At 34.8% G+C, this 72,089-nt stretch overlaps 7 protein-coding genes and 1 long non-coding RNA gene across 9 annotated transcripts in view; 4 read left to right on the top strand and 4 right to left on the bottom strand.

Annotated features, from left to right (window-relative positions):
* The window catches only part of mmp25a (matrix metallopeptidase 25a), an 8,191-nt gene extending 4,723 nt beyond the window's left edge, over positions 1 to 3,468 (bottom strand). The window contains exons 1-5 of the mRNA XM_056453702.1: positions 3,439 to 3,468; positions 3,080 to 3,212; positions 2,332 to 2,497; positions 885 to 1,180; positions 599 to 778 (exon numbers count right to left, since the gene is read on the bottom strand). Coding sequence (XP_056309677.1) covers positions 599 to 778; positions 885 to 1,180; positions 2,332 to 2,497; positions 3,080 to 3,212; positions 3,439 to 3,468 — 805 coding nt within the window. The remainder of the gene's footprint in view (positions 1 to 598; positions 779 to 884; positions 1,181 to 2,331; positions 2,498 to 3,079; positions 3,213 to 3,438) is intronic.
* Positions 3,469 to 5,142: 1,674 nt separating this feature from the next.
* Positions 5,143 to 8,535, bottom strand: unc119.2 (unc-119 lipid binding chaperone B homolog 2). Its single transcript, XM_056453706.1, has 5 exons — positions 7,994 to 8,535; positions 7,783 to 7,896; positions 6,102 to 6,192; positions 5,524 to 5,696; positions 5,143 to 5,417 (listed from the first exon to the last, which is right to left on the bottom strand). The coding sequence occupies exons 1-5, from the start codon at positions 8,262 to 8,264 to the stop codon at positions 5,284 to 5,286; spliced, it is 783 nt and encodes a 260-aa protein (XP_056309681.1). The 5' UTR covers positions 8,265 to 8,535; the 3' UTR covers positions 5,143 to 5,283.
* Positions 8,536 to 12,183: 3,648 nt separating this feature from the next.
* si:ch73-248e21.5 (mucin-2) lies at positions 12,184 to 16,364 on the top strand. Its single transcript, XM_056453692.1, has 2 exons — positions 12,184 to 12,294; positions 13,597 to 16,364. Exon 2 carries the CDS (start codon positions 13,605 to 13,607, stop codon positions 15,738 to 15,740), a length of 2,136 nt encoding a protein of 711 aa, XP_056309667.1. The 5' UTR covers positions 12,184 to 12,294; positions 13,597 to 13,604; the 3' UTR covers positions 15,741 to 16,364.
* Positions 16,365 to 21,233: 4,869 nt separating this feature from the next.
* Positions 21,234 to 24,743, top strand: si:ch73-248e21.7 (uncharacterized). The gene is made up of 2 exons (XM_056453694.1): positions 21,234 to 21,560; positions 22,326 to 24,743. The coding sequence occupies exon 2, from the start codon at positions 22,505 to 22,507 to the stop codon at positions 23,951 to 23,953; it is 1,449 nt and encodes a 482-aa protein (XP_056309669.1). The 5' UTR covers positions 21,234 to 21,560; positions 22,326 to 22,504; the 3' UTR covers positions 23,954 to 24,743.
* A 3,557-nt stretch (positions 24,744 to 28,300) lies between these two features.
* Positions 28,301 to 38,217, top strand: tspan4b (tetraspanin 4b). The gene is made up of 8 exons (XM_056453708.1): positions 28,301 to 28,840; positions 30,019 to 30,088; positions 32,838 to 33,029; positions 35,346 to 35,420; positions 35,529 to 35,624; positions 35,699 to 35,812; positions 37,624 to 37,707; positions 37,793 to 38,217. The coding sequence occupies exons 2-8, from the start codon at positions 30,020 to 30,022 to the stop codon at positions 37,859 to 37,861; spliced, it is 699 nt and encodes a 232-aa protein (XP_056309683.1). The 5' UTR covers positions 28,301 to 28,840; position 30,019; the 3' UTR covers positions 37,862 to 38,217.
* A 1,408-nt stretch (positions 38,218 to 39,625) lies between these two features.
* On the bottom strand, positions 39,626 to 52,094 carry bcl2l12 (BCL2 like 12). Of its 2 annotated transcripts, none has more exons than XM_056453698.1 (8): positions 51,948 to 52,094; positions 47,714 to 47,888; positions 44,600 to 44,858; positions 42,952 to 43,171; positions 42,352 to 42,468; positions 42,127 to 42,200; positions 39,994 to 40,251; positions 39,626 to 39,880 (listed from the first exon to the last, which is right to left on the bottom strand). In XM_056453698.1, exons 2-8 carry the CDS (start codon positions 47,884 to 47,886, stop codon positions 39,821 to 39,823), a joined length of 1,161 nt encoding a protein of 386 aa, XP_056309673.1. In that variant the 5' UTR covers positions 47,887 to 47,888; positions 51,948 to 52,094; the 3' UTR covers positions 39,626 to 39,820. The 2 variants fall into 2 exon arrangements, with proteins under 2 accessions (XP_056309673.1, XP_056309671.1); XM_056453696.1 differs by lacking the exon at positions 51,948 to 52,094 and adding an exon at positions 50,636 to 50,980.
* LOC130221299 (uncharacterized) lies at positions 51,021 to 51,973 on the top strand. Its single transcript, XR_008836274.1, has 3 exons — positions 51,021 to 51,086; positions 51,279 to 51,404; positions 51,480 to 51,973. It is a non-coding gene; the product is annotated as an uncharacterized LOC130221299 (long non-coding RNA).
* Positions 52,095 to 56,722: 4,628 nt separating the features above from the next.
* pax10 (paired box 10) lies at positions 56,723 to 64,576 on the bottom strand. Its single transcript, XM_056453707.1, has 7 exons — positions 64,429 to 64,576; positions 63,768 to 63,935; positions 60,692 to 60,774; positions 60,403 to 60,562; positions 59,375 to 59,445; positions 57,464 to 57,608; positions 56,723 to 57,259 (listed from the first exon to the last, which is right to left on the bottom strand). The coding sequence occupies exons 1-7, from the start codon at positions 64,532 to 64,534 to the stop codon at positions 57,159 to 57,161; spliced, it is 834 nt and encodes a 277-aa protein (XP_056309682.1). The 5' UTR covers positions 64,535 to 64,576; the 3' UTR covers positions 56,723 to 57,158.
* Positions 64,577 to 72,089: the final 7,513 nt, after the last annotated feature.

Genomic DNA, 72,089 nt, shown 5'->3' with positions numbered 1-72,089 from the left:
GGCATCCACTGTGTAAAACATATGCTGGATAAGTTGGTGGTTCATTCCGCTGTGGCAACCCCAGATTAATAGAGGGACTAAGCCGAAAAGAAAATGAATGAATGAATGAATGAATTAATGAATAATGTTTCCTAAGAATTCATTTTTTTCCTACTGTGGATGACAATGGTTACCAGTTTTTAACATTCATCAAAATATCTTCTTTAGTGTTCACCAGCAAAATGTAACTCATAAAGGTTTGGAACCATTTGAGGGTGAGTAAATAGAAAGCAATTTTTCTTTTTTGGGCCATTTATTAATCATTTTAATTCAATTCAAACAACAAAAACACAAAAATTATAAACTGTATTGCAAATTTCATTCAGTCATTCATTCCTTTCAATTGGACAGAAAAAAAACTAAAGTGTGCTTTAAAAATATTAATTATACTGGCAGATAAAAATGCAGACATTATAATTTACAACATTTTAAAGTGCCCACAATAACACTATTGTGTGTATTCATTTTAAAGCAATATATTGTATAAACTCTGGCACATGTCTAATTGAAATAGCTGAAACGTGGATCACATATAAAAGTTTTATGCATATGAGAGTACCATACAGCGCCTGAATTCCCAGTCTGTCACCAGCGGTTAAGCTGTAGCTGTTCATCTCTCCCACAGGACCAAAGTAATACGGCTTCATGATGGAGTCACTGGAGGAGGAGTGAAACAGGCCTAAAGCGTGACCAAACTCATGCACTGCGACTGTGAATAAATCTGAGCCGCTGCTCCAGTCTGCGGGATTCAAGCAGCATATGGTTTTTAAAGCCCTCAAATATGACTATCTGTGTATGATGATGATAGACACAAAAGCATGTAATATGAATGACATTGAATTTACCTCCATACGTCCAGCTCTCTCCCGCATCAAAGTGTGTGTCTCCAGCGAGATCTCCTTTACCTGGGAAGAAGGCATGTGCCAGAGCTCCACCCTTGCCATCGAATGGATAGCCGTCGTCATGGTAGCCACTGGTAAAAGTGACTGTGATGTCTGTTTGTGCTGATGGGTCACCTGGAGAAAAGTGGAAACGCAGAGCTGTGTCTTCACTCCAGACTCGCAGGGCATTGCCCAAAATAAGCCTCACCAGACCTGGATTTAGAGCAGGAGACATTGAGGGAGGCGGAAAATCTTGTATGCTGGTGAAAAGACAGGAGAGACATGGGATTACTGAACATATTTATTTTACCTATGCGTCACCTGTATTTTTATAGCCTTATTTTGTATGTAATAATGTAAATATATTGTTGTATATTGTAACATTGGCAGCAATAATAAATCATCTCATAATATTGAAAATGTGTTATTTAAACCCTTAACTCATTTTAAAAAATGAAATAAATACTGAAGCAAGCTAACTTTCTTCATTAATGTTATTTATTAAGGGTGAAATCACACAAAGGAGATTTTAATATATTTAATATTAATCAATCTACAGTCACTGTATTTTTATGGTCAATTTCTCACACTCAAAATAAGATTTTAGCTGCTTGTTCAGACAACGTATTTAAAATGAGCTGACAAATCACAATTCTTGAGATATTTTAGGGCAACTTAATTGTTTTAGGTTCAATCCACTTAATATTGTGAAAACAACTAAGTTAACTTAATCGATTTGTGTTGTGACAACATGAAGGAATTGTGTGAAACCCTGGATTTTTTACAGTGCAGCATAAACACATTTTACCATACATTGTTCAGGATTTTTTAACAGTGCACTCTAAAAATGCTGAGTTGTTTTAACCCATATTTGTATTGTATATTATATACAATACAATACAGTTTCTGTGTGGAGTTTGCATGTTCTCTCTGCGTTTGCATGGGTTAAGAAGTCCAAACACAGTCCAAAGGTATGTGGTACAGGTGAATTGGGTAGGCTAAATTGTCCGTAGTGTATGTGTGTGTGAATAAGGTGTATATGTTTCCCAGTGATGGGTTGCAGCTGAAAGGGCATCCGCTGCATAAAACAAATGCTGGATAAGTTGGCGGTTCATTCCGCTGTGGCGACCCCAGATTAATAAAGGGACTAAGCCGAAATGAAAATGAATGAATGAATGACAGTCAAATACAATACAAAAGAATTATAGAAAAAAAAGTCATTTTAGAGTGCCTTTTACTTTTACTGTGATATAACAATAATATGAATTTAATTTCTTGGTAAAACAAAACAGAACTCATTAAATATTTTTAATGTAAAAGGTAAAATAACTTTTACGTTTTTTTATTTTTACTTTAAAATAAAGTAATTTTTTTTTCTTTTTTGCACAGAATGGAGATTTAACGAACGCACCTCCATGTGATGTCAGTCTTGTCCCATCTCATCTTTGGTAGAGTGTATCTCTTGTTCTTCTTCATCTTTTTTTTACCTCTCCTGTTTCCTTTCAGCAGCTCCTCAGAGCTGATGGTGTCTGGGAGAGAGCAGCGAGGTCTGCCCATCATTTCTAAAGTCTCTTGATCTGAAGTTTGACAAAAAGGGAATAATCAGAATTTTTTACTGCAGAAAAAAGGTTCAAATTTTAATCATCAAAAAAATTAAAATAAATAAATAAAAAAAGAAGAAACAAATGCATTATAGATATATGTATACTTTATTATTTAAAATTTTTCCAGCACATTTCTAAACATAATAGTTTAAATAACACATATCTAATAACGGATTTCTTTAATCTTTGCCATGATGACAGTAAATAATATGTTACTATTTTTCAAGACTGTATTATCCATCTGTATTCAGCTTAAAGTCTAATTTAAATGCTTTGCTAGGTTTATTATGTTAACTAGTCAAGTTGGGTAATTAAGCAAGTCATTGTATAATTTGTTTTGTAACTAATAGCATAAAAAATGTAAAACTGCTTTTATTCTAGCCGAAATAAAACAAATAAGACTTTCTCCAGAACAAAAAAATATTATAGGAAATACTTTGAAAAAAATCCTTAATCCGTTAAATATCACTTGAAAAATATTTGAAAAAGAATAAATATTGCACAGGAGGGTTAATAATTGTACCCTCAACGGTGAGTGCCATAATAAACTGTTACCCAAGTTCCCAGTCTCTTCAATGCCAGCAAATCGTTGCATTTTGCTGACAGCTTCTTCAATACTCTCCCTGGTCTGAAGACCACCAATCAGAGTATCTGGAGACTGTAAATATCCATATCGAATCAGCCAGTCCTACATATGCACACACACAAAACAAACAAACAAAAACTACTAAAATAAATCCAGAAATATATTAAAACAGACAACACTTCTCGTTGTAATGAACAGTGTAACAGGATTAAGTCATCATCATGAATCACATAAAACGATATATAGATAGTAAACTAGTAATTATTTGTTGCTTAGAATGCATATAAGATAAACAACATACACTCTAAAGAGGAGAAAATATCCATACCACTCCTCGAGCATACTGGTCAGGCATCATCGCGGGTCGTGCGCACACAACACAGAAAAGCGCGGCGCCGGTCACTGTTAGAGCAGCGGTCATCAGTGTGACAAACACAGAACCTTCTCCACAAGAAATTCACCACAAAACGTGTGAACGTGCGAAACTAAACCGCTTAAATATTGTCCATCAATATCAAAATGACTGCAAATTTTACGTATCTTACAACAGAAAATGACAGTAAATTCATCATCCAGTCACGTTGTCCTCCATTTCAGATTTCGTCTCGAGACGCTGGGTGTTGTTTTGAACAATACTTCTGTCCTGAACCCTCTCACTGTTCCTCTCTCTTCTTCCTCTCAGTGTGAGCATCCTCTAAATGACCCCATGAAAACACCTGTGACCCCCTCATCACAGCTTGCCTGAATACCCTCATGGAACTTAAAATAGAGCATGAAGAAATGAAAAACAAATGTGAGGAGGTAACTAAAATCACCAACACAAATATGTTTTAACCACAGCAACTAAAATGTCATTCACTGTATGAAACTTCACACACCACATTAAAACCAAAGTCATTTGGGGACATTTTACGAATCCCTTTTTAAGTATCACAGAGAAGTATTAGAAATATTAAAGTGGACACTTTAACTGTTTTAGCTTCTGAAAGCACATCTGTTGTCCACATTGCTAATGGTACAAAATGTTTTTCTGAAAGATTGAGGGATAATGAAAACTGGAGAATAATGACTGCTGAATAATCATCATCCATAAGCGTTTCAAGAGTTCACACTTAGCTGATGATCCATCAAAAGCTTGTTTGGCATGCTGTCCCGGGAGAGAGCCCCGAGCTCAAAGGATCCTCGAGCCCGGGGCTTCCTCCCATTTGCAGAGTGAGAGGGGAGCCTGAGCTCGGTGGATCTCAAAACTACCCATCTGCAGTAGCTAAGGGAACACGTGACGAAAAAAGGGGGCTAGACAAATGCTTGATTGTTATGCATGATGTATATATTTGGATGGTGGGAGGAAACCGGAGAACCCGGGGAAAACCCACGCGGACATGGGGAGAATATCCGAACTCCTCACAGAAACACCTACCGACCTGGCAGGACCAGGGCTGGCAGTGTTCTTGCTGTGGGGCTAACAGTGCTAACCACTGGGCCTCCGTGCCGCCCGAACTATAGTGAAGGAGGAGAATGGGGAGGAAGGGGGGTTTCTTCCAAACGAAGATAAAGTGGACTGAAAAACTGTGGTTATTTATAGTAGCTTATGGCTCATATGATTGGATGATACTGATTAGCTTAATACGAGACCGGCTGTGATAAATCATAAGCACGTGATCCTCTCGAAATTAGTTTATAAATAAACCTCACAAAAAAACGTTTGCAATAAGGCATCAAAAAATGGCACAATTTCCCATCTCCTCTGATCACTCTGGGGGTGTAAAATACCCCCTGATAAGAGGAGAGGATCCTGTGTATTGTGTGGTGATAAAAATAGACAGGATGTTTAAGAGCTTCAGTGAGGGAGAATAAAAAAGGAAACACTTATTGCGATAAAAAATTAAACCAGGCATGGAATGGATTGTCAAGATGTCTGCACTCTTTATCTTCATCTAGGTTTCCCTTTACTCTGTATATTCTTGCAACTTTAACAAAACACAAAGTATTTACTGAGTCTTTCATTAATTTTATTATTTTAATACTGTGAAAGCAACACAACATCTCCCCAGCAAAAACATAATGTTCCAAAGACATGCCTTTGTCTAGTGATATGATTTACGAAACCCAATATACAGCACTATTGTGTATATTATTTTATTACTGTGATTCACACTGTCTGATGGCGAAGCGTCTAGCTTTGGTTTTGGTTGATCTGCAGCCCCTGACTGAAGGAATATTCAGCCTTATGATGCATGATCAGCGTGTTGTTGGCGAAGTAGAAGCTGTCTGACCGCGTCTCAAAAGGGTGGCTGATCATCTCCTCAACTGAAGAAGAAAATAAACAGAAGAGTGTAGACATGGACATTTACATGTGCTGCATAATCTCAAATGTTCATTTCTGCATGCCTATTTGAAAGTGTGTGTTGCTCACTGGTGTGTGGATCCAGGTCTGGTAAGCAGTAGATGTGTTCACAGGTGTTTCTGCTGTGAGGGATACAGAAGCCGATCTCAAAGTCAAACGTCTTCAGCAGAAGATCCCTGAAGTAATGCCTCTCGATCAGACGAAACTTGTTCACTGCTTTTCCTCCCACTGTGAACTCAAGTCTGTTCAGAAGAGAAGTTCAGTGTTATGCAAATGTGTTACTGATTCGGATTGAGTATTTTGATCATCTCTAAAACTCAGACTCAGACCCAACATTATTATCCTGTTTAGGGAAACTAAAATTGCAGCAAGGTGTCGTAACACAAGCGAAGTTCCATGCACACATTAACAAAATATTACAACAGAACATAAAATACAACCTTTTTAGGTGCATCTCCCTCCCCGCTGGACTCATTTAATGACCTAATGGCCACCATTATAAAAAAAATTCTCATTCGATTCGTCCTGCAAATAGGAACTCTAAAACAATGACCTAAAGGCAGCAGCTGAAACACAGAGGGTGATCTGGGGTGCAAAGGATACCCAGAGCTCTCTTTAAAACATAATTATGGTAAAACAAGACTTACGTGGCTCCAATCTCCCTGAGGTTTAGAAAAGCAGGACTGAAATGATACTGAATGAAACGGCCAGCATCCAGCTCTATCATATCTTTTATTTCTGTGAGAGAAACAATGAGAAGAGGTCAGTTTAATCATACTTAGGACAGTGTTGTTATAGTTAACTAAAACTTTTTAAATAGTTTGAATGATCTGAAAATAAAGTGTAAATAAAAATACAAATATTAGGAGAAATTTATTATTTAGAAATGTTGTAATTTTAGTATCACTGAGAAACATGTAAACTTTCTTTTGTTTGCCGTCTCAGTCGATCACATGGCAGCAAACTGTGCATTTAGGCATGTATACATGGTCAAGGCAATCTGCTCCAGTTCAAACCGAGCATCATGGTTGTTGGTGCCAGATGGGCTGGTCTGAGTATTTCAGAAACTGCTAATCTACTGTGATTTTCACGCACAACCATCTCTAGGGTTTACAGAGAATGGTCTGAAAAAGAGAAAATATCCAGTGAGCGGCAGTTCTGTGAGTGCAAATGCCTTGTTGATGCCGATAGAAGCTGATAGAAAGGCAACAGTAACTCAACTAATCCCTTGTTACAACCGAGGTATGCAGCAGAGCATCTCTGAATGCACAACAGGTCAAACCTTGAGGCGGATGGGCTACAAAAGCAGAAGACCCAGGGTGCCACTCCAGTCAGCTAAGAACAGGAAACTGAGGCTACAATTCACACAGGCTCACCGAAATCAGACAACGTTGCCTGGTCTGATGAGTCTCGATTTCTGCTGTGATATTCGGATGGGAGAGTCAGAATTTGGTATTTGGTCTAAATGAAAGCATGAATCCATCCTGCCTTGAATCAATGGTTCAGGCTGCTGGTGGTGGTGTAATGGTGTGGGGGACATTTTCTTGGCACACTTTGGGCCCATTAGTAACAGTTGTGTCAATGCTACATCCTACTGGTGTATTGTTGCTGACCATGTCCATCCCTTAATGACCACAGTGTACCCATTTTCTGATGGCTAATTCAAGCTGAATAACGCACCGTCATTAAGCGCGAATCATCTCAGACTGGTTTCTTGAACATGACAATAAATTCACTGTACTCAAATATATACACACACAGACACTAGAATGCTAGAAAATAATAAGACTAAAATCCACATTATAGAATATTTAAAACATGTGCATGCAGTCACAAAAACTTAGAAAATATTAACTTTAGAAAATATTAAAATAAAAATATTCAAAATATTATTAATTCTATAATATATAAACAGGATATAAATACTACAACAACACTGGTGACATGAGATTTAGAACAGGATGAAATACATTTTATAAATGTTATTTCACCAAATGTCCATAAGAGGGCAACTGGCACACTTGACTTCTCTTTAGCGCAAACACAGTGTGTTACTGACAAAAATGAACCAGTGCAGAGGTAAATGAGTTTTTGAGATTTTTTTTCTGATGAACACAAGGGAAGATATATTGATGAATTTGGGAAGCCAGCAATCATTGACATCCATAGTAGGAAAATACTATGAAAGTCAATCTAACCAAGACAAGTCAAGGTTTCCAGCAATGTTCTTTTGTTCAAAATAAAAATGAACTGGTTTGAAACAACTGAAGGGTGAGTGCATAATTACAGAATTAAAATTTTTGGGTGAACCATCCCTTCAGATCATACCTGTTGGACAATGTCGTTTTAGATCTAAGATGACACATCCACCTTCCAGATCTCTTATTTTGAAGCGTGAGAAGCTAATATTGTAGATGTTGTCTTCTGGGGAGCACATGAAGTCTGCACAAATAACCATTAACAGCAAACATCAGTTTAGTGTTGCATTAAAGTAAAAAAAACCCACAGATATAAGCAGCTTTGTTTGTGTTGTCCTCACCATCGGTGTATCCTGGCAGTCTGAGGACATACTGAGGAGTCACAGGATCACCGGGTTTCCAGTCCAGCAGCACCTCTTCTTCAGCCGCTGGTCCTCCAGAAATAAAGCCATTCCAGTCCTCCACGTCCCTCAGACACCCTCTGTTCTGTGCGTCTGCCGTTTCCTCCTCATCTTCAGCTTCATCTTCCTCTCTCTCTGCTTGGTCATCGGAGGATAACTCCTGCTCCATCTCATCTTCACTGTGCGGCTCCTTCACACCTTCACCATCCATCTATAACTCTGTGTCTGCCTATTATTGGTCACGGCTGTAGGTTAACTAACTTAGGTTCATCTGCTATCTGGCTCTCTGTGTGATTACACTCAGCTCTTCTCTGGTCCACTGTGTCTCGGTGACTCAAACAGATTAAGGCTTTCTCAAACCGCTAATCCAAGCCAATCCTTAATTAAACAGGGACACAGCAACAATGGCTTCAATGAAAGGACAAAAAGAGAGGTGGGATGAACAGATGGAAAAGAATAAAGCCATATCGTACATTCCTGAAATTAATTCACAGAGATAACATAAAGTCACTCATCTGGTGAGTTTTGACCTAAAAATAATGCTAAATGTAAATAATAAACTGGAAATCATTTATATCAAAGATCACAAGATATGCATACGTTTATGCCACAATTAATTACTACATTAATAAATTCATATGCTGATGCATATTACAGATTTAGACAATCATACACTGTAAAATGTATCTGTTAATTAACAGGTTCAGTATTTTGTGGATTTTCTGTTTATTTACGGTTGTGAATTGCATTATGGGAGATTTATCTCTGCTGTCCACTTTTGATGTTGAAAATTTAACTCTGCAGTTTCAACAGAGTAACTTTTATTGTCATTTTAGTCTGAGACAACATAATGTTTAAGAAATAATATATAGTGAAACTAAGTTTTTAAAATAACATAAGATGTACTGGAAGCGTACCATAATTTGTATTGTAATTTACAACACCGACCAGACAACATATCACTTTAAACTATTAAAAATGTCAACAAAAGTACATTTTTCAAACTATTCAAAGTCAAAAACTTTTAGAGGAAATATTAAGATCCTATAATGCACTTAAAAAGCACAAATAAGTAAAAGAAATGAATCACAAATTCTGAAAACTGTCACTTTCCAGATATTTTATACAGTGTACATATGTATGGTTGCCAACACTTGAGTCATTTGAGTCAACTTGAGTCACAGACAAGCTTTGATTGGTCCACTGTGGCAGATGTGACACATAAGTAGGGCCACACAAAATCTGCTGAATTTGTTTGCTATTTCTGTGCAGAATTTTGTAGAATCTGATGATTTATGCAGAATGATTTTGGGAGTATGGTAATTAAAAAACTTAATACATGAAACAATAAAATAATACCTTTTTAACTGTTATTTCATGTTTACAATGCAAATCCAGTTAGATCCAGTTATACATTGGTAAACAAAGCAAGTCTCTCATATAATATATTTCCTAAAAGACAGAAAATATGACTTTACAAACTGTATTGTAAATAAATCATATGAACATTGTCATATAAATCAATAATATTACTGAAAATAATTTAAAAACAGAATAAATATAAATTTACACACATTTACACAAGTAAATAAATAGACTCGATGGCTGAAAATCACACATACATGTAAAGCTAGCCTTGTGTGTGAAAAATGTTTGCATGCAAAGTTGTAAATAAAATATGATTATTAGAGTAGGATGGGCCGGTATAAGATTCTGACGGTGTGATAACCTTGGATTTAAATATCACGGTTTCACAGAATCACGGTATTGAGATTACTGCTCTAATATATATATATTTTTAATGTCTGGTTAAAAAAAAACCTTTTCCCCTTTGTACACAATATTTTTTAATTTGGGAACATTAAAAATTTTTGGAGCAGTTAACATGTCAGGCTAAATAATTCAACACATAAAAAAACACATTAAAAAACCTTACATATACCTTAGGAACGGTATTATAGAACATTTTTGTGGTTTAAAAACGGTTATCATCCCATGCCTATATTAGAGCGTTGTTTTACAAGAGTAAACTATTTCCAACTTTTTTTTTGTTTTAAATAATGTTTAATTCAGTGTATATTTTAGTGTTTATGAAATGTACTTGCAAATTCTGAGTAAATCCTGCACCAGTTTTTTTTATTCAGTGCTTCCTTGGTGAGACATAACAGACTTTCAACAACAACAACAAAATCTGACTGACGCTAACTCTTAAACAGCAACGCATGTCTGTATATCGACATGGAGGCAGAAAAACTTGCATGACCATGCTTTATCTAAGACCCAATCTACATTAAAAATAATTTCCAACGAAACCAACATATGGTTTGTGTTGACCACAACATACTTTTCGTGTACATAGTCAGTGGTGTGAGGTTATAACATTTATTTTTGAAGGCAACTACATTTTTGTTACTTTTCCTAAATATATATATACAAGCCCTTGTCAACATAGGCCTGTCACAATAATCAATATATTAACTTATCGCACAACACATGGACATGACCTATTCAACTGCTCACTCATTAACGCAAATTTCTAATCAGCCAATCACATGGCAGCAACTCTCAGGCATTTAGGCATGTACACATGGTCAGAGGACAATAGCCCGACTGGTTCAAGCAAATAGAAAGGCAACAGTAACTCTAATAATTACTTGTTGTAACTGAGGTATGCAGAAATACATCAACACGTCCAACCTTGAGGTGCATGGGCTACAGCAGCAGAAGACCACACCGGGTGCCACTCCTGTCAGCTAAGAACAGGAAACTGAGGGGACAATTCACACAAGCTCACCAAAATTGGACAATAAAAGATTGGAAAAACGTTGCCTGGTCTGATGAGTCTCCATTTCTGCTGCAACATTCAGATGGTAGGGTCAGAATTTGGTGTCAACAACATGAAAGCATGGATCCATCCTGCCTTGTTTTAATGGTTCATTCTGGTTGCTGGTGGTGTAATGGTGTGGGGGATATTTTATTGGCACACTTTGGGCCCATTAGTACCAAATGAACATTGTGTCAACACTACAGCCTACCTGAGTATTTTTGCTGACCATGTCCATATCTTTATGACCCCAGTGTACCCATCTTCTGATGGCCACTTCCAGTAGAATAGCACGCCATTTCATAAAGCGTAAATCATCTCAGACTGATTTCTTGAACGTGACAATGCGTTTACTGTACTCAAATGGCCTCCACAGTCCCCAGACCTCAATCCAATAGAGCACCCTTGGGATGTGGTGGAACCGGAGATCCACATCATGGATGTGCAGCCGACAAATCTGCAGCAACAGCGTGATGCTATCATCTCAATATGTATCAAAAACTGAAGAATATTTCCAGCATCTTGTTGAATCTATGCCACAAAGAATTAAGGCAGTTCTGAAGGTAAAAAGGGGTCCAGCCCGGTGCTTGTAAGGTGTACCTAATAAAGTGGCCAGTGAGTGTTTATCACCCATATATAAAAACCAGCTCTATAGTATTTACTATAATTTACTATAGTATATTTTCAAGTGGGTGCCTGAGAACCGAAAATAGATCTGGTAGCAGATATCGCAGCCTCTCTTATTTTTTAACACACACTTTTTCTGTTAACATTTATTATTATTTATTTGTCTAGGATATATGCAGTTTCATATGCTTAATTATTAAATTGTTAAAATGACTATAATTAAATGAAATATTCTTAAAAATAAAGCATGATGTGTTCTTTGAAAGAGTGTACTTGCATTGTGACGATATTATTTTGTTATTCTGACATTATATAATAAGTGATGTAAAATGGTTTTAAAACGACAATAATATAATTTATCGCAATATATTTTGGTGCAATGTATTGTGCAGATATGTGACAGGCCTATGTCCATGGCATGAAGATATTGTGTCATCTTTGTCACCTCATCAGAGCAGCATACAGTGATGACAACTGCTGGTGTCCTCCTTAAAGAGACGTCAGGTTGTTCAATCTAAATGCAACATGAGTCAACAGGATGTGCTTTTAAGTTATTTCTTCCACAGCAGCAGCACTGATAGAGGGAAGAGGCGGAGCCACCGAACCACATCCTGCTTCACCCCAACCTCTCACCTCATCCCACTGTTGCCATGGTGATCAAACTGTCATTTCCTCATGTCTTTTCAAAGCTTCAGCCAGAGGACAGAAGTATCCCAGAAGGCACCACTGCATAAACGAAGAAATCACTGTGCGTCAAGGAAGAGACAGCGTGATGATTTCTGAACTTCAGGTACCGTCTATTTCTTTCGAACTTTCAGCTGGTTTGGACTAAATGAGAAGTAATACAAGTGTAGTTTGTGTGTGAGTTCTTGTATATTCATAGCCAAGCACAAAAGCGAAGTGTGGATGTTATGTAGTTTCACTTTATAGTAGTTGTAGGCCTGGAGTGTTTAAAGTCAAAGAAAATCCAAAGAGCTGCCATTTAGAGGTGTATATTAAGAGAAACTCAAAGAGCAAAAAGGGAATGTTTTAATGTTAAAGGTTATTTAAAATTCTTAAAAAGACAAGTGAGAGAGCTCCACTGACTGATCCACATCTGTGTTAGTTTTGATAGACAATGTAGTCCTAAATGAACTGAGTAATGAACTGTTTCAAGTTCAAAATAAAGTGCAGCTTATTCATTTTTATTCATTAAGTTTGGAGATTATCTAGTGTGAAATACTATTTTGAACTGTAACCTCATCAAAGAATCATGTCTCACCACTTCCACAAAATATTAAGTAGCACAACTGTTTCAACACTAACAAGAAACATTTCTTAATCACAGTTAGACATATTATATTCACAGATATATACACAGATTCTATACATACAGTTGAAGTCAGAATTATTAGCCCCCCTTTGAATTTTTGTTTTCTTTTTTAAATATTTCTCAAATTATGTTTAACAGATCAAGAAATTTTTCACAGTATATCTGATAATATTTTTTCTTCTGGAGAAAGTCTTATTTGTTTTATTTTAGCTAGAATAAAAGCAGTTTTTAATTTTTTAAAACCATTTTAAGGTAAAAATTATTAGCCCCTTTAAGCTATATTTTTTTCAACTGTCTACAGAACAAACCATCATTATACTATAACTTGCGTAATTACCCTAACCTGCCTAGTTAACCTAATTAACCTAGTTAAGCCTTTAAATGTCACTTTAAGCTGTATAGAAAAGTCTTGAAAATTTTCTAGTAAAATGTTATTTACTGTCATCATGGCAAAGATAAAATATATCAGTGATTAGAGATGAGTTATTAAAACTATCATGTTTAGAAATGTGTTGACAAAATCTTCTCCGTTAAACAGAAATTGGGGGAAAAAATAACCAGGGGGGCTAATAATTCAGGGGGGCTAATAATTCTGACTTCAACTGTATATGCATGTTTTAAAAAGTACATTTTAAAAGCTATTAAAACATATTAACTTGTTTTAATTCATATTTAAAGAATGAACTGTTAATCAACCGTACGTTATTGTATTGTTTTCATGCATTTCCCCATCATGTCGTCACATCCTCTGTAATCATAGCGTCTCTTGGTTTTTCACAGAAGTCACGATGCAGATGACTTTACTGTTCATCACAGTGTGGTTCACTCACTTCCTCATCGCTTCAGCCTTCAATTTCAACACTCTGCCAGCACACACCCCGAGTGGCTACACCGAAACCACACAAACAACTCCAATAACAACAACAACAACAAACCAGCAACCCAAGACCCTAATAAAAGCAACACCCTCTTCACCTCTGACCACAATAACACAAGAAAACACAACAAATCTGACCACAGAAGTGCACATCCAGCCAAATACAGCTCCTTCACAGGAAACAACATCCCTGCATCAATACAACAGCACTCCGCCTCGAAATGACATGATGGATGAAGGTGTGAGCATTAGCAGTGCTAGTGACAGTGCAATAAGACACACAAATACAATAACAACGGTTTCCACTAATTCTCCAAGACTGACCTCACAAGAGGATGAAAATAATGAAACTTGGACAACATCAAAGGTGGATTACAATAATAACAGATACACAGCAGAGCCAAACGTCACATCCACGATGGAAATGACATCACTACATCAATACAACAGCAATCCATTTCAAAATGATACAGATGATGAAGATGTAAGCATTAGCAATGCTGGTGATGTTCCTATGAACTATACAATCATAACACCAACAGTTTTCACTAACTTCACAAGACTGAAGTCCCAATATAATGAAAATGAAACACGGACAATGTCAAACGTGAGTTACAATGATGATGGAGACACAACTGAGTTAAATACAACCCCAAACGTAACATCCATGAATCAATACAACAGCAGTCCGTCTCAAAATCACTTGTTGGATGAAGGTGTGAGCATTAGCAATGCTAGTGATGTTGCTTTGAACTACACAAATACAACACCAACAGTTTTTACGAACTCTCCAAGACTGACGTCACAAAAGGACGAAAATAATGAAACGTGGACAACGTCAAACGTGAGTTACACAGCTGAGCCAAATACAACCCAAAACATGACATCCATGCTGAAAATGAGATCCCTGCATCAATACAACAGCAGTTCGTCTCAAAATGATACGAATGATGAAGATGTAAGCATAAGTAATGCTAGTGATGTTGCTGTAAGCTACACAAATACAACACCAACAGTTTTCACTAACTTTACAAGACTGACGCCACAAAGGGACGAAAATAATCAAACAGGCATAAGTTACAATCATATTCAGACTGTAGATCCATTCAGCAATGTCTCCACCGATCCCTGGAAGGAGAAAGGAGATGAAACAACGAAAGCTGATGAGGGAAATTACGAAACAAACTCCACCCGGGCCACATTTGTTAATACGAGCGAGCAGTGGAGAGAAACACGAGGCACTGAGGGAAGTTACGGCTTTACAAGTGAACACAGAGAGGAAGATTACAACACAACAGCGAATACAACAGCAACAGATTGGTCAACTTCACAAAACACAGACATTCTCACGACCACGCCAGCTTTCACAATAACACAAGAAACGGCGGTTACTGATGAACCTGAATATCACACCTCTGCAGGTGGTGTAAATCATTCTACGAAACCGCAGGACTTGTTCACGTCCACATATATAGAAAGTGAAAACATGACAGGAACAGGCGCACCCATTGGTTCCACCAACAATAACAACAACAACTCTATCATAACCGATGTCTTAACAGACAACAGCTCATATCCCACCACCAACATAACAGACACAGAAAGCAAAGTGTGGCCTACATGTTCGAACTCCTCTCGCCAATCCACGATGGTTTGCTTCATCACAGTATGGGCTTTAGCAATGACCGCAGCCATATTTCTAGGAGTAACCATCTTTCTTTGGGTGCGTCTATCGATTGTTAAAGAAAGAATGAAGATGAAGGAGAAGCGAGTTGAGGTGGGTGAGAAGCAGAGCCTTTGGGCCGACCCGAAAGCATCTGTGCAAGAGAGAGTGGAGTTTTGGTACGTCAACGGATCCACACTGGAGGCCGACAGAAAGGACAAGGACAGAAAGAGGCAGGAGAGGATGAAGAGAAGGGGACAGGAACAGGTTAATGAGGAGAACGAGCTGTGGATGCAGCCTAGAGTGACTGTAGATGACATTACAGAGTTCTGGTACGCAAACAGACGCATGAGAGAAGAGAGGATGCGGGACATGGGGTTATAAACTTCCAAAAAAAAAATCACCACGAGAAACAGTTTGGACAATCTGATTACGATTATTATAGTAGTCAATGATTCTACGTGGACTTATTTAGTGTAAATAGTTTGTGTTTAGCTGTAAACTGCAAAAACTCTGTTACTGTCATACAAACCCTGTTATAGAAGAGTCATATTTCTGGGTTTTTATTCACTTTCTGTTTGTTTCACTGTGTAATGTTGCTGTTTAAACCTAAAATCTGACCTGAAAAGTTACAATGTCTACTCAAACATCAGTCTTTCTGTAAATCAGTAAACACTGAACTTCCTGAAACACCTTGATTGTAGTCTTGAGGTTTCTCCATGAAATTATCACAACATAATTTCCCCTATTTTAATAGTGTGTGCCTATATTGTAAAAATTATCCGTTAATTAACAGGTTCCGTATTTCATGATTTACAGTTTTTTCTGTTTATTTAAAGTTGTGAAATGTACTATGAGATGTTAAACTGTGTCGACATTTTATGATGTAAATTCAACTGAGCATTTTATCAAAGTGACTATTGCTACACTGTAAAAAAAAAATCCTGGTTGCCTTACAGCTTTAAGCTGAATCAAATGAACCTTATAAGTCCTTTGAACTTATGTTAAACTGACTTAAAACAGCTTGCGTAACTTATAAAATTAAGAACTTGATTATTTAGTTTAATAAGTTACACTGAACTAATACATGCTGTCAGAACTAATTGTTCATATAATTTTTTACAGTCTAACCTTTTATTGGGTTGAATTAATATATTGTATAATAAATAATATGTAGAGAATTAAGTCGGTAAAAAGTGCTGGCAGTTTATTTGTATCGCAATTTACAACACCAACCAAGACAATACATCGCATCAAACTATTACAACTTTTCAATATCAAAAGGATTAGGAGGAAAGATTAAGGTCCCACAGTGAATTTAAAAAGCATACATAATAATAATAATAATAATAATAATAATAATAATAATAAAACTTGAATCACAAAATATGGAAAATTGTTAATTTACGATGTACACTCTTTAAAACAATCCAAAATTAAGGTTTAGCAGTGATGACACTGAAGAACCATATTGCATTCTGCAAAAACCTTTCAGTGAATCTCCTTTAAAATAAAAGGTTTTGATCAGTTTGAGGAAAATTTGAATATTTAACAACTAGAGATGCTCCGATTGATCGGACAGAGATCAGTATCGGCCAATAATCACATTTCATGACTCGATCTGTACTCGCTAATCTGGCTGATCTCATGAACCGATCGCAATTGTTTGTTTATGAGTTTACAAGCAGAGGACACATAAGAACTAAAATCTTTTTACATATCAGAACTGAATGTTCTGTGTTTTCAACAATATTGCAACTTCACCGGTTGGAAATATTAGGGAAATAAAAAAAAATTACAATTATTTTTATCTTGAATTTTTTATAATATAATTTATTGTAATATACGTATTGTAAGCAGTAGTTTACGGACCGATTTCATTTTATTAAAGAAGTAATGAATTTATAGATGTGCGTTTTAACTTTTTATGCAACAAATATATGCTCCAAACTACAATGAGACACGATGAATTCTTCCATCATTTGCAATGTTTCAAAATTGCTTTATTAGTGATTTTTCTTACCAATTTTTATATCTGTTTTATCTATTATTTTCTGTAAAGCTGATTGTGACCATTATATGTAACTCAAACCATTTGAGGAAACTGATTGCAACAAACCATTTAAGGTCAAAAACTAATCCTAATGAGTACTGTGAACTTAACCCATTTGAGTAAATGAAGCAATTTGAGCGCAGTAAAACCCAATAAGTGAAGAGAACTCAAAGCAACTGAGTACTGTAAAAACCAATAAGTTATAACTCAAACCGTTTGAGGAAACCAATTGCAACAAACCATTTGAGTTAAAAAGTAATCTACAGTTGAAGTCAGAATTTTTAGCCCCCCTTTGAATTTATTTTTTCTTTTTTAAATCTTTCCCAAACAATGTTTAACAGAGCAAGGAAATTTTCACAGTATGTCTGATAATATTTTTTTCTTCTGGAGAAAGTCTTATGCGTTTTAATTCAGCTAGAATAAAATCAGTTTTTAATTTTTAAACACCATTTTAAGGTCAAAATTATTAGCCCCTTTTAGCTATATATTTTTTTCGACTGTCTACAGAACAAACCATTGGTTTACAATAACTTGCTCAATTACCCTAACCTTCCTAGTTAACCTAATTAACCCAGTTAAGCCTTTAAATGTCACTTTAAGCTGTATAGAAGTGTCTTGAAATTTTTCTAGTAAAATCTTATTTACTGTCATCATGGCAAAGATAAAATAAATCAGTTATTAGAGATGAGTTATTAAAACTATTATGTTTAGAAATGTGTTGACAAAATCTTCTCTCTGTTAGACAGAAATTGAGGAAAAAATAAACAAGGCGGCTAATAATTCAGGGGGGCTAATAATTCTGACTTCAACTGTGTATGAGTACTGTGAACTTACTCCATTTAAGTTAAAGTAATGAGTAGAATTACCTTTCAGTCAATTTTGAGTTAACTACACTCATTTCATTTGATAAAGTTGACTGTCGAGTTTTGCACTAAATATTTATAAGAGACGTGTTAAAGGAATTATATGCAACATCTTTAATTTATTCTCTTAGGTAAGGTGAGATCTCCACTTAAGTATCATACTTGGAGGGAAAATGTACTTTATGCATTATAAAGCTTGAAGCATCAGAATTTATTTTTGGGTATCGGTCGATCACCATGACAAGGAGTTGGTACTCGGTCTCGGCTGCAAAAATCCTGATCGAAGCATCCCTATTAACAACATTTTTCCACTATAAAAAACATTTTATGGAGTTAAAAGGTTCCATGGATAACAAATGCTTCTCCTCGAGCCCTCATTGCTGATAAAGAAGCAATGTTTTTAGAGAGGAAGACATGCACATACAGTGTAAGAACTGGTTGAGTTGCTTTAGTATTGTTGCTATGCCAGTAGAGATGCTTGACAGATATTGTCATGGAATAATAAATGATCCATTACACACACATTCTAGGGACACCTGAGACTTACATCATGTGAGATATTACATCTTATAATGTTGAATGATTTATTTATGTAAAATAATAAGGCCATCACAAGCTAAATATGAACTTCCTAGTTAGAAAATGCACATGAAAAGCCTTTTAGCTGCATTTATGACAGTGGAAATGTGGACATCATTTTAATACAAAGTTGCCAACATGGTGGACCAAAAACTTTAAACACGGCAGAGAACAGAATCATTTGTAAAGTGGCTGTTGAGTTTTTATTTATTTGCATTGTAATTTTATACAGTTATGTATAATTTCCAGCAGGGTGCGATTTATACATTTATGGAAGGGTTTGGTGGTGGTGGGGGGGTATATCTGAGGGATATTCAGCGTATTGTGACCTACAGTAACCTCTGATTATCTATTTCAGAGATTATGTTATGGAACCAATTATACAAAGTTTGCATCTGTTTTTGCATTACGTTTAGGCTAAATGTAGATACAAACAGCTATTTTACAAGAAAATGTGAACACTTCAGATGTCTATCAGTGCTCTAGATCAGCCAGTTTCAGACTACTGAATGAACCTTTTTCACAAGTATAATTAAACATTTGATGCATATGTATTTTGCAAAAAATAAGAATTTATTTGATATTTGATATTGATTTGATATTTCTGAATCATCAACAAGATGAATATTTAGATAGTGTAGTGAATGTAAAAGATAGTTCAGCTAATGTTTGCCAAAATAGGATGCCACATATTGATTTTATTTATTCCATGCAGTATGGGTTTAATTTCTAGTTTAGCTTTCCCCAAGAATCAGACAAGAAATGTCATATTCTGCCAACAAACCACCTGAATGCAACAAATTTATATAGTTTTGACTTCACTTCAGAAGTGCGAATATAAAATACATTCATTCATTCATTTTCTTTTTGGATTAGTCCCGTTATTAATCAGGGGTCGCCATAGCTGAATGAACCGCCAACCTATCCAGCATTTGTCATTACACAGCGGATACCTTTCCAGCAGCAACCCTTCACTGGGAAACACCCATACAATCTTGCAATCACACACATACACTACGGTAAATTTAGCTTATTCAATTCACCTACAGCGCATGTCTTTGGACTGTGGGGGAAACTGGAGCACCCGGAGGAAACCCATGCGAACAAGGGGAGAACATGCAAATTCAAACCAGCAACCTTTTTGCTGTGAGGTGATCGTGCTACCCACTGTGCCACCATGACACCCAGTTATTGTTTTATTGATGCAATATTATTTCTGCCTTTGTAATCTCATATTTGATGAAAGCACATGCCCTTAATTGTTATCTGGCACAACATTTGTTTTATTAAGTTGAGTGCACTACTTTAAAGTACTTTTTACTTTAAGTCCTGAAGCTCAAAGCCTCAGTTAGAATTTTTACAGAGAAGCTGAATGGATGTGTCCATCAGTATAACAACATTTCACAGACATCAGGAAAAACTATAAGGTGAATGAGGAGACTGATGTGACTTCAAAATGATAAACAATGCTTTTCATTCTTCGGAAAAGTGAAGGGAGGCCCGTTTCAACCACAGAAAATTTTCCTACTCTACTGACAAATCTATCGGTTCTTTCCAGGTTGTTTTTATAAAAATTCCATTCCCTTAATAAAGATAATAAACACACACAAAATAGGTATTTAGGTGAGTTTTCTTTAAAGTAAAAAAGACATTATCTTTCAAGATAAAATATAATGTAAATATTTAATGCTTTATTAATGTTTTGAACAAACAGCACTGAATAAAGAATCAAATCTTAAAGAAGAATTTTCCCTCCATAAAAAACATACACAATGACAGCATGTGTTGGCACTATCACTTGCACAGGACTTGCAGTGACTTGCCTGAAAAATATTCTAGAGGTGAAATGCCCTGATAACACACTGTCTTTGTAAATCTCAGAGTACTGTATTGCTCTGGTAAAGATTATCATATAAAATAAACTGAACTAAACACCTAAATATTGCTTTAGAGAAGACTCAGTCTGTGAATCAGTCATCATGAAGATGCAGTTCTATGATTTGCTCAAGTGGTGAAAAAAAGAGACTGACAGACGAAATGAAAAGGTGTCAAATACTCAAAAAGAGGAAATGATAGCGATAAGTCTTGTTTTCTAACTAAATAGAAAGAAAAAAACATTATTCTCCAAACCATGAATGTAAAAACGTACTCTTCTGTTATTGCAATAATCATTAGCAAATACTATGTTCAATTTTTGATATGTTGTCATTTAGATTGTGAAACATGGAGGGCTGGAAACCCATCCCTCAGAACAGTTCAAGCAAACGGCACTAAAGGCACAAATGTTCACACTTCTCTAAATTTTCAATATACCACACCCAATAAACACGCACTCACACATCTACACACAAACACTTAGCAGCAAAATTGTGCAGACAAAGCACAGAAACCCACAAAAAAAAGTCAACTGATTCTGTTCACAGCTTCCCATTACAGCCGGGCTTCTCTTTTTGTACTTCAGCTTCAGATAATAATTAATATATAAACAAACAACTTCTTGCGCGTTTTTAATCTTTGAGCTGCAGCTTCTCTTGGCCAGATGCAGAGAGTGATATGACATCTTCAGAGGGAGGAGAAACGAATGAGAGCATGTAAGAGAGGAAGAGAAATTAACAGGATATAGGTGTGCACCGCATGTATGAGTGTGTAGATTTGTAGATGTGCAGTTTGGTGTTGGTGGTCGGAGCCTGCAGTCACTTTACTCCGAAGGTAAGTGGAAATCGCACTTATTTATATAGCGGGACAAATGGGGGACAAATTGTAACCAGTTTGTGGCTGTGATGTTTTAAGATGTTTGAAGAGAGGTAGACCACTCTGAAAAGGAAATGTAAATAAAATAACACTACATGCAGCTTAGGGAAATATCAAACGTCATGCTGTCATTCAAATAACCTTAGAGTAAATGTGGTAGATGTGCACTGAAAAAGGACATACAGTATACCTCTATTCTGGCCATCACATAATGTGTAGCTCATCTGGTAGGTAGAGCATTTCAATTCTTTGAACCCAAAGTCTTGGGGTTCAATCCACAAGAAAGTCACCTTGGATTGAAGTATCTGTCAATTTAATTAAATTAAAATAGCATTTAATTCTGCCTACCTAAATAAATAATTTCTTACACACTCACAACCACAAAAAAAGACTGGAAATAGAGGCTGTAGAAATTCAACTATGCCATCACTGTAATTTCTTACATTCATAAGGACATTAAAATGAAAAGTTACTTTAAAATGTAAAAATATTTCTTGATATTATTGAATTTTTGATCAAGTAAACGCAGATTGATTCCTATATTGTTAACTTATGGTTAACTTATAACAAAATACAAACATCCTGCCAATCCTTCACGTTTTAAAAATAAAAAATAAACTTAAACAAAATAAAATATGTACATTACAAACAAACATGGGTGATTATTTGGTTACTAACTGTCTTTTTTTCTTGTGTCTCTTTTTGTGTCACCTCATTTCAAAGCTCATATCTCTCGTGCAACACTGAAAGACAGAGAGAACAAGAAAGGGGAAGAACAGAGCTGTGTTAAACTTTCCGGTCCAGATACACGCAAGATTACCTCAGCAAAACACCAAACAAACAGAAAACAAGCAAAAAGCAAAGAATTCGTTTGGCCGACTACTTTCTATAAATGAGTCTGGATGCTTTCTGCATTTTCGATCACATTCACAAGCCTCAAAAGTGGATCATCAAGGAAAACAGAAGCTCAGTTGAGCACATACTTTATACAAGCTTCTACATTGAGCGACTTTCCACCTAGCGTGCACATCATGGGGCTCATCTTAAGAAATCTGCTACTGTTTCTTGTTCTCGGGCCCTGTTTCATGTCCACCGGTGCACAAGAGTTTACAGCGACAGATGAAAATATCACCACCTCATTACCTAATAATGTCACCGTGGAAGACACAACTGTTCTGTCATCATTTTATCATTTCACTGATGAAACCATCAGTTCTGCACCAGTAGATCCGGTCACAGATGTCCAAACAGAACCAGTCACATATGATCTGCAGACCACACTTGCGAGCACCACAGGCACCATGCAGGACACAACAACTATGAATACTACACCACTCGATCCTGTTATTGAAGAAACAACACCAGAATCTGCTTCTGAAACAATGGCAACAGCTCAAATTCAGCAGACCACAATGACCAGCACTACTCTGCCTGTTTTTATAGAAACATCAATGACTGAACAGAAAACCCCAGAAGCCACAACCACAAGTCAGTTTGAAACAACTGTTGCCTTCAATGTACCAATGCTGACCAGTCCTTCAGAACGTCCAATGGATTTCATCACAACAGGAGCTTTGGCCATGACGACGTCTGATTCAACAGAAGATCCCAAAACCACAACCAACATGACTGAACCTTCTACAGATGGGACTACGATCATATTGTTTGACTCTGTGGACACCAGCATGACAACCTCCACTGAAACTCCAACATCCACTTCACAATTGACTGAAAGTGATGCTATTACAATTGAAGTGTTAAATAACAACACAGTCTCTGAAGTTTTCATGCCTGTCACAAGTGGTGTAAACGTTGAGCAAAGTACTTTTCATGAAGAAACCAACTGGTTATTAATAATCATAGTGTGTGCAATCGTTGCCTGTGTGCTATGTGTTATCGTGATACTGTTTATACAACAGCGAAAGAAAAAGGCCTCTCAGACATTTGGCCCAGCGTACATGAATGGACAAAGCAAACGGTCTAAGAAGAAAAAAGGGGAGGTGGATGATGGGTGGGCGGGACCTGTGAATCTGGAGGCGGGAGCTGATTGTGACGCTGACGTCCAGGAGGCTCTTCTGCATAATGATGAGAAAAAGGATGGAGACGATGTGGTGCTCAGTACATTCGCCACCCTGGATGAAGATGCCATGTCTGATGGAGGAGTGGGTGGAGAAGGAACCAAAGAGGCTAAGAAATGGGAGGAGCAGGAACCTATGCCTTTTATTGATGAGGATGTGGATGAAAACAAGGCGGGAAAAACACTGTCAGGAAATGAGAGTTCGAAGGGAGACGGGAAAAGTGAAGAGAACATGAATGGAGGAGAAACGTTCTGTCTTACCACGGCTGTCTAAAAGTCTTCTGTTCGGAATCTGTATCTTGTATGTATGTAACGGTGCGATAAACATGGACTATATATTACACATCTGTATATTATTTGATTATCATAGTTCATTATGATGAATGATGTTATAAAATTCTTGCTGATTCTATTCCAGATTTGTGTATAATATTGCAAGGCACAGGTAACAAAACACTCAGTAGTGTGAACGTATGAGGTACAACTCATCAACTTTTAAAGCTAGCATCTTTCTGTTGATCAATACAGTATATTACCCATCTGAATGATTTGCTATATTTTCATTTGAAAATCTTTAGCAGTTGTGTCAATTGCTATTGAAATTTAGCAAACAATAGGGGGGAAATGTTCTCAACACTCAAATACAACATTTCTGAATGAATTAGATATATAATAAAAATGCATCTATTCAAAATGTTTGCTATCAATGTGGACTTTACCTGCTTTATCCAATCATACAGTCATACTAATTACAGCATGCAATGTTAATCTTTAAAATAACCAGGCAGCAAAGATTTTCTGACATTGTGAGAATGAAACCACAATATTCATCCATTCATTTTCTTTTTGGCTTAGTCCCTATATTAATCTGGGGTTGCCACAGTGGAATGAACCACCAAATTACACAGCATATGTTTTTACGCAGTGGATGCCTTTCCAGATGCAACCCATCACAGGAAAACACACTCATTTACACATATAACCTACAGACAATTTTAGCTCACCCAATTCACCTGTACCACGTCTTTGGACTTGTGCACTACCTACTGCGCCACCGCGTCGCCCAAACCACTATACACACGCACACACGCACACGCACGCACGCACGCACGCACGCACGCACGCACACATATACATATACATATATATATATACATACAGTTTGTCACAATTATTAGCCGCGCTGCTTTTTTTTTCCTAATTTCTGTTTAATGGAGAGAAGATTTTTTTCAGACATACTGTGAACATTTCCTTGTTCTGTTAAACATTATTTAGGAAATATTTAAATAATAATTCTGACTTTAACTATATATATATATATATATATATATATATATATATATATATATATATATATATATATATATATATAGTTAAATAAGGAGAGTTTATGACTTCTGAATTCTGTGTGTAATGGATTTAAATCTAATATATTTTTGTTAAGTGGTTTCTTTTTTAAAGGACATGGGTTAGGAAATTGACCCTTAACACAACAGTGTTGTTTAAAACAAGATATTTATTCCGTTATATTACCTAGCTGTTTGTGAATGCAATAGGTCTGCAATACTGAAATTGCACCAAAAAGATACTGTCACCTAAAATAGCAAAAAATAATTGTTATCAATTCCAGGATAACTTCATTAATAAATCTATGTAGATTCATACAAATTTGCATAAAATGAATTGCCAGTATTTGCAAACTACTAGTAAACAATGTCTGTTATTACACTTCCTGAGTGTACTGACACATTTTAACTTTTGTGTCAATCACTGTTGCAAACAAAACATTTTTTCTAGTGTGACTTCCAAAAACTCCCGCTATCATCACTGTATGAATAGGTTGCTTTGTAGCAATTTGTAGTTTATAATTGAGAAATTGCAATAATGCTGAAATTCTGAAAAAATATTTGGGAACTTGGAAAACTTTGAACATATTGTTTGAGCCTCTATATAAGAAGAAGGGATGCAAAATTCTATAATAAAAAAAGCTAAACAAAACATAATTAGAAACCTTTTAATTAGCACGATGAACAGTTTTAGTAAACCAGCAATAAGTCCACACCCAATATAAAACTGAATTATGGAAAATTCTAAAGAAAGCAGGCTTTCTAATCTTGCAAAACGAGAGCATGTAAAACAGAAAGTGAAGCGCAATTGGATTAAAATGCTACATTTAATTCCTCGATATTGCGGTAATATTGTAATACAAAATCTATTTCACAAGATGGCTTGAATAACTCTTGAATTCATTATAATAGTTGGAGTGATATTGTAGGGAAGTGCTTCTAGCATAAAATATAATAAAAGGCAGATATTCAGCCACAGATATTAAATGATCTAATGTAAAACAACATTTACCAGTCTTCACTAAATAAATGAAATGCAAATCATCTTTGTTAATGCTGTTAAAAATGAAACATCTTGCTCATGAACCATTTAAATTCACTTTATATGTTTACACAGTAACAGACCATTAAACCACATGTCACCTTTAACTCCAAAATGGTGAAACTGTGTTAATAAACCATTGAACTATACAGCAATGCGACTATTGGATGCACACACTGTGATGTTAATGTTGAAACTGAAACAATATATTGTGCAGCCAAATTAATGTATTTAAACCAACACGAAAAAAAATTATTTTGCCATGTGTTCAATCAACTTATTTAAAATGAGCTGAAACTAAGGCTGCACAATATATCGTTTCAGCATCGATATCGCAACGTGATCATTCACAATAGTCACATCGCAGGATGTACAATGTTGACTTTGTATTACAATTTATCATTTGCATGTGTTTTTGAGGCCTGTGACTATTATGAATTTAAAAGGCATAAGAAATTGTCTCCTTTTGTAACTTTAACAATGATTAATTTTACTGAATTATTTTATCGTTATTATTCTATTCCTGTACTTGAATACTGTGTTAAGATTTGGAAACCGACAAAAACACTCTTTATTTTAATTGCATCGTGTTCTTTATTGTATTTATAGATTGTCTACTAAAGTTTATGCAGATGCACTCCCACTGCAGAATCATCACAAATCAATCTAAAATGATAATTTCTTTCCAACTAGAAATATTTAAGTCATCTGGTGAAATTGTATCCATATGGCAGAGTTAGATTTTTTTCCAATATCGTGCAGCCCTATAGCTGAAACTACCCAAATCTTGAGATTTTTTGGGACAGCTTAACTGTTTTACGTTCAATCCACTTAAATTTGTTAAGTTACCTTAATCGATTTGTGTTGGGACAATATAAATAAATTGTGTGGAACCCTGATTTTTTTATAGTGAAGAAAACTTATTTAACAGATTTAAAACTACTCTATGCCTTCAAGACTTCCTTACCCATTTGTGACTTCATGTCTCAGTGTGAGAAGAGATCCTTCACATCGAGCCACTGTTAGCCATTGTTTAATTTAGCAACACATTAAATTATTTTTATCTAACACACATGCTGCATTTACTTACACAATGTTCAAAATGGGTGACACGGTGGCGCAGTGGTTAGCACTGTTGCCTGACAGCAAGACGGTCGCTGGTTTGAGTCCCCGCTGGGTCAGTTGGCATTTTTGTGTGGAGTTTGCATATTCTTCCCATTTTTGGGGTGGGTTTCCTCCGGGTGCTCGGGTTTTCCCATCAGTCCAAAGACATGCACTATAGTTAAACCGAATAAACTAAACTGGCCTTAGGTGTATGTGTGTATGGATGTTTTCCAGTACTGGGTTGCAGGTGAAAGAGCATCTACTGTGTAAAACATATGCTGGAGAAGTTGGCGGTTCATTCTGCTGTAGCCACCCCTGATGAAGTGAGTAACCCGAAGGAAAATGATTGAATGAATGTTCAAAATGAGGCACTGAATGAAAATGTCACAAATGACCACAAGATGGAGCTCCTGGCAAGATTAAATACTTATAATGTGGCAGGATCGGTTTAAAAAGACAGTTCATCCAAAAATAATAATTTCCTCATTTACTCACACTTAATTGGTTTTAAACATTTATGGATTTCTGCTTTCTGTTACACACAAATGAAAATATTTTGAAGCAGTCACTGACATCCATAGTAGGAGTAAAAAATACAATGGAGGTCAATGGCTGTTTTTCCCCCAACATTCTTCAGTATATCTTCCTTTGTGTCCAACGGAAGAACGAAACTCAAACAGGTTTGGAACAAGTAGAGGATAAGTAAAGGATGACGGAAAAATAACACACACATGTATATATAAATACACACATCTACAGTTATGTGAATATAGTGTATTAACATATATGCAGACTCAAGAAAGTCCCTACTCTTATAACTCACTACATCAATGATTTCAACGGAAATGTTAATAACAAATAACTTCTTTCTAAAAGTAACCTACAAAGTGTTACTTATGTGTTTAATAAATTAAAGATCTAAAGACTAAACAGAACGACACACAAGGACTGCAGAGCATCAAATGTGTCTGTTGACCACATTCATCAGGATTGTTTGGACAAAACCAAAAGAAAAAAGGGAAGGGAGAAAGAATGAGGAGAGGAGGGTCTTGGAAAAGAATGGATTCTCTGGAGGCCAGCGGGAGGAGGAGAGAGGGAAAGAGTGAGAGGGGAGGGCTGATAACTACATCTGGAAGTTATTTGGAACAAGAGAAGGAGGAAAATAGCTGATAGAAACGATAGAATGCCAAGGAGAACCAGGAATTAGCAATTAAGTCTGAGAGAAGAGACTAACAGGCGAACACTCTGATTTTGTTTGTATTACCAAAAAAAAAAAATATATATATATATATATTGGAACTTCAAGAGGATTACAGAAGATAAATGACAGGAGTCTGAATGAATTATACAACAAAGAAAAAAGTTTGTGAAGAATTTTGTATAGCACGAAAACTCCAAGACCGATATTTCATCACTTCAAAGAAGGCTTTACGGTTTTTTTGCACCTTATGAAGACTTATTAACTACCAGGAGAACTGGAGGAATCACTTCTGTGATGTGGATGATAATGTCGATGAAGAAATAAAGCAAGATCTTATGAAATTCATCAGAACGAAACAACAAACTGACAATACCAGAAGCTTTGCATTAAGGACTAAGTAAAAACTCAACTCGGGAAGGTTTTTTGAATTGCCTGTCAGTCCTTTTATCTGTCTCCATCTAAATCAAGGTAAAGCAACTATATCTGCATTAAATTTTATGTAAATACTGGAATAGTAAAAACAGAGATTTGAATATAGTTTATGAATCACTTCATAAATCAGTAGACAAGAGAAAACGATGACAAATGATATTCACTTTTTATAAGTTTATGCAAACCTGAGATTTTCTGAACTAGAGGATCGTTTGTGTTTGACATTTAGGTGAGGGAAAAATACTTTGTGAAATACAAGAGCCGATAAAAACACACACTTCAAGCTAATGTAATTATTTTCTAAGCATTTACAAATAAGACTAAACCCAGTGGGCACACAACATCATAAGATGTTAATATTAGGTTAGATTTAGGTCATGACGTCAAGTAATCAAAATTCAATGTCTATGTTATTTTGACGTCCAATACCAACATCAAATTGCGCTGATATCTGGTTGATTTTAGGTTGTGTTGGAAAGTGACCAAAATCCAACGTCTGATAGATGTCATAGTGGTAACGTCCACACAACGTCAAGGTGTAACATGATTAGACGTTGATATTTGGTTGATTTTAGGTTGGAGATTGACGTCAACCTGATTTTCATTTCCAAACAAAATCCAATGTCCCCACGACATTGGGGTACAACGTCAATATGATGTCATGTTGACATCCTGTGCCTGCAGGGATGGTACAATTAGGTTTCTAAGTGATCTCAACATTCACATGTTAAATCACACATACACATGGTGCCAATTTTCAGAACTATTACTGGCATTTCAGTGAGATAAGATCATACATACATATGCTGTCTAACTTTGAGGGGGCTTAAATGTTTACATTTTGACCCATAGTATAATTTGTGGTCATATGTGGCCCACATTCTGTGGAACAAAAAGGTCAAAATAACCCCAACCACTATTATGTTGCCTTGCATTCATGGAAATATGAAGTAGGACGTGTAATTAAAATGTCCAGTTTTCTCTCAGCTAGAAGAGTACATGACTGCCCTTTTTACAGACAGGGCACATAATGGCTTTAGTTAATGCTATCAGCAGCACAACACAAGGGTGGATCTTCCTGTCTGGATACAGCACTTCCTCTCTATGCTAACGTTTCAGGAGAGTGTGAAAGTTTACACACGTTAAATGCACACACAATATGTTTATATATCGTCATATGTTGATTTAGTCCTGTTTTCTTTTCTTTCACGCAGAATGTCTGTCTCACGAGGTTGCCTCTGCTGTGTGAAGTACCTCATGTTTGTCTTCAACCTCATCTTTTGGGTTAGTTTTGCTTTACACTTCTGTCGAAAATCAGTTTGGCAGATTGCAGGACATTCAGCTGAATTTAATCACTAATGAAACCACGTACGAGTGGATGGATAAAATACGCCATTATGCTGTTAGCCTATTATTTCTTTTAGACACTAATTCTGTACAATAGGATTCTGAGTAACTCACACAAATACCTCTTCTATTTTCGGTCCGCCATCAAAAGTAGTCCAATGAAGTCCAAACTAAATCCAGGATCAGGTGTCAGAAGTGACATTTCTTTCTGTAAGAGTGTGAATCCTTGAACTAGTAGCTGAATCACTTTTATCGAATCAGTTGAGCGAGATTCACACTGCTGCTTGTCGCCATCTTCTGGTTGTAATCAGTGTTGGGTGTAACTGTTTACAGTAATTAAATTACTTTCATCTAAAAAACTACAAATAACGATTTACTTACTTTACTGTTCATTTTAGGTAATTTAATTACAGATGTATTTGCCTTACATACTGTGAATAAATTCAACAGTTCTGAATTCAGTTTAGAGAAACCGAGCAATTTTATTTTTGTTATGAATACACATTTTGCAGAATAATTCTGCTTTTCAAATAAAACGGTTACATTTATCAAGTTGATGAACTGGTCAGAAATTGGTTAATGACAATATATGGTATCCATGCAGAGTAGCAGAATGCTGATTGTGTACTTAATATGTGTTTTTCTTAATTTTTTTTCTTTAGATATTTTTATAATAATTCAATATTATTTAAACTAAGAAAGTTACATTTGTCAGACATGTGCACATGGTTAAGAAACACTGAGATTTTGAAAGATGAGAGATTATTTGTATTAACATTTTTCACTTATTTATTCATTCATTCATTTTCCTTCGGTTTAGTCCCTTTATTAATCTGGGATCACCACTGCAGAATGAACCGCCAACTTATCTTGCATATATTTTACACAGCGGATGCCCTTCCAGCTTTCAACTTTCAATTTAGTTTATTCAATTCACCTATAGTGCATGTCTTTGGACTGTGGGGGAAACCGGAGCACCCGGAGGAAACCCAAGCCAACACAGAGAGAACATGCAAACTCCACACAGAAATGCCAACTGGCCCAGCCGGGACTCGAACCAGTGACCTTCTTGCTGTGAGGCGACAGTGGTAACCACTGAGGCACCGTGCCATCTCACTTATTTATGATTGAATTATTATTGAGTCATGAAGCCACATTTTGCGAAGCTCTAACATAATGTATTGTTTAATATGCTGCATGTTGTTACAAAGACTGGAAAGTAGTTTGTTTCTTTGTATTACACATTGATATTGTACAGATTGATGTGATAAACAAGTCAATGGTAATTTAAAAGTAATCATAAACATAGTCATATTGCATATTGTAGAATAACTAAAGTTTTTACAACTACTGATAATCTTTATAAGTTTTGAGATGGCAAAACATCAGATGGCTTATGTTCTACTGCCCCTTACATTACCTCACATTTACAGCTATAGGTGATTGCAAGTTGGATGTTCCTTTTCATCCGATCCTCTCTCTTAGCTCTTGTAACGCATGCGTCCACTTTGAGCAACATCACAGAAGTGGCAATCAAAACCATAATGCTGGCAGCAAACATGAGAAGTGGTTCAACGATCAGAAATACCACATAATTTGTCAGCTTAAAGGAACACTCCACTTTTTTTTGCAAATATGTTGATTTTACAATTCCCCTAGAGTTAAACAACTGAGTTTTATCATTCTTGAATCCATTCAGCTGATCTTCAGGTCTGGCAGGAGCACTTTTAGCTTAACTAAACATAGATTGTTGAATCCAATTAGACCATTAGCATCTTGCTCAAAAATTTCACAAAAGAGTTTCGATAATTTAAAGCTTGACTCTTCTTTAGCTACGTTGTAAGACCGATGGAAAAGTAAGTTGCTATTTCTAGGTCAATATGACTACTGTACTCTCATTCTGGAGTAATAATCAAGGAACTTTGCTGCTGTATCATGGCTACAGCAGGAACAGAAATAATATGCTGATATTAACTGGCTCGGTGAGGGGGATACCTGTTTTCAGGCCATTTGTAATATCATTGCGCCTGCTGCAGTCATGTATGGCAGCAAAGTTCTCTGATTATTACTCTGGAATAAAAGTCTAAGAGTTGTAACTATGTAACTACAGAAGAGATGAGCTTTAAATAAGAAAATCTTCGAAATTCATTGGTCATTTTTGAGCGAAGATTGACTGAACGAATTTAAACGTGGTAATACTCAACTGTTTTACTCTAGCGGAGTTGTAAAATTAGTTTATTAAGAAATGTGTAGTGTTTCTTACCTAATTTTGTTATCATTCACATAATGCTAATTTTAAAAACAGAATTTATCGACTAATATCAACATGGATGCCAATATATTGCGCGTAGTATAAGTGTAATCTGTTGTCATTTTCAGGTTCTCTGCCATCTTGGCACACTATTAATAAACACTATATAGTATGTGATTTTTTGGATCAGATTTTAGGCAGTCATACTTGATTTCACATAAACATACTGTCATTTGAGCTGATTTTAAATCCCAAATGTGCTTAATGTTTGCATGTTTCGCTTAGCAACAAGTAAAGTTTATGTTAGAGTTTATGAAGGTCATGTAGGCCTACGCATGCCCTTTAGATTGACCTAACCTCTAAAAACACTGCCAGGAAGTCCCTGATATGAGGATGATGAGCTGTTATTTTCCTTTACCTGTGTTGTTTGTGCAGTTGGGAGGATGCGGTTTATTTGGTGTTGGGGTTTGGCTCGCCTTCACACAGTCAGAGTTTTCATCTCTACCGCTGTCCTTCCCTTCACTCTCCGCCGCCAACCTACTGCTTGTTGCTGGAGGCGTTACCATGGTGACAGGATTTCTGGGATGCCTAGGTGCTCTGAAAGAGCAGAAGTGTCTGTTGTTGACGGTACGGTCCCTGCATGCTTACTGACAACAGCAAAACAAAGAAAACATTTAAGTATCATCTTCATCTTAGATGTTTGTGATTCTGAAAGATCATGTAACACTGGAGACTAGAGTAATGGTGCTGCATTCAACACTATTATCACAGTAATAAATTATAATTTAGGCCACATGAAACAGAGTAGTTTTTACTACATTACTGTATACTGTATTTCCTCCCTATTTTCAAAAACATTTACAGACTCCAGTTTTTCATATGGTATATTAATTTGTAAGATTCAAAATGAAATAATTTAAAATTATACCAACTAATTTGTTTGAACAGAAGGATGATCATCAAGGATCATCTTTATTTTTTTATGTTTATGATTTTTTAGGATCATGTGACACTGAAAACTAGAGTAATGACTGTTATTTTTTACAGGAATAAATAACATTTATATATACACTTACCGGCCACTTTTTTAGGTACACCTTACTAGTACTGGGTTGGACCCACTTTTGCCTTCAGAACTGCCTTATTCATGGCATATATTCAACAAGGTATTGGAAATATTCCTCAGAGATTTTGGTCCGTATTGACATAATAGCATCATGCAGTTGGAGACTCATCAGACCAGGCAACGTTTTTCCGATCTTCTATTGTCCAGTTTTGATGAGCCTGTGTGAATTGTTTTCTGTTCTTAACTGACAGGAGTGGCCCCTGGTGTGGCCTTCTGCTGCTGTAGCCCATCCGCCTCAAGGTTGGACATGTTGTGCTTTCAGAGATGCTCTTCTGCACACCTCAGTTGTAACGAGTGGATATTTGAGTTACTGTTGCCTTTCTATCAGCTCAATTCAGTCTGGCCATTCTCCTCTGACCTCTTGCAACAACAAGGCATTTGCGCCCACAGAACTGCCGCTCACTGGATATTTCCTCCTTTTCAGACTATTCTCTGTAAATCCTAGAGATGGTTGTGGATGAATATCCCAGTAGATCAGCAGTTTCTAAAATTCTCAGACTAGCCCATCTGGCACTATGCGTGATGCCCAGTTTGAGCTGCAGCAGATCGTCTTTACTATGTCTACATGTCTACATGCATTTAGTTGCTGCCATGTGATTGGCTGATTAGAATTTTGCGTTAACGAGCAGTTGTACCTAATAAAGTGGCCGGTGAGTGTATATGAAACAGAAACTGTTTATTTAAAATGGTAAGTTAAAGGCAGTGTAGATGATTTTTTTTTTTTTTTTCAAACTTATTGAGCACAAAGATTTGAATGGTATGTATTTCTGTAATTATTAAAAGCATATTTTTTTCTCTTAATTTATTTGTGTGTTGATGTTCCCCATTGCGAAATTATTAATCGCCATAAAGGAGAGCCAATCATGGTGTCAGCAGAGTTCTGAACATTTATTGTAGTTTTTCCATTAAAAAAATATACATATACATTTTTTTCAAATTGAAATCTAAACATTTATTTGATCTTGGTAAATGTGCACAGAATAAGACTAAGATCTCTTGTGAAACTTTAGTGAAAAAACAATAAACCGGTGAGGTTTATTTATAAACTAATTTCGAGAGGATCATGTGCTTATGATCGCTTTCAGCTGGTCCCGCATTATTTAATTTATGATTCACCAATCTGACGATTCCTAAGCCACTATAAATACTCTAAGTTCCATATATCAGCTATCTTCGTTTAGAAGAATCCCCCCTTCTACCCCTACTCCTTTCCTAGATGGGTGCCACGATGGCCCAGTGGTTAGCACTGTTGCATAGCAAGAACGTCACTGGTTCTAGTCCTTACCAAGCCAGTCAATGTTTCTGTGCAGAGTTTACACATTCTCCCCGTGCTCATGTGGGTTTCCCCCCACTAGCCAAAAACATGCAACTTAAGTTAATTGACTAATCCAAATTGGCACCATAGACATGCTTCTCGTAAGTAGTTATCTCTTAAGAGCAATCACTATCTGTTCATTAGCTACTACAGCAGGGGAATTCTCGAGATCTACCTAAGCTCAAACTCTCCTCTCGCTTTGCAAACGGGAGGGAGCCCTGGGCTCGAGGATCATATGAGCTCAGGGCTCTCTCCCAGGACAGCATGACAAACAAGCTTTATAATCAATCATCAGCTAAGTGTGAACTCTTGAAGTAAAAATAGGCTTTTACAGAGAAAAATTTTAAAGGAAAATCTCCAAAATTTCTGCTCATTCTCGTTGCTGCCGAGTGAACTTGATGAAGAACTGTGATTTTCTTCCTGTGCCTGTCAGAACACACCATGTCTATTTTTAAAATTGCTTTCATTCATGTGTGCTAATAGTCATTTCTTGTTCTTTCAGTTTTTTGTGATCCTCTTGATTCTAGTCCTGACAGAAGTTGTGCTGATTTTGGTTTTGAGTTTGTATCACGAAGAGGTAAGAGACAAGCGTCTGAGCCCTGGAAACATTTCAGCCTTTCCTGTCAGGAAACACTTTGCCTCTACTTCCTGTTTATCCGCTCCTCTCTCTGTTTTGTCCATTTAGCTGGACAAAAAAGCCAAGGATGACCTAAGAGAAGGAATGAAAGACTACAGCAAAAATAAAGAACTGCAGAAATCCTGGGACAACATGCAGATGATTGTGAGTTGAATGTATAAAAGTGGCGTAACTGAAGGGCCCCCAATTCAAAGTGAATCATATTCTGTTTCCTTCAGTTCAAGTGCTGTGGCGTGAGCAACCACACCGACTGGCACAACAAAACAACCGATGGCAAACTTCCTGATTCCTGCTGCAGTAACAATCCTTTAAACTGTCGTCACTGGGAAGAGGTCAGAACATTTTTGGGGTTGTGGGGTCAACTAAGTACCACACATTCCTCAATTACACCAACTGTTGGTAACTGCAAACGCATGCTTAATGTAAAATGAAAGCCAGAACAAACCCTACATGCCCTGTTATATGCGTCCTTGAAACATGCAATCAGATATTTAACCTCTTATGACTGTCACAGGATAATTCCTATTTGCAGCATTTTCCTTTTATACAATTTTAAAAATGTATTTAAAAGTCTCTTTTGCTCACTAGCTCAATACGTTTGATTAAAAATAACAAAAATAGTAATATTGTGAACTTATTTTTAATCAAACGTATACAGCTTTAGTGAGCAAGAGACTTTTAAATACATTTTTAAAATTGTACTAACCCCAAACCTATTAACTACAGCATATTTTTGTGTAAAATATAATGTAAAAATTACATTTTTTGACCCTGGACCAAAAAAAAAAAAAAAAAACCAGAGCGCGGAAATTTTCACAGTATGTCTGATAATATTTTTTCATCTGGAGAAAGTCTTATTTGTTTTATTTCGGCTAGAATGAAAGCAGTTTTACATTTTTTTAAAAACCATTTTAAGGTCAAAATTATTAGCCCCTTTAAGCTATTTTTTTTTTTGACTGTCTACAGAACAAACCATCATTATGCAATAACTTGCCTAATTACCCTAACCTGCCTAGTTACCCTAATTAACCCAGTTAAGCCTTTAAATGTCACTTTAAGCTGTATTGAAGTGTCTTGAAAAATGTCTTGTAAAATATTATTTACTGTCATCATGGCAAAGATAAAATAAATCAGTTATTAGAAATGAGTTATTAAAACTATTGTGTTTAGAAATGTGTTGAAAAAAATCTGCTCTCCTTTAAACAGAAATTGGGGGAAAAATAAACAGTGGGGCTAATAATTCTGACTTCAACATTGTAAAACAAATTGGAGAGTTCCACACAATTCCTTCATGTTGTCCCAACACAAAGTGAAATTAACTTAATTGTTTTTACAAAATTAAGTGTATTAAACATAAAACAATTAAGTTGTCCCCCCCAAAACCTTAAGAATTGTGTTGTTTCAACTCATTTTAAATAAGTAGTTTAAACAAGCAGCAAGTTACTTTTTTCAGTGAAATGTATGTCATCTGAAAGTTGATTAAATAAGCCTGATGTATGGTTTGTTAGGATATTATATAATACATTTGTTAGGATTGATAGGATAAAATCTGTCTGAGAAGCAACTATTTGAAAATCTGGAAATTGAGATTTCAAATTAATCAAAATACTGAGTAAATTACATTTAAGTTTTGGTGCAATTACAGTAGGAAACTTACAAAATATGTTCATATAACCTGATCTTTATACTTTATATTCTAATGATTTTTGCCATTGTTCTCCCCGTGTTCGTGTGGGTTTCCTCCGGGTGCTCCGGTTTCCCCCACAAGTCCAAAGACATGTGGTACAGGTGAATTGGGTATGCTAAATTGGCCCTAGTGTATGTGTGTGATTAAGTGTGTATAGGTGTTTCCCAGTGATGGGTTGCAGCTAGAAGGGCATCCGCTGCTTAAAACATATGCTGGATAAGTTGGTGGTTCATTCTGCTGTGGCGACCTCAGATTAATAAAGGGACTAGGCTGAAAAGAAAATGAATAAAAGATTTTTGGCATAGAAGCCAATAATTACAATAATTATTTTGCTATTTAGGCTAAAACCTGTGCAACATTAGACTGGATTTATTGTTACATTACACATTTTTTTAACTTACATCAAATTTTTTGATTACTGACTAAATTGTGTTTTTCCTTTTAAACATATAACAGCCATGCTATGAGAAAGCCAAGGAGTGGCTTCTGACTAACATCACCTCAGTGCTTGGTTTTGGAGTTTGCATTGGAATCGTCCAGGTATTTACAATCTCAAGTTTCCTGTATAATCAGATTTTTTTTTTAACTGCACAGACTATAATGCAACTGCATTTTCTCCCTCCAGTTTCTTGCTTTGGTGTTCTCCATGCTGATGTACTGCCAAATCCTCAGAGCAGAAAAATACATGGACTGACCCCTGCTGATGAAAAAATAAATAAAATGCTGAATGTTTAAGTGGACTTACTAGAGAACTGGCCTATTAGAGATACTGGGCAAGATATGCACATTAACATAAGTTAGAGTGCTGCACTTAGGGAAATGAACCTTTACAAAAAAAAAAAAGAGGCTAAAGAATTAATTTGTACTAATGAAGATCACATGAACATACATTGAATGTATACTGTAGGTAGAACATGAGGTAAATTCTAGTATTATTGCACTCTTTGTTAAATACCTTTTATAACTGCTCACAATGAACTTGCAATCAAAGTGAATTTCCAGTACATGTTTAAAATATGATGATTTGTTATATTAAACCCATTACCTGTGTATGATTAGCCCCCTGTGGAATTTTTATTCTTTTAAAAATATTTCCCTAAAGTGCTGTGAAGATTTAACACATTTTTAAACATTATAGATTTAAAATGTCATTTTGGTCACACTATATTGATGAGCTGTTAAATTTAAGTTACATTGCATTTACATGCCAACTAATTCTCAATAGATTATAAGTAGACTGTTAGGTTAGGGTTAGTGTAAGTTGACATGTACTTGCAAAGTTTCTTATAGTCAGTTAAATGTCTGTTGAAGGAGCATATCAGTTGTTCAGTTGTGGTCTGTATTTATTTTTAATGTATTTGAGTGCCATAAAGGTGTTGGAAAGTTTAACCTTGTGCCATAAAATCAATCTACTGCACTGATAATTCTAATTGTTTAATAAAATGTATTATTTTATTATACGACCCTGACATTGTCCCGCGACCCCCACAATTAAAATAATAGACAATAAAAAATATTTCTTAAGCTAATAATTTGACCTTAAAATACCTTCAAAATAATTAAAATCTGGTTTTATGCCACAAATTATTTCTGGAGGCGGCTAATAACATTAACCTTAAAATTGTTTTAAAAGTTAGCCTAGTGGTTAAGTGCGCCAACATATACAGAGTATATGCAGGAATCCTACAGGTAATTTCAATACCTTTTTAAGACTTTTTAAAGACCTTCTGACAATATTTTAAGACCTCATCGCCTTTAAACTCGTCTTTCTTCAACCAGGAGTTCGCAAACTTACATTTTCCCATTTTGCCGTCTGTTTCACTCTACGGTTTCGCTACACCCGGACGGAGGAGCTTGACTGGATGCTTCCCAGCCCAAACTAATCACATGGATCGAGCATGTCATTGTTAATATTAGGAGAAAAATATATATATTTCTGCTTTTTTGGAGTCAAACACTTTGGACAATGCTTGAACAAAATTTAAGACCTTGTAAAAATGCGATTTAGACTTTTTAATACCTTTTAAAGGCCTTAATTTTCTCAATTGATTTATCAACTTTTAATACTTTTTAAGACCCTGCGGACACCCTGATGTAGCACCATTGTGCTCAGGGCGATCCAAGTTCGATTCCCGCCCTGAGGTCCTATGCCCATCCTTCCCCTCTCTCTGTTCCCAATGCTTTTCTGTCTGTCCTCCACTGTTCTATCCAAATAAAAGGTGAAAATTAAATTTAAAACAAAAATAAAAAACAATTATGTGTTTCCCAGAAGAAGAACTACTATAGGAAATACTGAATTATGAAATATTGAAAATCCTTGGTCTGTTAAACATCACTTGGGAAACAAAGGAATAAAAATTTGACAGGAGGGCTATTAATTTGGGCTTTAACTGTATATACTGTCTATATTACTGTCTGATAAGATTATTACAACAAATAAGAAAGCAAAACAACAGTGGATGATTGAGATTGTGTATTTTGGTATAAAACGGCACATTAAAAAAATGAAAAACATCTGAAATACAAAAGAATAAATACATTAGCAGATCATGATCAAGTAGTGTCATTTCTCAAGTTTGCTGGCTCGTCTGTTTGCCTCACAGAGGTCATGCTACATGATCCAGAGTTCGTAATAAAGGGTCAGTTCCTGAGGTCAATTGTACTCCAGATGTGACTGATTGATCACACTGTCATCTAATTGTGCTATGTTCTCCTGTAGAAGAAAACACATGAAAAGAATTAACTTGACAACCCTGCCACCGTCTGGAGGAAACTTGCAAGTGCAAAACACAGAAAGATTCAAGTAGACAGTTAAAATGTGCTCACCCAACCTCCGTGACTCCGTAGCCAAGGTGCAAAGCTCTCCATGTAACGTTCAGCATATCCTGTCAGACGATGAGCACCAGTGGCAGTGACGACCCGTCGAGACGCTTCCATTGTGATGGCCAGACGCCGTAGTGTTGGACTGACTGGCGGGGGGACGTGGGGGTCTTCGCTCTGACTGGCATACATGTCCAGCAATTTGGCAAAGGATGGGTAGGAGAGGCGCGTCAGGGTGGACCGCAGGAAGGGGTTGTCATTTATCTGAAAATAAACAACAATTTAGAAAGATAAACAATGATTATCAAGAGTAAACATAAAATAGAAACTAAAGACAACTGATTTTCATGACTATAAAAATTCATAAACAAGAAATAATACATTTATTATATATGTTTTGCTAATAAGGTGATAATAAGTGATGGCTCTGCCCCAAAAATGAAACTGTTTATTGTAAATGTACTTGCTCTTAAGTGTTTCCAAACATTTTGGGGTTTCTGTTTTCTGTTGTTGATATGTTGGAAATCAGTAGCCATTGGTTTCCATGGGAAGGAAAAAAATACTATGGAGGTAAATAGTTTCTAACACTCTTCAAAATATCTTCTTTTGTGTTTGACAAAAGAAAAAAAAACATTTTGAGGTTTGGAGACATGGAGACATTGGAGACATGGAGACAATGCAGATTCGGTCTAACCAGGAGTGCAATAGCAGCATGTGCAGTATATAGGCATAACTTATAAAGTGCAATTATAGAAAAACTATGGGTGATATTTACAGATGGATGTACTATGAACATTATATACAGGATGTATTAACTATGATCAGAGATTTACAATAGATTAATATATTTAAAGGTTGCTAGATAAATATTAACATAATTACAAATGTATATGTGCAGTGGTTATGTACAATTCAAGATGAATGAGTGTAACAAAGTGAGATGAATATGTACAAAAGAATGTAAGACTGTTCTCATGAAAACATCCAAAAACCACTAGAACAGTGTTACTGACTTTTACTGATTTATATACTTAATTTTACCTCGTGACACAGACTGTGTCCTTTACCGGCATGCTAATGACATCATACTCCTCCATTCCCAGAATAGTTTTTTAGAAAAGAGGGAAACAACACAGATGCTTTAATATGCGTTTTATTAGACTGCACAGAGTACCATTATAACAGAACCCTAAAATGTATTTAGCATGATAAAACGGTTGATAAAAAGCGGTCGACTGTGGCATAATAAAAGATCTGTTGCTTTTGTACAGCGCCACACTTGCATCTCATTAGCAATTGCTTCAGCTCATCATCTATGTCCCGTAGGATATAATGAAGATAGCAACTGATTTCACAATCATCAAACTACGCTTATGTTAGTTGTGAATACATGTCCTCTAGTGGTGAAAACTACATACTGTGCCCCTTGTTGGGGGTAATGCATTACAAGTAATGCAAGTTATGTAATACTATTACTTTTCTAAGTAACAAGTAAAGCATTACTTAAAAAAAAGAAATAATATTCGAGCTACTTTTTTGAAAATGTAATGCGAGTTACTTTTTAGTTTAATTAATGAGCTTTAAAAAAAATTAATTACTGAATTAAAATTAGTCACAATGAATCACGTAGTCAAGGAGAGAATGTGTTCATTATTTTGAAAAGGGTTAGGGAAAAGAAAAGGGTATTAGAGCCTCAACGGACAGTGATTTTACTAAAGGCAAATGGTACAAAAGTAGCAAACACATTGCTTTAAACTTTCAATAATCTTTTTTTATGTGTTTTTAGGTAAATGTAGGTGTACTGTAGGTTATACAGAGTGTTGTTAATTACAGAACAAAAATAAAAAAAACTGGTTCTGTAAGAGATCAAGCCTCAGCCAGGTAATTAAAAGTAACACAAAAGTAACGTAATGCATTACTTACCATAAAAAGTAACGCAACTAGTTACATTTTTGTGGGAGTAACTCAATATTGTAATGCATTACTTTCTAAAGTAGCTTCCCCAACACTGATAATCACAATTTAGATTTCTGAGTGAAATATTCCTTTAAGGAGCTGTTTTGAATTTAATGTAATCCACATCTCAGTGGGGTATAGAAACATTTGAATGAATGCCAAATTCAAATGTAGCATCATTACCTTCTCATTTATGGCGTCCCCTTCTGAAGTGAGTATCTGAACTAGTTGTTGAACCATAGCCTCTTTGTCATTCTCTGTGAACAAAAAGAAGTGCAACAACAATGAGATATTGTTAAAGCATTAAACTTCTGTGATGACAGCAATGTTTGTTCATGCAACGGTTCAGTTTGGTATTGATTGCATGGGTCAATACAAATATGAAAGAAAATCGACTTTACAATGTACCTTTAGGTGCACTTGGTAGAGGCATTGGTTTAACTGAGGATCTGTTTTTCACACTGTGTTTTTGTGCAATTCTGTCCAGAGTTTCTGCCACATCATCATAAAACGCGGGAGGATGAGCTAAAAAACATTACATCACATCAGTTCACATAAACAAACAAACAAACATACACAACTCTGAAGTTTGGGACAATAATTTTTTTCGCCAAAGTTTTAAGTAATTAAAAGTGACAGTAAAGGCATTTGTAATGTTGAATAAAAAAAAAAAAAAAAATCAAATAAATGCTTTTATAAACAACAAAAAAAAGATTATTGGAACAAAATGCATCACAAACATTGTGCATAATAATAAGAAAAGCAACAAATCAGCATATCAAGATCATTCCTAAAGGATGATGTAATAATTGCTGAAAACTCAGCTTTGCCATCGTGGAAATACATGTGATTTTAAACTAATAACAAATGCAAAACAACTATTTTAAATAGTAGCAATAAATCAAATCTAGCAATTTTTTATGTTTTTTGATTAAATATAGGCAACCTGCGAATATGTGTCAATTTCTATACCTTTAAAACAGTGTGCATTTTATGTGTGAAACTTACATGGTGAGTGGACCATCAAGCTCTCATCAAGCTCTGGGCTGTCTGTATGGATATTTACAGGCAGTTTGGATGGGCGTTGAGGACGAGGCTCTTCTTTTTTAAATGATACTTTTTTTAATAACTCTGATATTGTGCTTTTTTTCTTCTTTTTCTTATTTTTTCCCCCTGACTTTTTGTCACCCTCCTCCTCAGACGCCGAGGATGGAATGCATATTTCCTCCTAAAAGAAAATGTTCTCATTAACAACTTTTGTAAATCAATCTTAAAGCACACACTCTAAAGAAACAAACAAAATTAAAGAAACAAACAAACAAACAAACAAACAAACAAACAAACACACGCTCTAAAAAACCCCAAAACAAATTGAATAAAAGATTTTGGCCCCAACGCTAAAATCATAAATTCTGCTTTGTTTATCTTTGAGCTTTTGTCCCAGATGATGCAAGTGCAAGTTTGACCACTTCAGATACAGCTAATAATGCTTTTGTCTGTTTCACATCGGATGTGTGAGCACTGCATATTTATTTTGGTGCCCACACTATACCACCAGCATGAGCCCAAGCAGAAGCACAGCAGGGTATGAGTAAGCAGTAGAGTAAGAGCCTAGTTTTGATGTTCTGATAATCAGCAGAAATTGTTTAAAAAATGAGTACAGTATAAGTACAGTTCATACAGTTCACATACAGTTGAAGTCAGAATTTAGCCCCCCTTTGAATTTTTTTCTTTTTTAAATATTTTCCAAATGATGTTTAACAGATCAAGGAAATTTTCACAGTATGTACAATAATATTTTTTCTTCTGGAGAAAGTCTGATTTGTTTTATTTAAGCTAGAATAAAAGCAGTTTTTAATTATTTTTTTCCGATAGTCTACAGAACAAACCATCGTTATACAATAACTTGCCTAATTACCCTAACCTGCCTAGTTAACCTAATTGACCTAGTTAAGCCTTTAAATGTCACTTTAAGCTGTATAGAAGTGTCTTGAAAAATATCTCGTCAAATATTATTTACTGTCATCATGGTAAAGATAAAATAAATCAGTTACTAGAAATTTGTTATTTTATTTATTTATTATTTTATTGCCACATCAGCAACTTATGGCTATTTCATGGCTAAATATATATACATAAAAATATTACATGATAAAAACGAATTCATATTACAATAAAAAGTTATTTAGGCTAATATATAGTAATATATATAATAAAATTCACACAAAAATATATTCAAAGTTAAATATGATTTTTTAGTTACATTTTTGATAAATAATTTAAGATTCTTCCTGGTGGTACCTTTTCAAAAATATCCATCAAAGGACTCTCCTTATAAAATTTTTGTCTAATGGTATTCAAACTTCCACATTCCAACAAAATATGTTTCATGGTAAGAGCAGCTTGGCAATAATTACATTTAAGTAGTGCTTCGTTATTCAGTAAATACAAATGAGTCAACCTAGAATGTCCAATTCAACATCTAGTCTAGACAGTTTGATCATGCCTGGTAGAAATGAGTTATTAAAACTATTATGTTTAGAAATGTGTTGAAAAATCCTCTCTCCGTTAAACAGAAATTGGGAGGGGAGGGGGGGCTAATAATTCTGACTTCAACTGTATATGTTGCAGCAGCAGGTGAGGTCAGGTTTGTTACCTCTGTTTTCCTGGGTAAACTGTGTGCTCCATTTGTTGAGGGCTTGTCAGACTGAGCCGGCTTCTGCTTCTCCAGGGTGTTGTTTGGTGTCGGTTCAGCACTGCCGCTTTTCTTACCACGGCTGGTGGATGAGCGGGGTCTCAGTCTTCTTTTGATTAAATTTTTAATTCCATGTTTCTTCTCCTCTGCAGCACTGATCTCCTCATCCAAAGAGTCCCATCCATTACCATCTTTCTTCATCCTCCCTTTCAATGAGGCACTAAGAAAAGAAAGCGAGAGGAAAAGAAACATGGGTCTTTCCTTTCATGCTAAGGAGAAAGTCTGCTGTTAATTTACTCGCTCTCATGCCATCCAAGATAATTATGTCTCCAGAACATTTTTAGCCAAAACTGTGGGTCTCAGTGGTTCAAAGCATGTCAACGGCTACGCCAACCTGATTTCACCAACTAGGACATGTTCCTGAATTACCATCTATGTAACATCAATGATAGATGTTAATCCAGGATCGCATTGTACTTGGCAAAATCATAACATGCCAATAGCTACTGGCACTTTGACAGTCAAAAAACTTGTACACTAAAACAAAATTAATACTTGTTGGGGCTCCTGACAATACATTGAGGATTTAGGAAAATTTTACATCATTTACAACATTATAACCTTTATTTCCACACCTTTAACAAATGGTTCAGAGTACATTCAAAATAGTCTGGAGCTAATATTCCTGTCACACAACGATTTATAACTGATAAAATAGTTAAAATACTGTTGCATTTCTTACACAGATTTGCTGTTTTACTTGAGACCTCAGTGTGTGGATTAAGAGTCATGGACATTCATTTTAGTTGTGCCTTTATATGCTTTTTACTCTCAAAGTGTCAAAAAAATATAAAATACATATAAAAAAAAAAATAACAAACAGCAAAAATCAGTCCGAGGCATTTAAAAAATGTGGAAAATCCAGTCTCTGTTACTCTGATGAAGGCAGTTCTTTTTGCCGAAACGCGTAGGTGCAGTTTTAAGGATTAGTCATGAATAAAGGCTGTTTAATATTTTTTCCACATTTTTTGCAGATTTTTGCTGTTTATTCTGATGAATCCCTTACCCAAAGTGCAGCAACACATAATTTAAGCTAGACGTATTTTATATGTCATAATACTTCAATTAAATTCAGAATTCCTTTATTTTTGAAAACACATCATTTGTATAGACTTTATCTGCTTTTTTGTATATACTGTGACTCTTTTGTTGTTATTGCAATAAGAAGAAAAAATTTTATAAAAAAAAAAATCACTGATCACGCCATATGATCTTTCATGACTGCAACAAACTACAACCCTTATGCAGACAGATAAAATGAAAGTAAAATAAAATGGTCTATTGATTATTTGTGGACACAAATGTTTGAGCATTTTAGTAACTTTTCCACATGCAACATTTAGTCAGTGGTGGAAGGAGTACTGAAAACTCATCCTCAAGTAAAAGTACCATTACTTGCCTAAAAATGTAGTGCAAGTAGAGTAAAAGTATCTGTTGGTAATATTACTCAAAGTATGATTAAAAAGTAGACATTTTAAAAGTACTCAACAAGAGTAGTGAATATTACGCTGTAAAAAGCTGATGCATTTACATGTATTTTGGCGATGTGTGTAAACGTAACATTTTTATGTGCCTTAATTATTGCCCAACAGACACACAACATCATAAGACGTTATTTTACGTTCGATTTAATTCGATGTCAGGTGACCAAAATTCAATGTCTAGCTAGCGTCTAAGGACAACATTATTTTGATGTCAAATGACGTAGATATTTGGTTGATTTTAGGTTGTGTTGGAAAGTGACCAAAATCCAATGTCGATCATTCTTAAACCAATGCCATATTGACGACAAATACTGATATTTATTTATCAGGTATGGCAATTAAAATCTAACGTCTGATAGACGTCATTTATTAGATGGTGATATTTGGTTGATTTTAGGTTGAACACTGACGTCGACCTGACATTGGATTCTGACGCCAACACGATTTTCATTTCTAAACAAAATGCAACGCCCCCATGAAGTTGGGGTGCAACTTCAATCAGACATTATGTTAAGGTCTTGTGCCTGCTGGGTGTTTAAGGCCATTTTGATCATCATGCAGTAAACATCCGTCATCTTCTCATCAGTGACATGCATCTAAACATTGGGTCTCTGGGTCAATGTGTGTAAAGGTTTTGGACATCTTCTAGGACACTTTTAATGCTTCCAAACAGTTTGCTGCAATTATAAAGTGCCCATGTCGTCAGGTAGTTCATTATGATGCGATTTATCTCTTTACTCCTATGTGCGATTTGATTGGACAGGAATCACAGGACTGATTTTTCTAGTCCCCATAGACAAGTAAAATTAAAGTAGTGACTGCAGGTTGAAGGACAGTAGTAGAGTAAAAGTACAGATACTGCACTAAAAATGTAATCAAGGGAGAGTAAAAGTACACATTTTTAACACTAAAAAAACTACTCAATTACAGTAATTTAAGAATTTGTAATTAGCTACTTTACACCATCATATAGTAGAACCATTAATGAGGATCCCACTGTTTTTTTGTACAGTATTTTGGAGCTATAGTGTTGCAGTGGTACCGAAGTACAGGTAAACCGTGCAACCCTAGTAAAAACTAAATTAAACTGAATTAAAGGTATTGGTTACATTAACGTGTAAGGACGAACCATAAGCCAATTTTAAAATCAATTCAAATATGTGATGATTGAAATTTGTTGAAATGTATTTTATATAATTTTTTACTGTTGGGGTTTGTTTAAATATTTCTACTTAGTTGTTATATTTCAGTTTCACAAAGAAACACGCTGCAATAGTATGTATTAGGGACATATTTCCATGTACTGTACAATGTCTTCAGTTTCACTTTGTTAAAAAAATTGTGAGAAATTGCGAGTTGAGCGAATAATTTTAAAATGAAATAGAATTAACAGTGTCTTCTGAAATAGAATTGACTTTAATAATATAAAATACACTATTTTTACCATTTCTTTCATCATTTCGAAAGTATTATTTAAACTACTTTTAGAGTTTTATATTAGGTCTGCATTTGTTTGAACTATGTGTGTTACCTGAATTTGTTTGGGTCATGATATTCTCCTCCTATTCTCCCAGGTCTCTCTCCAGGAGCGACTGCGAGAGTATTACGCAGGAAAGACTTCAGAACCAGCCGCGTCTCTGCTTTGATCGCCAGGAGAGAGATGGATAAAGGAGGTGAAGAGGGCTGGACCACCATATCTGCCATCTCTGAAATGGAGAGAGAGAGCACTAAATCTCCTAAAATATGACATTTTCAGATTACACAATACAAAACACCACTCCAGAATTCCAACCTTTCCACAGCTTAAACTGAACCAAAGCCTCACATTTTCTGTCAAAATTTTTCATGCATTAAAATACAACCAATGATCCATCAGATTTGAAGAGAAGTGAGTAACTTCAACAGCCACACTTCAGTATATAGTGGTTATGTGAAGGAAGTGAAAGTATAACAACAGTGCCATTTACCATATTTTTCTGTCAAACATACATCAAAGAGAGCTGGAAATTCCAGTCAATTTACCTCAAATATTTTATCTATGTCAATTACAGCCATTCACAAAAACCTCATAAATGACAAGCTCAGCACTTCAACAGATTAAAAAAATCAAATCAAATAATGATTTTCTAGTATTTCTAAATCCTTGTGTTATTTTTCCAGCAGCATATTAACTCTATGTGTTGATATATTGTGCATTCCATGTACGTTTTTTGATAAAACCAGCATGCAACTGTACCATTGCTCCAGTTAATGCATTTAATCACCTGATCGTCACTGATAAGACCAGTACTAAAAATGTTTTTTGAAATGGCATGTCTATACATACACGTGACAGACAGTGGTTCCTCTTTGGCAGCAATGATGTCAGAATACCACATAGAATAGACTGTTGGTTGGCTTCTTTTTTGAAGATTACTGGGTCAGCACAACTTTATATACACCTAAATAATATTATATTTATATTATATAATATTCAGACATGCGGATAGAAGGACAGACAGACAGCTAGACAGACAGCTAGACAGCTAGACAGACAGCTAGATAGATAGATAGATAGATAGATAGATAGATAGATAGATAGATAGATAGATAGATAGATAGATAGATAGATAGATAGATAGATAGATAGATAGATAGATAGATAATGTAGTAGATGTGGAAACATTTGTGCTTATGGATTTGTGGAGTCTTGTTATTTTCAAGTAAAAAGATAGGGTAGTTTGGGCAGCTGCTTGTTGTTTAAATGCAAAATTTTTGCAATAATTGGGGTAATTGTTTTTTTTTTATTTGTACTTTTCAGACATCAGAAACTTTTGCTTCACTTGTTGCTATAATTTTTTTCTAATTATAAACATGACTAATTAAAATGTAAATACTCACATTAATGTAAATAAATCATAGACTTAATCTCTTTTACTTGGATTATGCCATTTAATTATTTGACAAAATTGTCAAAAACTGCTTAAAACAGAACGGCTGAGTCAGTATTAACATTAATAACACTTAAAAAGTTATATAAATATTAATAGCAATTTTATCAAATTATTATCTGAGAAAAGTCTCGCACTCCAGACAGAAGGCTAACATCTTGTGGCCTTACCTCTCTTTTAATATTTGACATGTAAACATAACGTATCTATTTCCTGGTATTTTAAGCCTAATCATCATCAGAAAAGCAGTGGCATTTGTAGTAAAGCATATTTTCATTCTTAGAATTCCTCTCATTCATTAAGAACAATTGTTCACAACCCACTCTTCAGGTTATTACAAATCATTCAACCATATAAATTCTTCATTAAGCACAGAACTCTGTCGCAGGGCAGTTTCGCATCTTGAAATGTTGTCTTGTGTTTATTTGTTGATTATGTTGGCCTGAAACACTTAGTCTTCCCCTTCGTACTGCAATTATTATCAATCCAGCAATATTTAAATGTTTTTATATTGTATTGAGCTTATTCTAATGCTAAATATTTGTACTTTGCGCATGGAATGATAATCCTTAGTAATGAAATGTATCCTCAGTTGTACTTATCATAAAATCAGGGTTGACACAAGGTCTGATAGTACATGTTTAACCAATATTTAAATCTATAAATATAAAAAACACTAAGCAGATTACATTTAAGATATGCAAGTGTGGATTTCACACAGACAGAAGTGAGAAAACACCCTCATCTATCTTCTGCTGTCGTAATGCATTTACTACTTGCATTAACATATACAGCCTAGTTCAAATGAGGAATTTTCTACATTGCGAAACTGTCGGATCAATGACACATCCTCTACCAGGCTTAAATGCCACTTCTTACATAATGACAAACCAAGGAATATTTTCATTGCTAATTGATAGTAAGTGATGAGTAAGTAATGGTTTAATTCAATGCTTGCAAAAACAGATAAAACATATCAAAATTTCTCTTTATCATTTATCAGTTGACTGTGGCTCCCTGCTTTGCTTTAACACTCTACACAAAGACATGTAGAAACAAAAACCTTTTTTTTTCTATTATATCAGGGCAGCATTAACACCTTAAAACTTTAAGTTAATAAGATCCAGCATAATAAGTAACATCATTTAAGTTTCAAGGTGTTAATGCTGCCCTGATATAATTGAAAAAAAGGTTTTTGTTTCTACATGTCTTTGTGAAGAACTAGTATGCTGTTAACTAGTAGGCTAGTTTGCGTGCAAATGTATGAATCATTGTCTTAATGGAAAATAAACTGATTATTTAAGATAAATACATGAATGTAAGCCATTTTGTTTGTTTGTTTACATTCATTCAGCAACATTAGATTCATGATCTCAACATCTAATAAGAACAATTAACGCTAGCATTATTATTTTTAACAAAGTTTAAACAGACAAGAAGCGACTTATATCTGTATTCCAGTAAATATTCTGGGTCACAAGAAAACAGACTATGTTTTGTGAAAGACCTGAACTCGTTCATACCTGTTGTAAATGTCACCTCGACGTCCAATGGAATCAGCTGAGTCGCGACGCGAAACAACCGAAAACAACAAACACATCTACAGAGTCAGTCTTATTAAAAACACAGAGACTAAAAACTAGAGACACATACACGCGCGACCCAACCGCGAACTGTGCCGAACTTCAGACGAATTAAAGTCCGTTATGCGCGACGTTATTGAAGCGTTCAGCTGTGGGTCAGATCTTACAATGAATCAAACCAACTGTCTGCGCCGGTTATTCATATCGGTGTTATAGATTGTCCACGGTCGATACCCACTGGTTTCGCTTCTACCTTTTTCAGTGTCCAACCTGTGGAATGACACACTTGTGCGCCCTCACTGCGCATGTCAGCCGCTGATGCGTCGTCAAGTAGGACGGACGAAGCCATTTTCCAGATGGAAAGAGGACAGACTTCCAGTTTATTAAAACGGTAGTCAAGTTTTTGTTTTTTATGTGTCCAGTTATACCAGCCATTTGTTTACAAAAATTTAATTGTGCTCGACATTTTAGCAGGTATTTTACTCAATGTATGCCATTTTGGCAGTTTTGTTGTACTTTAATGCAAGCATTTTAAAGTTTAGGCTTTGTTTGTCTAATATCAATTTCTGTTGTTCACATGCAGATGTTAAAGACTCATTTATGCTTTATGACTAAATGGACATGAAGGGAACCTAAAAATGCAGAAAAACAACAACTGAAGAAATGAAAGTGAAATAAACTGAAACAACTAGAAAACAAAATCACTCAGGTATGTATTTCACCAAATAGGGTTTATTTTCAGACAAATAAACAACATATTCCTAACTACCTTTTTTCTGTACAGATGAGAGGGAAATCAGAGGCATTTGTCCTCCCTCAGCCCCCCCCAAACCCCGTCCAGCGTCATCTGTAAATCAGACACTGGTACAAGGATTGGGAGAGACGGAGATGGACTGTAAGACAGATAATTAGCATAGTAACATTTAAACTGAAGTCTAGCAAGTTGTCTGGATGAACACTGACAGAAAAAGTCAGTTATTAGTAAAATTAATAAGCATAAAAGTTTGCAAACATTACCGTGGAAAGTCCACACATTTTCAAAAGTCACAATGATGTTCATCATTTAGAAATTACAGACATACTTAGAGCACAGAAATTTAAATTAAATCTGTAGTTACCACAAAGACCCTCTGAGCAGCAACATCCTTGTCATCCAAAATTGACAAACACTCAAGCATTTTCTTAACAATCATATTGCTCATCCGTGCAGCTTAGCCTTCTGTGAAGCTTCATCTGCTCTCTGATGTCTTACCTCAGAGTGATTTCCTCTTTAGCTGAGATGATTTGCTCTCGAGTCTGCACCCTCCTTCACTTGCTCTCTTCATCTTGTCTGTCTTTATTTAGCTCTGCACTCTCTTCTTCCTGCCTCCCCTCTGACCTGTCCTGACTGCTTCTCCCTCTCTCCACTCCGCACTCCCTCTATCTATCCCTCGCTCGGCCACCCTATCAGCCCAAAATCACTGTTCTCCTGACCAAGAGCCAATAGGGAGCAACACAGCTGGGTGAGGCACTTCCTCTGTGACAGGAAACCAGCAAAAACTCTCAGACACACACACACACACAAAGATCAGTGAACTCTAAATATGGTGCACAGTTTTAAATGGGGTAGTTAATTGTGGATATTTAGCTGATATTCCAAAATTGAATCGATTGAAACTGTTCTCTGTTCTCTCATGCAATTGGATGGTTTAAGAAAAATCAAACCGATTGTGTGTGGTTACTTGCCTGTTTACTTTTATTTGTCAGACCAACAGGTATATGCACAAAATTTTGCAGATTTAAAATTTTATATGTGCATGAAGTTCGTTTTTAAAAGAATTTACTGCATTTAATACAAGTCGGCTGCATTCATCATTCATCACTTAATTATTATTATAAAATTTCATGTTATATTAAAAATATTCCCTCCCTCACTTTATTAAAAAAAAGTGAAATGCAGCACAAATGTGAAGCATATAATTTTATACAATAACTCACATTATGTGCATTCGGAGATGTAAATGATTTCACAGTCATTTTAGAGGGTTTACGTGTTATACTGCAATGCAAGAGTTGTATAGAATCTAAAAAGAAGGGTTTCAAAAGTATGTTTTTGCTGTTATGCATTTTTGTTTTTGCAGATAAACCACTCAGTGAACGGTTCAAAAAATGTTTTTACTGAGAAGAATATTTTAATAATCGAATCTTCTACCATTAACCTCTGGAAAGTCTCTATAAATGTTAAAGGATCTTCTTGGAACAGATGCCAAAATACTAAAACACATTAAAAAATTCAAAATACTAAAATTATGTTAACATACACCACCAGTCCAAGGTTTGGGGTCAGTAGGATTTTTAAATGTTTTAAAATAAGCTTCTCCTGCTCACCAAGTCTGCATTTATTTAATCAAAAAGTACAGTATAGTACAGTATTGTAAATGTAAAATTGTGAAATGTTTTTGCACTATAAAATAACTGCTCAAAAGTAGTTTATCATTTAATTTAATAATTTATTCCAGTTATTTTAAAGATGAATTTTCAGCTTCATTTCTCTAGTCTTCAGTGTCACATAATCTTTAAAAAATCACTCTAATATTAATTATTATTATTAATATAATTAATGGTCATGTTAGTAAAAGCAATACTGGCTGGAGAGATCATTTCATTTGAAACTACGCACAATATGTAATAAATAAATATTTAATAGTATTTTATAATTTAACTTTTTTGCATTTAATAAATGATGAACAGATACATTTCCTTTAAAAAACATGAAAAATAAAAACTGACCCCAAACCTTTGACCAGTACTGCAAACTGTTGAATACCTTTACAGTATAATACAAGTAAAATACTCTTATATTCAGCAAGGATTCATTAACTCAATCAAAAGTGACCACAAAGATATTTCCAATGTTACAAAATATTATTTATTTCAAATTAATGCTGTTATTTGAAAGTTCTGTCCATCATTAGTATAGTATATTAGTAGTGTAGAGTGTATTTAGTTTACGTCCTGCAACTGTATTAAACAGAAAGTATTTTAGCAGTTATAGATTGTGACCTTTATTTTTACACAAATTGAAATATATGTTTTTTTGGGATGTTTATTTGCCTCAAACACCATCATTCGAGCTTGGATTTGCTCTTCAGTGTTTGTACTTCCAGCAGTGATAACTAAATCACACTAAACTGAACTAAACTGAACTTGAACTTTGAAAACTGGACTGACAGTTTCAATTTACAAGACCTTCTATGTTAAGCTGCTACAATCTACATTGTAAAAGTGAAATAGAAATAACAGGGTTTCTACAGGTTTTATCAAGTCAAATTTAAGACTTTTAAAGACCATTTTAAGACCATAATAAATGAAATTTCTTACACAAGAATAAATGTTAAAACCTTAAAAAAAAACGTTATTGTGAGGAAGATAATTAAACCACATTAATAAGTAAATAGAGTTAATAAATATATATATTTTTTAACTTTTATTGAAATATATTGTTAGTGATTGGATGGGTGTTGGCCCAATTGGGTATAGCTTTACATGGACAAGATTTAAGACCTATAACATAATATTTTTGTGGATTTAAGACTTTTTAAGACCCCGCAGATACCCTGAATAAACATGAATTGAATTGATCTTAATATGCACTGATTCTGGAATATATTTTTAAAAAAACAACAGTAAAACTGTCACATTCAGCTGTTCCAGAAACGTTTGCATGAGAAACAGAGGAAGTGTTTATCCACTTGAGAACCATAGGCCACAACTGTGTGCAGAGGGCAAGAGATGAACAGATAGAGGGAGGGGTAGAGATGGAGCGATGATTTCGAAGGGAGGAGACCCCCATGTTCTCACAGACTAGATAAAGCATGCTATGATTTGGGGACTGGAGGCCTTGTGGGAATAAAAGAGACGTGACTATTACAGTGACCTCTGCTCAAAGAGAGGATTTTGCGTGCTTTTCCCTCTCTGTCTCCACAGCTCGTTAACATCGGCCTTAATTATACTCATCAAATGTAGCGCACAGCGGAAACATGGAGGATAAATCTTAGATATGGGCAGAGTCAGATTTGTTAGTGTATCCGTTTCAGTTTCCGGAGCAGGACTATTGTAATAAAAGATAATCCAAGGACAAACTTTAGTTTATCTTTGGCGACAAATAAAAATGTAACAAAGTGGCCATTTTCTTCCTACATATGTGTTCTGGTATGCAAGATAAAAACATCTATGACATAAAAGTTATTCTTAACTCCCGTGCTGTCTGCGTTCGAGTCCCTGTGAGAATAACGCTGTCAGAACATTATTTTCAATGGGTGTGGTAAACTAAGTAACAAAAACAGGAAATCCACCAGCACACAGGCAGGAAATGCTACTGTTCAGTGACAGTAATAAGTAAACACAACCCAAACGGCCGCTTGTGAACCGTCTTACGGTTACTCTAGAGAAAAAGATAAAGATGAAGGGAAATGGACACACATAAAGACATAAATAATAAGAATAAATGCAAAACAGTAGCATGAGGGTAAAAAATTAAACACACACACACACATTTTTCTCTGTAATATTTTTATTTCAATGTTTAGTTATTCCACAAAAGGGTTTACACTAAAATGTTCACAATTCTAATGATAAATACAGTAAACGTATCACTCTCTCTTTCTATCTCTGGCTTTCGTTCACATGCACACACATTCAAACATACAGATCTATATACAGTGAGCTCATGGGATCTGACAGGAGAAAACCTAGGAATGTTACAGAGTGCTGAAATAAAGCTATAATCAAATCACAGTAATGTCCATTTAACAATGTACAGTAATAAATCATTAGATTCACTTCAGTATATTACACACGATCGGTTGAATGTTTGATTGTCATAGCAGCCTCTTGCAATCCAGTGTGCTGATTGTCATTGGCTACATAGATTTAGATACTTTTGTGCACTTGATTGATTGTCACTGCTTTCGATTGTCATTGGTTTATTCACGTGGCTCATAACTGACTTATCAAAATGAATATTTTCAGTCCTTTTCTAAAGTTTGGGGTCGGAAGGATTTTTTTTTTCACCTTTTTTTGTAACAAAAACTAACAGTATACTTTTATTCTTCAAGGATGCATTAAATTATGACAGTTACATATTACAAAATGAACATTTGTAAACAAAATCTGTTTATCTGAACTTTCTATTTATCAAAGAAACAAATAATCCTGCAAAGAAATTAAAACGTATCACAGTTTCCACCAAAACATTAAGCAGCACAACTGTTTTACTGACATTATTAATAAAAATGTTTCTTGAGCTACAAGTCAGCAAACAAGAATTATTTCTGAAAGATCGTGTGACATAAAAGAAGTCAAATTTAGGCCTGCCATCACAGAAATGAAGTACATTTGAAAGGATGTTCAAATCAAAAAGCTATTTTAAATAATATTTTACAATATTAACAATTATGATCAAATAAATGCAGCCTTGTTGAATATAAGAGATATACAGTGCTAAGCATATATAAGCACACCCCTCACAAATCTATCTGTTTAATTCATTTTTTAATAGGAAGCTATGCAATACTATATTTGTGCATATACATTAGATTAGTCAGTCCTGAAGCCAAATCTGGAGCTTATCTAACAAAATAATTTACGATAACGGTTTTAAAACTAGTGCAGCCAAATTTATATGTTATAGAAAAATATTAAATACCAATTTAAAAAAGAGGAAATAAAGAAGCAAAAAAAGTGAACAAAATTTGTTGAAATTTTGTAGGTTGTAATTTTTTTTACAATATTTTGCTTAAATTTATTTGTACTGTCTTTCAATTTCTAAATATGTTTGGTGACTAAAATATTATTCGAATAAATATATCTGTTTAATAAATCTGTTTTCTTTAAATGCAGCAAAGTACATTTCCTATATTCATTCAGAAATGGATAAAAATATTCATTTTCAAAATGGTGTGTACTCAGTTATGCTGAGCACTGTATTTAGATGATAAATTAAATAAATAAATAAATAAATAAATAAATACACCTTTCCAACCCCAAACTTTTAAAAAGCACAACTTAATAACTACATATGCAATTTGAAAGCATCCTCATTTTGGTCACACGCTGTCTGTCACATTGATTGTAAGTGGCACCTCAATTAAACAACAGTTTTTGTTGCATAAATGAGAGGCATTTTAGAAGTGCACTGTTTACCTACCAATAGCTGGATTAACCAGACTAGTTTGTGCTATTGTCTGGCGTAGATGGTGACTAGGCCTATAAATGTGCAGGGTAAAAATGCTGTAGTCCATATCTTCTTCGTCTCTGCAGGTTTTTGAGATTTTTTTAAATTCTGGATTATGGCTTACATCGACTGCTTCCCTGATGTTTAAATTGTGTAAAATAAGCAGGGTTTCCTGACACATTTTTTCTGTTAAACATTTTGCTGATTGAAGCTCTGCTGGTTTTGTCTGAATATGATAAAGTGTGTTGTTTACTGCAGTCTCGTCCAGTACTGACTCAGACCTTGTCCCAGCTCCTGATCGCCACCTTGAACCGCGGTCTGGCCCGCTGCAGAAACACCTGGAAAGAATCCTGAAAGAGACACAAGCAAAGATTGATCCTCTTAATTTTCACACGTGGCCTCCTCTGACGGCCTTATTTGTAACACAAAAGGAACCACAGCACAGCTAAATTACATTCACACACACACTCAGTTCCTCATTCAGTGTTTTGGCCTGTGGATTACAGTATTCATATGCGGTGTGAAGGTGGAGTATGTTACAAAATAGCACTCACCTGTGTTTGCGCTGGCCGTAGGTGGGGGTGGAAGGTGGGGAGAGGTGTAAGATGAGGAGTCAAATTTTCGGGACAGAGGAGGAAGAGCAGAAGGAGATGGAGGCAACATGCAGGAGTAAGTTGGAGTGGACTGGGAGGGCAAAGACTAGAGAAGAAAACAAAGGGAAAAAAAGATTTATATCATCAACAGACTCAGAAATAAGCACATTTCACAACTTACTATGCAAGGAAACACCCCAGATAGGTTTAAAAGATTAGTTTTTCTGTGCCATAGTCATGTCAAAGCAATATTTACATTTAATGCATGTGTTACTGACGTAATGAGATTATATTGCATTAGAGCTCATTGAACAGGATGTTGATATGCTTCTGACTGAAGGGAATCGATTTAGAGACTAAATGTGACCTGTTGAACTGTAAACTCGCAGTGTAGCCTACGTCATGGTTTATTTCAATAAACTACAGCTGGCGGTGTATAATCCAGCAGCAACACCAGAGGGCGCTATCAAGCTATTTTGGATGGGTTTGTATGGCATACGGACGGACTCAAAGCAATGTGCTAGCAGGTGATCAGAGCTAAAAGAAACCCGTAAAATTTAGTCATGTCAGCAAACAGTTTGATCAAATCAATGTATAATTAAGCCAATTAGCCGATGTAATTGCAATATTGGAAACTTTCTACAAATGGTGTGCTTGGATATATTGGGAAACAAACCTCGTTTACTCATGACGAATAGTTTATTGGCTATACTGCCATGGAAGTATGCAAACATTAGAGGTTATCAAACGTTAAATTGTGGCCTCAGCATTTCCAAATTGTCCCACAAACAAACACATTCAAAATTACCGCCTGAACAAAGAGAGTTTCGTTTAACAAACCTCATAGTTAATACATAGTTTTACCTTCGAGTTGCGTAATAGGTGCGTGTAGCTACTAGAATTTTTGTCTGCATTATTTACCACTAAGCACTCTGTTTGCATGCTTTAAAGAAACAAAAAGCCAGATGCTGTTCTTATTCTTTTTAAGAGAGCATCATTTTTTAATTAGGACACTGAAACGAACGTTGTCTCGAAAGAATTGAAGTATTTATATTTTACATACAGCAAATGGACTTTAAAACTTTAGTGTTTTCTTCTTCTTCAACAAATATCACAGCATGTATAAGCAAGTTTTAAACGCATAACTGAATTCAAACCCCGTTTTTTTTAGCTATTGGAAACCTGTACACATGTATTTTGGTTGTGATATAATCGTATCTTATTTAATCTTTGTCAAATCATGTCTAACTTGAACACTGAAGAGATTTCTATTTAATTAAAATCCATTCACACCCAGGTCTTTCCAAACATGTATGACTTTTTTTCAGGAGCATAAAATAAGATATTTTGAAACAGAGGTAGGATACTTGAATTTAATCTTAATATGGATTTGGACATTTATATTAAACTGTCAAATTCATGCCATGTGTAAGATGAGAGATACAAAGTAAGTTCAAATAAATGAATAAATAAAAAGATAGGAAAGATAGGGCAACACTATTTTGAGGATTGCTGGATCTCAATCATCAATCAACTTTCCGTTTCTTAAATGATCAGCAATTATGTTCCACAAAAGTGTGTTTATGTTCCTGATTATTCAAAAATTGTTACAAATTTTAAAGCTTCAAATTACATTTTATATTTCACACAAACGAAAAAAGATTTGGAATGACATGAGGGTGAGTAACTGATGACAAAATGTACATTTTTGGATCATCCAGTGTGACATTTGTAACATGAAATGTTTTCTCAAGCCAGACGAGACAAAAAAAAAAAGACGTTTAAAATGCACATTACAAATGTATGAATTAGGTCACAGTAGGTCTGCTTATCACAGTAATCTATAATACAGCAGAGGAAGTCATGACTTACCTGCATACTGGAGAAGACAGACAGAGAGCTATAGCCTGAGAGAGACGAATCACTCCGACTGTGCATTGAGCCTTTTATAAGAGAGCAAAATAGAAAAGAAACAGATTATTTTATTATATTATACTTTTCTAATCACAGCTTTTGTACTTAATGATATGGCCAATACTCTGTGTATAACAACCATGACAATAAAGACATTTGACGTTAGAATAAAGAGTAATAACAAACAGAATCAATTTATGAAAAGTGTGGGATTATTCTAGCTATCAGTTGTTGGGTAAAGCTGCATGTGGGTCAAACACAAAAAGGTATTTTCAAGTCTCAAAACAAGAAACGTGTAATAAGTAAAAAAAAATTCTGGACATTAGAATGTGTCAACTAGAATTTAAAATAATGATTTTCATTCATTTTTACCATGGTTTACAGAATATGAATTCAGCGTGGCAATTTATGTACCAATGTCAGGCATATACTGTATATACCTTTTTATATATTTGATTTAATGAAAAGACTTTAAAGATCCCACTGCTATTAAATAAAAATATATATTTTGCTGTCATAATCATTGCTGTCATAATGCAATATGCACAATAATGTCATATTGTGCACTGTACATATCCACTGCACATTGTACATATCCACTGCACATGTACATTGGTAACTATGTCCATATCTGTCTGCATAATTATGATTATTAATAGCAACTTGTACATATTTTCATCTATTGTAAATAGAGAGTTAAGATAGTTAATACAACCTGTATATAATGTTTATAGTACATCCACCTGTAAATATCACCCATAGGTTTTCTATAATTGCACTTCATAAGTTATCCCTATATACTGCACATGCTGCTATTGCACTTCTGGTTAGACCTAATCTGCACTTCGTTGCTTTGTACTTGTACATGTGTAATAAGAATAAAGCTGAATCTAATCAAATTTTTCATAAATTTAATTTAAAACAGGACGTCTCATCTTTGGCCCACATGTTTTAATAGTGTGACGTAAGTCATTAAAAAAGCGTACCTGAGCTGTTGCTGTGATGGGAGTGATATACAGGGGAGTTAAAGGACGTGCTCAGGGGAGTATGTGTCTGAGAACAGGAACTGCTGCTGCTCCCTGATCTCCTCTGGTTTCTCAGCTTTTCCTCCCTTCTCCACTTAGCTCTCCGATTGGAGAACCATACCTGTCAATCACCCAATATGGGTCAGTGCATAATGGACAGTGTCTTTATGTATTGTTTAAAGGCACTTCCACATTAACATAATGAAATCTTAAAGACGCTCATTCAAATACTTTATAAAAACACTATTACCTGAATTCTAGCCTCTGGAAGATCAATCTTTGCGGCCAGTCTTTCTCTAGCAAAGACATCTGGGTAATGAGTCCTTTCAAACTCTGTAAAATAGATTTTATATGTAAATCTATGTGAATCTTGACAAAAAAGTATATATGTAGCTTTTAGAAAGTCATATTTGAAACAGCATGAGAGGGAATAACACATAATGACACAACATTAGAATAAAGTAGAAAATATGAATGTGAAATAATGTGAAAAAAGATCTGGCATTCATGTAAAAATCCCACTAGAACTGATATCATTTGGCATCATTAATAAAGGACTGTAAAAATTTGAACTAAAAATCAATATAAGACTTAAAATCTTGATGTGTATTGACATTTATTAAACAAACGACCCTGTTAGTTATAATACTACTTGTTTTTATTTAAATGACTCTGAAGTAATTAACAATTCTAAGATCTAAATAACATAATTATGAACACATTACAAGGAATTCATTTTACTAAAATTAATTTAGAATTTCTTAATTCTTCAATCAGTCTACAGACTGATATTCATATTTTTTTATGTATATCATTTTTAAGTAGTTAACCTTACTAGGAATGTGATTATTTGCATTATTTGCATGGAAAATAACCGCAAGTCCATTATTAACACATCTTCAAATAAAAATCATTAAGCTTTTCTTATTTTCTTAAATATTACATAGTTTGTCTTATTTTTTCCATTCCAATTTCAATTGAAGTTTCCCCATCCTTGTGTTTCCAGCTTCTCCTTGCAATATTACAAACCTAATATCCTAAAAATACTTAGATTTTAGTTTTGTGTCAACCCTATTATGATCACATTTCTCAATTTTTAAAGTAATAGACTGTTCTACAGATCAGGATAATTTTGTCAATATTACATTGTTCTTTCTGAATTTAAAATGTTAGTTCTTCCCATAAATAAATATATTTTTTCAAAATTTACTAATCCTCAAGTGGTTCTAAACTCATGATTTGTTTTAAGTCAAATATAGACAATTTCTCCTATAGAAAGTCTATCCTCCCAAAACACTGATGTTTCAAAATGCTTCAAAACTCAAATTTTAGGCTTATATTTGCTCTCATATATTCATTCGGTTTAGATTCATCAGGGAATGAACCACCACTTTTATTTAAATAAAATCTTATTTATAGCTTGAATTTACTTTATAGCATTCACATTTTACTCACAGAGACTCAATCATTGATTTGCAAAAGCAAATGAAATTCATTCTTGCATGTCACACAACATGTTTGAGCTTCTCGAAGAACCAATGAGGACTGTACTCATGGATCAGGTATCAGGAAGTATGCTTGAGCTTCCGTTTATGTCCACTATTTATATGTGAATAAAAAGCTCAAATTAAATGTGTCAGTCATGTTTCTTTAGTACAGAGGTGCCCAAAGAAGGGCCCGTGGGCCAAAGTTGGCCCATGGTAACCTTTGGTTTGGCCCACCATCCCATCTGAAAAGAGAGGGAGAATAATGAGCAGTTGGTTGGAACGAATGCCTTTGACAGAGAGCCATTTCTAATTTAACATAACCTTTTGTCCCTTTGTTTAATTGAGGAGCTACAAAAAAGCCAACTAAAATTAATAGTTAAAATTAAATGTTGTAAATTAATCAGACTTTTAAAATGTAAATACTGTTACTTGACAGATAGAGGACAATGCACAAACCATCAGCAAACAAAGACAAAAGCAGCTCAACTATTCTAGTCAGCATTGACCACCATTGTGTTACAAATGGAATTGTTTATGTTTTTACTATAATAAGTTCATTATAAAACGTTAAAAATGATACTGCATCATTAATTAAAATGTTTTAAAGCAACGTTTTCTAGTTATTTTTACATATTAGCAAATAAATTAAATTAACTTAATACAATTTGGTATATTTAACTTCAGCCCACAGCTCTCAATAATGTTTGGTTTTTGTCCCCTTATAAGAAAAAGATTGAGCAGTTTGGAAGATTTGAATTAATTAATGCTTGATTGATATGGGTTTATTTTTGATCTGTTTATGAACAGTTTGAAGCATCATCGGGACGTTCACACTCTCAGTGGAGGGACAGAAACTTCAGATTTTATTCAAGGTAATACTTTACAAGATTACATAAAATAATCTATTTACTAATAGAAATAAACAATGAACTATACACTTATAACAGTATTTATTGATCTATCTTAATGCTAGTTATGAAAATAAAGTTGTAAGTAAATTGATAGTTCATGTTTACTCGAGGTACAATAACTAATGATAACAAGCATGACTTTGTATTTTAATAATGCATTAGTAAATGTTTAACTATGACCAATAAATGCTTTACATGTATTGCTCGTTATAGACCATTTCAATGTGGTCTTGTCATTGGCCCATGAACATTTCCTGCTTGTTATTAAACTATTTCATAACTGTGACAAGAGGCAATTCAATCATAACTTGATGTCAAAACCTCCATCATAACATTATTTATCAATATATGGCTCTTATTGGATTCTCGGAAGCTATAGAAATTAAAAATGTAAAACAGGAAATACGTTGGGACCATTGTTTTTGTTTACATCCCTCAAAATGGTCTGTTAGCTCATGTTAGTAAATAGATTAACAAACATTAACTAATAAAACCCTAACATTACCTAATAAAACTAACAAAACTAATAAAAATGAGAAACATCATGTAAATTAAAGCTAAATTAGGCTATAAATAACACTTCCAATGATGTATGGTTTGTTTTGATACAATAATATTTGACCGAGATAAAATTATTTGAAAAATGGAAATCTAAATACTGAGAAAATCACATTTAATGCTGTCCTAATTCAATTCTTAGCAATGCTAATCAAAAACTACTAATCAAAAATTAAGTTTTGACATATTTACAATCAGAAAATGTACTAATTGTGTTCATGGAACTAATATTTTAATGATTTTTGGTTTAAAATAATTTTTACTCATACAATATTGCCACAAATATACAATATTATGTGGTGCGGTCACAAATAAAACTGAAATAATTTTGATATAATCTCATATTGTGTGCCAGTGCTTCGAGTCGCACCTTTCTCGAGGGCATCGATCTGCTCCTGGGTGAAGCTGGTGCGGTTCCTCTGCAGCTTCCTCTTGAGCTGCAGGTGTAGCTGCGACTCGTCCACCTCATCCCTCTCTCCCTGCACCACTCCTTCCCCTGCTCCAGCCATCTGCACATTCAGATCCTCCACACAACCATCTGAGAGAACACCAAACAACCCTATTAAACTTCGGAGAGTGTGGAAAGAAGTGCTGCATTTCAGTGCACAGCCGCGTGTGTTATTATATGGACACAACTGTCTCTTTGCAATTCCAGTGCATCGCAGCGTCTTCTGTTTGACAGTTTGACCTTATTTGCGTACGTGTGAATAAGCAGCAACTGCATTATGGGCATGTGATTGTGTCTAATGTCTGCTCGCTTTAGTTCCGCCTTCCTGTAATGAAACGGAGGATGTTAAGGCCAGAGAGCAGCGTGTTTGTATGTGGGTGTACATGTGTGGCTGATGGTGTAGCTGTTGGCACCCTCTGTTTGCGCTCAGTCAAGTAGAAGAATCGCTGGTTCACCCCAAAGCTGACTTCACAAACACTGGCACACGCACACGCACACACATACATTCGCAGACAAAGTGGAAGTGCACATGTTGAGGTGCTGTACTGATAGATGCTGAGGTAACTGGCTAATGTTATTGTACCTGTGCCGTGTTGAGGGGTGATGGTGTCGGCTGGGTGGTACCAGTTGTTTGGGCCGGACCAGTTGGAGCTGTTTTGTAGGTTCAGCATGGTCAGATTGTCGTACATCAAATGTCACCTATGAGAAAACCCTGGCCCTCTCCTTCTAGCATCCAGACCACTCCAATCCTGAATCAAGAACAAAAAGTGTGAAATTTTGTGGGAAATAACGTAGAAAAAGATCAAGTGTAAGATAATATTAAATTATTTGAGCCTATTGTGTGTTTGCTTAGAACTGACTTCCTATGGATTTATTAATTTAAAAAAGTGAAATATGTAAATCTGTGAAAAAAATAAATAATCTGAAAGATCAAACACAAAGAAATTGTGCATTAAATTATAGTACAGCCAGTGTACTGTTGTATCATCATGTTTATATGTAAAAGTAAAAATGATTTTAAAAATATATTTTAACCTTGTTTTCTGATTATGTTATTCATTCTAACTGAGACTATAAAGACAGCTGACATTTGTCTCACATACATTTGGATGAAAATGACTATAACTATGAATAGTTTATGCCAAGTTCAGTTGTGTATTAATAATATATACAGTAATCAGCCAATTCATATTTTTAATAGGAAGCTATACAATATTATATTTGTGCATATACATTAGATTAGTCAGTACTGAAGCCAAATCTTGAGCTTATCTAACAATATAACCCAAAGGTATATGTTATAGAAAAATATTTCTTTAAAAAAAGAGGAAAAAAAACAAGAGGAAAAAAAAAATTAAAACATTTTGTTGAAATTTTGTATTTATTTTTGCAATATTTTGCTTGAATTTAAATGTATTATCTTTCAATTTCTAAATATGTTAGGTGACTAAAATATTATTTTAACAAATATATCTCTTTTGTTTAAATGCACCAGAATACATTGTCTATAGCCAGTAAGCAATGGATACAAATATTCATTTTCAAAATAAGGTGTACTGCTGAATTATGCTAAGCGCTGCATCTAAAGCCATCAAGTCTATTTTAAAGTCATAATATTTATATATTTAGGTTCAATATATAGTAAATTTAAAGTTGAAAATGTATTTTATATATATGTCACTAAATGCATCTGGTAAGAAAATTCTGTTCTTCTACTGATCTGATATTTATATTTATTATTACATATATAATCACCTTGGAATTATAAGGTTCTATCTGCGTTCTGAATGATTTTGTGATATTGAGCTTCAAAGTTTTTGCATTCCATTTAGCAAACAGTATGTGTGTAACATTTATTTTTAAAATAAAATTCTTAAAATGTAAACAACATCCCATTATGTAAATAAGTTGTCATTTAATAAGAATATGTCAATAACTCAATTTTGACAAAAATGTCAGATAGAACCTTATAATTCTAAGGTGATGATATATTCTCTTATTCATAATGAAAGTGCTCTTTCCAGTATTTTCTGTTACATGTCCCTGTTTCATGTCTTATTTTACTGTCTTTTATTTACAAATGTTATTTTATTTGTAGGCTTTCTATATACAGTTTTAGTCTCCCCTTTGTGATTTTGTTCTTCTTGCAAAATTACTATCCAACTTTCAACTATCCAAATTTCAAAAACTATTACAAACTCGCTTCATAATAATGGCATCATTGTGCTTTAAGAAGTTAACGCTCCAATATTAAGTCATGCATATGTAAAAAAAAAAATAAAATAAAAAAGTTCAATCTCATTATTATGATTCTCAATAGTAACCAACTGGTCATCTAAATGAATTAAGTAGTTTAAAAAAACATTGAAATGTTAAACTGAACAGTAATAATGTTACCTGTATGAAAATAATTACTAATGGTCAAAAGCCTACAATAAAATGCATTTGTTTGTTCTAAGATGACACGATGCAGTTTATCTACACAATTTTATGTTTAAAATTCACTTGAAACATCATATTAAACTAGTATCATTAGTGCACTCTGTATATATCAGTCTATATATATCTTTCTAAATATCTATCAGTCTGTCTGTCTGTCTGTCTGTCTGTCTGTCTGTCTAAGCCCCCCCCCCCCCCACCCCCACACCCTGAATAATTAGCCCCCTTGTTTATTTTTTTCCTCTATTTCTGTTAATAACGCATTTCTAATAACTGATTTATTTTATCTTTGCCATGATGACAGTACATAATATTTGACTAGACATTTTTCAAGACACTTCTATACAGCTTAAAGTGACATTTAAAGGCTGAACTAGGTTAATTAGGTTAACTAGGCAGGTTAGGGTAATTAGGCAAGTATATGTATAGTATGTGTGTATGTATAATGATGGTTTGTTCTGTAGACTATCAAAACGTATATCTTAAAGGGGCTAATAATTTTGACCTTAAAATGGTGTTTAAAAAAATTAAAACTGCTTTTATTTTAGCCTAAATAAAACAAATAAGACTTTCTTCAGAAGAAAAGCTATTATCAAACATACTGTGAAAATTTCCTTGATCTGTTAAACATCATTTGGGAAATATATATATATAAAAAAAAGAAAAATCAAAGGGGGGCTAATAAATCTATCTATCTATCTATCTATCTATCTATCTATCTATCTATCTATCTATCTATCTATCTATCTATCTATCTATCTATCTATCTATCTATCTATCTATCTATCTATCTATCTATCTATCTATCTATCTATCTATCTATCTATCTGTCTATCTATCTATCTATCTATCTATCTATCTATCTATCTATCTATCTATCTATATATATATATATATATATATATATATATTACACATACAAAGAGAGAGAGTTCATCACACACACAGACACAGCTAGTAATTAAGAAGTACAGAACATCTAGTCTGACATCGTCGTACACACACGCATGACTGGAGAGAGTAATACTGTCAACTAATGTTAACAACAATACATACACACACACACACACACACACTACACAACACAGAGAGGCACTCACTCCTTTAAAACAAAGAGATAATTATAGATACACCGCACGCAATGGCACACAATCCACATTAACCGATACAAACTATGGCTACACAACAAAATGCAGCACGAAAATGGAAGCGTGAAGCCACTAACTGAAATGTATTTGTATCACAAAAATAACCATCACCTGCACATAATTTGTATAGCATCGTTCAGCTAAATAAATAAATACCCTTCAAATTAATAGAGTCAGAAAAGATATTACTGGTTGTTCTGATAGTTCTGCATGTAAAAGTACTGTCTTACACAAACAGGAGGCCATTGAAGAAATATATGCCAAGGAGAAAGTAAATACAAAAATACTGATAAAAACAGAGGAAAAGACTCCATGTATATTTGTTTGGTTGAATCAGTAAATACCATAATGATTTCCTGTAACAAATATTCCACATATAAAGAGTTTAGATGCAAAAACCTCTAAATGCCGATTGATATTTTCTTCTAAAATTAGCTTTTTTTCTCTGACTTCTGTGTGTAGGCTCAGTAATTTCACTGTTATAATGAAGAATAAGTTATTTTTATTGCCTTTTTAAGTGAAATAACTGAACATAAACTTATGAGGCTGAGAAAAATGCTCATTTTAGGAGAATATCAGACAGCATTTAGAGGTTTTTGCATCTGAACTCTTCATATATATATGTATAAAACATACACACACAATCCATATACATGCTCCATTTATGTGTATATAATAAAGCAAAACATTAAAAGAATTTCAAATAGTATAATAATAAATTAAATAATAGTTTAATAAATAATATAATACTACTGTCATGCATGTAGGCTAAATAAAAAGTACAAATATGTCAAACTAATAAGTGAACTCTTATGTTTAGAACTCAGAATGAAGATAAACAGTGAAACAATACATACACAGATTCTTTACATCAGACAAATTTTACAATGAATTTCATAATAGTGTAATATTAAACAAATATGGTGTATTAAATTATAAAAAAATCAAGAAAATAGACCAATAAAAAGGTTTTAAAAAAGTTTTGCATGAATTAAATCAATTAAATTAAAAGAATTGAATGCAACTTTGTAAGCATCTGAAGAGAAGCAAATACAAGCACATGTAAATTATTTCGATTTAGCCTTTGGTGCTATTGCACAAGATACCATTGTGTACAAAAACGAAAATGTCAAAGGTCAAGTCAAGCCCTAACCTTTCCGTATTTAACCAATACTTTTCCTCAATCTATTACAAGAGTGATCATGTCTGAATCGGGCTGGAGACTCACCTGCTTAGATGAATGAATTGTAAAAGTGCTCCACACTTGCTCAGTGTCTCTATCACTTTCTGTTCATCCCTCTCTCCTTCTCTCTGCTCTCCTGCTTTGTTAATGTTAGACTGTGTTCGAGAGAGAGAGAGAGAGAGAGAGGGAGGAGAGGAAAGGGAGAGAAAGATGGAGAGAGTTAGACAGGGCGAAAGAGAGGAGGCAAGGGAGGGGTTGTGGGCTACACAGAAATGCATCTGCAGGCACTCTGGTCCTTGAAGCAATGAGGGAGAGAGAGAAAGAGAGAGAGAGGGATGACACACAGAGTCAGTGTCAGTGTCAGGTCTGGACTTAATGCCAGGAAAAGGGGTGATGAAGTGAGAGAGAGAGAGAGGAAAAAATAAAAAAATGACTGAAAAAGAGGAGACGTAAAGCTATTTCTAATGTCTCACAAAGGCAATTCGCCATTTGGAGATAAGGACTTCCAAAAATGGCTAACGACCCAAGAGCTGTGAGGGAGCTTCAGTCCACACACCTGCTCTATGAAGGCCCGCGGTCACTGAGTTTCACCCTCCACACTGCTGACATCCACATCTGTAGCAGAAAACAATCACCAAAATTAACTGTTTACTGTTTCAAGTTTAAGAGATGTCAATGTTTTAAGGAATCGATCAATTAGTCAAAGTCCTAGTTGATATTAACCAGTTTATTTTTCATAAAGCAAAGCCAAATGCTGTTATGAAATGGGTATTTTTTTTGTTTTGAACCATGACAATGTCTGGCCTCAGGAAAAATAATAATATTTAAAATAAAATAATAGTAATAATCTTTTAAATAAAATTAAATAAACGCTTAAAACCTTAATTTCTGTTGCTCTTTAGTGAAATGAACGGCACTGTACATTGAACTTATATTATGTCAAAATAACTTAAAATAGCTTGCATAACTCATTAAATTAAGTTAGAACATGATTCATTTAGTGACAATGAACTAAAAACATATGCTGTCAGAAGTAATTGATCATATCATTTTTTACAGTGTGCCACACTACAAAAATCTTGCTGCTTTACAGTTTAGTTTAATCAAATTTAATTTTCTAGTCATCTCAACTCAAAAATATTAGGTTAAACCTTGTATAAGTACAAAAGAATGAGTTGAAAACTGATTAACTATTTAAAATAAGTGAAAGTAACATAAAACATTTGTTGTCACGACTTTTTGTTGTGTCATTTTTACACTGCAATAAAGTTTAATATTTTAAATTACAGCACAATTTTTGTTGATATATACATTCAAGCCCAAAATTATTCATACCCCTGGGAAATTCTGACTTTAATGTATCTTTTATTAACTCAACAAGTTTTTTTTTGTTTTGTTTTTTTTTTACCAGAAATGGCAATAGGCTTCTCCCAAAAGATAATAAGATGATGTACAAAAGCCATCATTGTGTGGGAACAAAAAAAATACTTAGCTTTTATTTACATTTAAACAAAAACTTTAAGTCAGAATTCGCAAGGAGTATGTATAATTATGGGCTTGACAGTATATTACAGTTTTTCTCAATTGCTTTGGCTCAGTTTTCATTCATTCATTCATTTTATTTTGAGCGTAGTCCCTCTATTAATCTGGGGTTGCCGCAGCGAAATGAACTGCCAACTTATCCAGCATATGTTTTACGCAGAAGATGCCATTCCAGCCGCAACCCAACACTGGAAAACACCCACACACTCTTGCATTCACACACATACACTACGGCCAATTTAGTTTATTCAATTCACCTATAGCGCATGTCTTTGGACTTGTGGGGGAAACTGAAGCACCCAGAGGAAACCCACGCAAACACGGGGAGAACATGCAGCTTTGGCTCAAGTCTCGATTGAAATTTTTATTTTTCAAAACAATAAGTTTAGATCTCTGAGCAATTAGCTTATTGTTCACTTGAATGGCATTGAATGGCATTTCTTATTGATTTAAGCGAATTGCAAATGCTTTTGCACATGTCTGAAAACAGTAAGTAGAATTGTCTGTAGTTTGTCTGTAGTTTGGACAAACTAATTGCACATGGCTTGTTGATCAAAACTGAAGAGTCGTTTCTCATTTAGACTGTCAAACTTTTCACAACTTCTCAATTCATTTTCATTGTGCAAGCCATCACACTCAAAACTGTTACACTATAAATATCTGATATGGACATTGTTTGTAATGTCTGCTAAATTGGTTAATGACCTCTAGTTGCAATACAATTTGTGTTATCTATTTATCAATCAAGTTTGGTAGCAAATATAGACTGCCCACATCACAATCACTACATTCACAATCCTGAACTGCTGTAACAAGAATCTTTTTTTTATCATGGATATTTTGTAGGTTTTTTGTGTGTGTATTTGTGGTAACATAAGAAATATAAAAAATATACAATACAGTAATTGGACAAGCAAGGTTGCACTTTGCATGTAATACATGTGTACACAAATAAATGTACTGTATAAATACAAATGTTCGTTTATTGTATTTATTTCTATGTACTATTGACTCTTAGAACAAATATCAGATTTTTTTAAAACCTTAAGTTCCATGGTTGACTGTCATGGTGAAAAAACAACTAATCATTTTGAGCAGTGTGGCTCACACGATGACAAATACACTACGTATTGGTGGCCCTGGACAACTGACTGACATGATAACTAGGTTTTGAAGCATGAAAGAAATGTTTTAGGTGAGTAACTACATTTTGCAGACATGCAATAAAATTATGAAGTTCAAGCAATCTATTTTGAAATGTGCACTCACAGTTTAGAAAATGTTAAGTCTGTTTTGAAAAATGTGCCAAAGCAATTAAGAAAAACTGTATTATTATGTAGATTATGACTGTATATTATTATGTAAAGTTATGACTTTTTGTAATAAATAATTTAATGCTTTTGAGATCGAGGGCATCAAGGACACATTACACTGATCCAAAATGACAGAAAAGACATTTATAATGTTAAAAACATTTTTCAGTGTTAATAAATGTTCTTTTAAACTTTTAAACTTTCTATTTATCAAAGAATCCTGAAAAATGTATCAGTTTCCACAAAAATATTAATTATTAATGTTTTCAAAACTGATAACATTAAATATTTCTTAAGCACAAAAGCCAAATTTCAGTGTAATTCGCAAAGGCTGTTGATGATTTAGCTTTGTCGGAATACATTTTAATGTAAAACATTTTAAGATATTGCAATAATATTAAGGCATCACGGTGGCACAGTGGGTAGCACAATCACCTCACAGCAAGAAGGTCGCTGGTTCGAGCCTCGCCTGGGTCAGTTGGCATTTCTGTGCGTAGTTTGCATGTTCTCCCGGTGTTGGTGTGGGTTTCCTCTGGGTGCTCCGGTTTCCCCCACAGGTCCAAAGACATGCAGTATAGATAAAATTGGGTAAGCTAAATTATCCGTAGTGTATGTGTGT

This window comes from Danio aesculapii, chromosome 3, assembly GCF_903798145.1.
Source record: "Danio aesculapii chromosome 3, fDanAes4.1, whole genome shotgun sequence".
Lineage (NCBI taxonomy): Eukaryota > Metazoa > Chordata > Actinopteri > Cypriniformes > Danionidae > Danio > Danio aesculapii.
Note: the sequence above shows the minus strand (reverse complement) of the source record. Positions and strands in the feature narration are given on the sequence as shown.

Coding starts and splice junctions, on each gene's coding strand:
- unc119.2 (XM_056453706.1), bottom strand. CDS start 8,264: ATGGATGGTGAAGGTGTGAAGGAGCCGCACAGTGAAGATGAGATGGAG. Junction 7,897..7,993: donor ACTGCCAGGATACACCGATG/GTGAGGACAACA, acceptor TTATTTGTGCAG/ACTTCATGTGCTCCCCAGAA. Junction 5,697..6,101: donor CTCAGGGAGATTGGAGCCAC/GTAAGTCTTGTT, acceptor TCTTCTGAACAG/ACTTGAGTTCACAGTGGGAG.
- si:ch73-248e21.5 (XM_056453692.1), top strand. CDS start 13,605: ATGCAGATGACTTTACTGTTCATCACAGTGTGGTTCACTCACTTCCTC.
- si:ch73-248e21.7 (XM_056453694.1), top strand. CDS start 22,505: ATGCTTTCTGCATTTTCGATCACATTCACAAGCCTCAAAAGTGGATCA.
- tspan4b (XM_056453708.1), top strand. CDS start 30,020: ATGTCTGTCTCACGAGGTTGCCTCTGCTGTGTGAAGTACCTCATGTTT. Junction 33,030..35,345: donor AGAAGTGTCTGTTGTTGACG/GTACGGTCCCTG, acceptor TTGTTCTTTCAG/TTTTTTGTGATCCTCTTGAT. Junction 35,625..35,698: donor GGGACAACATGCAGATGATT/GTGAGTTGAATG, acceptor TGTTTCCTTCAG/TTCAAGTGCTGTGGCGTGAG.
- bcl2l12 (XM_056453698.1), bottom strand. CDS start 47,886: ATGGCAGATATGGTGGTCCAGCCCTCTTCACCTCCTTTATCCATCTCT. Junction 44,859..47,713: donor CATGACCCAAACAAATTCAG/GTAACACACATA, acceptor TTCTTTTCTTAG/TGCCTCATTGAAAGGGAGGA. Junction 40,252..42,126: donor GGGACGCCATAAATGAGAAG/GTAATGATGCTA, acceptor GTTTATTTTCAG/ATAAATGACAACCCCTTCCT.
- pax10 (XM_056453707.1), bottom strand. CDS start 64,534: ATGTACGACAATCTGACCATGCTGAACCTACAAAACAGCTCCAACTGG. Junction 60,563..60,691: donor TTCCAGAGGCTAGAATTCAG/GTAATAGTGTTT, acceptor GGTGATTGACAG/GTATGGTTCTCCAATCGGAG. Junction 57,260..57,463: donor TACGGCCAGCGCAAACACAG/GTGAGTGCTATT, acceptor TGTCTCTTTCAG/GATTCTTTCCAGGTGTTTCT.